This window comes from Cyclopterus lumpus, chromosome 22 (genome assembly GCF_009769545.1).
Source record: "Cyclopterus lumpus isolate fCycLum1 chromosome 22, fCycLum1.pri, whole genome shotgun sequence".
NCBI classification, from domain to species: Eukaryota; Metazoa; Chordata; class Actinopteri; order Perciformes; family Cyclopteridae; genus Cyclopterus; species Cyclopterus lumpus.
In genome coordinates, this window is record NC_046987.1 from 6,560,384 (window position 1) to 6,631,514 (window position 71,131).

General features: G+C 43.5%; 5 protein-coding genes across 5 annotated transcripts in view; 4 read left to right on the forward strand and 1 right to left on the reverse strand.

Annotated features, from left to right (window-relative positions):
* Positions 1-486: 486 nt before the first annotated feature.
* LOC117751381 (alcohol dehydrogenase 1-like) lies at positions 487-1,567 on the forward strand. The gene is made up of 4 exons (XM_034563209.1): positions 487-684; positions 833-1,093; positions 1,157-1,289; positions 1,425-1,567. Exons 1-4 carry the CDS (start codon positions 487-489, stop codon positions 1,565-1,567), a joined length of 735 nt encoding a protein of 244 aa, XP_034419100.1.
* Positions 1,568-3,344: 1,777 nt separating this feature from the next.
* Positions 3,345-7,569, forward strand: LOC117751565 (alcohol dehydrogenase class-3 chain L). The gene is made up of 9 exons (XM_034563485.1): positions 3,345-3,501; positions 4,098-4,199; positions 4,745-4,886; positions 4,977-5,064; positions 5,158-5,377; positions 5,756-6,016; positions 6,209-6,344; positions 7,117-7,255; positions 7,493-7,569. The coding sequence occupies exons 1-9, from the start codon at positions 3,484-3,486 to the stop codon at positions 7,515-7,517; spliced, it is 1,131 nt and encodes a 376-aa protein (XP_034419376.1). The 5' UTR covers positions 3,345-3,483; the 3' UTR covers positions 7,518-7,569.
* An 841-nt stretch (positions 7,570-8,410) lies between these two features.
* On the reverse strand, positions 8,411-18,431 carry metap1 (methionyl aminopeptidase 1). The gene is made up of 11 exons (XM_034563484.1): positions 18,283-18,431; positions 17,021-17,072; positions 16,659-16,768; positions 16,022-16,082; positions 13,086-13,177; positions 12,920-13,003; positions 12,695-12,833; positions 11,844-11,975; positions 11,285-11,428; positions 11,123-11,188; positions 8,411-10,615 (listed from the first exon to the last, which is right to left on the reverse strand). The coding sequence occupies exons 1-11, from the start codon at positions 18,397-18,399 to the stop codon at positions 10,449-10,451; spliced, it is 1,164 nt and encodes a 387-aa protein (XP_034419375.1). The 5' UTR covers positions 18,400-18,431; the 3' UTR covers positions 8,411-10,448.
* eif4eb (eukaryotic translation initiation factor 4eb) lies at positions 18,429-27,115 on the forward strand. Its single transcript, XM_034563486.1, has 7 exons — positions 18,429-18,557; positions 19,839-19,942; positions 23,501-23,596; positions 23,739-23,802; positions 25,045-25,158; positions 26,200-26,339; positions 26,442-27,115. Exons 1-7 carry the CDS (start codon positions 18,540-18,542, stop codon positions 26,554-26,556), a joined length of 651 nt encoding a protein of 216 aa, XP_034419377.1. The 5' UTR covers positions 18,429-18,539; the 3' UTR covers positions 26,557-27,115.
* Positions 27,116-67,147: 40,032 nt separating this feature from the next.
* The window catches only part of lingo2b (leucine rich repeat and Ig domain containing 2b), a 5,812-nt gene continuing 1,828 nt past the window's right edge, over positions 67,148-71,131 (forward strand). Inside the window, 3 exon segments of the mRNA XM_034525117.1 lie at positions 67,148-67,765; positions 69,555-70,887; positions 70,889-71,131. The exon segment at positions 70,889-71,131 is cut by the window's right edge and continues 1,828 nt beyond it. Coding sequence (XP_034381008.1) covers positions 69,628-70,887; positions 70,889-71,131 — 1,503 coding nt within the window. The 5' untranslated portion in view covers positions 67,148-67,765; positions 69,555-69,627.

Sequence of the window (71,131 nt, forward strand, 5' to 3'; positions counted from 1 at the left end):
GTCTGTGACCTACATAGGTAACTAGTTTCTCAGAGAAAGCTCCAAAGACACATATTCACTATTAGGAGCCTTCTTTGATCAATCTTTGAGGCACAGGATGGTAGAAATCAGCTCATTTAGTAAATCAAATACAGTGTCTGCTGGGTCCAGGACTGGTCGGATCACACAGTTGGTATTCAGAGATGATTAAGGAACTGGGATGGGAACAGGTGTGTGGATGGGTGACGATAGAGAAAGCATGGAAAGTCCTAGATCATTTGGTGGAAGGATAGAACATGGCATTGGTTTGATTTGGGGAATGAGCAATCTGAAGAGGAGGGACAAGTGTGACTGTTGCAACCTTAGTTGCTGATGGATGATACCACAGGACAGATAGTTTAGATCTTGGTTTGTTTGGTTTTTCATTTTGGCAACTATTTGTTAAACCTTTTAATATGTGAGAGCAGCTCTCAAAGCATGTTCAGGTCCATTGGTCGCCTACATGAGATGTCACCGTCAGAGTCCAGGTTCACCTGTAAGGGGAAGAAGGTGCTGCAGTTTTCAGGAACCAGTACCTTCTCTGAGTACACTGTGGTTAACCAGATGGCCGTGGCTAAGATCGACCCCACTGCCCCTCTGGACAAAGTCTGTCTCCTTGGCTGTGGGATCTGCACAGGATACGGAGCGGCAGTGAATACTGCTAAGGTGTGTCCGTAAGGATAGCTTACATCATTATTTTAAATTATAACAACATAATCAGGGCTTTTGTGTTTAGTGCCTGTATATTTGACGAACTAGACTTTTCGATTGATTAGTAAAGTATGGAGCATTAGTGAACTCTGTTGTCTCGTAGGTGGAACCGGGCTCCACGTGTGCTGTGTTCGGAATGGGAGCTGTGGGCTTGGCTGCGGTCATGGGCTGCAAGGCTGCAGGAGCCAAGAGGATTTTTGCCGTTGACATCAATCCGGATAAGTTCGAGAAGGCCAAGGTGTTCGGGGCGACCGACTTCGTGAACCCCAAAGATCACAGTAAGCTCGTCAGCCAGGTGCTGTCCGAGATGACCGACGGAGGAGTGGACTTCTCCTTGGAATGTGTCGGGAATGTGGGAGTCATGGTGAGGCAGTTAAAAAAAGGTTTGCATAAAGATTTGAAATACGTTGGCCATTTGTCCATCTAGCGCAGCGCCTTGGAGTCTTGTGTGAGAGGTTGGGGCGTCAGCGTGCTGGTTGGCTGGACGGACATGGCCGACGTTGCTACTCGCCCCATCCAGCTGCTCTCTGGACGCACATGGAAGGGCTCTCTGTTTGGAGGTGAGACAGATGTGACCGTCACCGCTGACTAATGCATCTCTAACTAATTGACTGCGGGGTTTTTGTTTTGGAACTGTCTAGTTACTTGTATTCCAGATGTACTCTTTACTTATACTAAGTCTTTGTGTGCCTCAGGCTTTAAGGGTAAGCAGGACGTGCCTCAGATGGTCAAAAAGTACCTGGACAAGAAGATAAAGGTGGATGAGTTCATCACTCACACCATGACTTTGGACCAGGTCAACGACGCCATTGAGCTGATGAAGCAGGGCAAATGGTAGACCTGCACTCTTATACTTCCTCCACCATTGATGACTCAACGACTACACAGGTCAATTAAAAAGGTGCTGAATGTCTCCTCATTTCTCTCCTGTTTTGGTTCCACAGCATCCGGACGGTCATGACTGTTTCTTCTCAATGAGACCACTCCGATGCTTTTAATGACCCCAAAGTCATTGAGTCATTTACCACTATATTCGACTATGAACACTAAATACTAATCCGCTTGTCAGATTCATGGGAATCATCTGCAGTGTTCATACGAGTAAGCTAAACATATCAAAGTGTCTAAAGAGCCAAATAAACAGTACAAACAGATACACTCTGTGGCTTTCTTGTTTTCTTCTGGTTCTATTGTGTTGTATGTCACAGGCACAGCATTTACGCGTCCGTAGCATTGTCTGTGATGCCTCTGAATGCTCTATTAAACTATGTTTAGAGTGTTAGTCAAGCAGTTTTCCCTCAGATCTACTCAGACTAGCCAAATTATATCAGTGGTTGTTTAACTTGGCAAACAGCATTGTAATTATTCTGCTAGGATGGGCTCCAGGATTTGTCCCCGAGCAGTGCTTCTGCTTGCTTCTTGGAGAAAATATAATAACGGATACAATATTGCAGTTGAACAACAGGGGCACCAAATGAAAAAGGATATGAGACCTTAAAAGTACATATAATAACAGCTGATGTTTGGCACTGTGTGACAGAGAGGAAATTACAGTTCACGATTGCTGTCTGTTTTGCACTGATGGTTGAGCGACTGGTTTTATCCAATTATTCCTCATTGTTATGATCTTGGGGATATAAAAGTGCATTCCCTTTTACACACTAGATGTTCTGTGATTGCCTTGAGTTAGTTTTAGCAATCTGACAAGGTATAAAAATGATTACCACCTGTGCTGCTCCTGCATCCATTAATTACAAAACTGAAATCACAAATTTAAAAAGGTACACTTCACTTAAAACTGAACCAAACACTGTCAGCAGATTCAAAAGGGCTCGTCTAATGTGACCTTACCCAGTATATGTTACCTTCCAACTCTTAATAGTATACACTATTCACTCACAGGGCTTAACAATACAGGAACCTTATTCCGACAAAAGTTGAACTTGAACATAGAAAAGGTTGAACTTGAACACAACGCGAAGATCTCGTTCTGGCTCGTTCTGCGCCTGTGTGAGAGGAAATAACTCCCCATAGCGATGGGGGGGTGGGGTGGGGGTGGGGGGGGGGGGGGGAGATGAAACCAGACGACCTAGAAATGGGGTATTCAATTAATGTTCAACGAGGTCCAGTTTGAGAAAGTTTTCCCATGCAAAGGTCCGGAACATCACAATAATGTCTAACTTGCGCTATAATTTAGTCCCATATATATTGAAGTAGCCAACAGTTGTAATAACGTCTGTATGTAGTCAACAACTGACTGTCAAATCAAATTATAGAAAGTTCAATTTTATAATATCTCAACTATATTTATAGTCAGTTTTCGAATTTGAATGGCTGAATTATAAATAATAAATACTCTAAAGGAATGTTCTTCTCTTAATGCAATTACAATAAGGGCTGGATTTAAAAATGGAAAAAAAACATCACATAAAGCTATATAAACTGTGCATCTTTAATTTATTTTTAATTTATTTCACAAAGCAGCTTTAAGTGCAGGTGTGAAACCACAATATTATATCATATTCATCTTCTAAAAAATTTGTGCGCGGGGACTTTATCTGTGGTTTTTGAGATCCATCCCCTTTTCTGTTTGCATCATTGTTGGATAGTTTTTGGCACTTCCTGTTGCAAGGACCAGGAAGTGCCACACATTGAGCTTGCTCTTTCCTCAGGTCCAAATCCCCGGGTCTAGAGTGAGATAAGACTTTCACTCTTACCTAACCCTTGTGAAGGAGAGACCACTCGGGAAACAGCATGGCAACTGCAGGGAAGGTAAGCACGCTGGATTCACCTCACGACAGAATAATGACCTTCTGCAGTTAGAGCGGATTGGAGCTAATCTACAAACACAAACACTCTCATTTGTGGAGAAGAAGGAAAGCTAAGAGTACAAGAGGGTGTAGGGTGGGGTGTAGTCTGAAGGGTGGGGTTGAATCTGCTATTCATTTTGTAACATGAGTTATCGTTTAGCTGTAACGCGAAAACCCTCACGTCCTCTGTTGCGCTATCTACAGAGGGCAAAAGTGAGGTCATGGGAGAGTTTTTTTGTTTTTCTTGGGCGTATCTTGCAGAGCTTTAGTTGAAGCTCCTGTCGTTGCGACATGTTTACACAATGGGGGAGGGATAGGTCAACGTTTGCCTTTTTCATGGGTGTGTTATTCTCAGCACGTTGAGAAACAGAGACAAGGAGCTGATGGCGAACTGACTCCGATCCTGCTTCCGATAGTCTGCAATGACATAAAGTAGCAATGTGTTTTCCTCCATCCCTTTGACTCGAGGCGGCCTCTCCACGAGAGCATCGAACGGGTCACATGTCCACAGAGTTGTTCTCGTCAGCCGGCTGAAAGCTCTGGGATGTTGTGTTGTAGGTCGTCCGGTGCAAAGCTGCCGTGGCATGGGAGGCTGGAAAACCTCTGGTGATGGAGGAGGTGGAGGTGGCCCCTCCGAAAGGCGGGGAAGTTCGCCTCAAGGTAACGGAACGGGGGCCCGACGTCTTCGCTATGGAAAGAAGAATTAAGATTGTTGTGTTTCCGCAAACACTGAAGTTAACGGGTTCTTACTTCAGAATTTAAATCGGTTAAAGGCAATGCTGCAACTGTGGAAGTTGTAAACACACTAGTTACAGTATGTAACGTTTATAGTCTACACCGTATGATAACCAGCTCCACCTGAAAGCTTATTGAAGTCACTTTTTCCTCATTTAGTGTATGTGCATTCAAACACCGTAGTGTACTTTGCACATTTTAGTTATTTCCGGTCATGTGTTGGACACAAGAAGAATTTGCTTTATTGTTTCTGTATGCATAATTTACCATGAACTCTTTACTCTTTATATTTACACTAGTAATATAACCCCTACTTAAAGAAATTCTCACAAATCAGCAAATTAAGTAAGAGGATTTAAATGAACGACTACAAACGTTTCATTCGTAAAATTGATCGAAGTCTTTGTCTTCGGTTAAGAGCATGTAACAAACGGATGGAGCATGGATCAGATCACAGCCCTGTCTTTCAGATCGTGGCCACAGGGATCTGCCACACGGACTCCTACACTCTCAGTGGGTCCGACCCCGAGGGGGTTTTCCCTGCAGTGCTGGGCCACGAGGGAGCCGGCATCGTGGAAAGCGTCGGAGAGGGAGTCACCAAGTTTCAGCCAGGTTCTCTTCGATTCACTTGTCTTCATGAAGGGTTGCTGCAACAAATGTGAATGCTCGACTGAAACATGCTTTTTGGGGGTTTTGTTTCAGGGGACGCGGTCATACCCTTGTACATCCCACAGTGTGGAGAGTGCAAGTTCTGTAAGAATCCCAAAACCAACTTGTGTCAAAAGATCAGGTAAATGTCCTCGGTTAAAGCTTCTGACTAAGAAAACTCCTGCCTCGTGGAGCTGATCGGCCGTCACTTCTGCGCTTGTGTCTCGTTTCCCAGGCTCACTCAGGGCAAAGGCTTGATGCCGGACGGGACAACCCGTTTCACCTGCAAAGGCAAGAGCCTCTTCCACTTCATGGGCTGCAGCACATTCTCGGAGTACACTGTGGTGGCTGAGATCTCCCTCGCTAAAGTGGACCCCCGGGCCCCTCTGGACAAGGTGTGTCTGCTGGGTTGTGGCATCACCACGGGTTACGGAGCTGCTCTCAACACCGCCAAGGTGAGTCCACCGCCGCCGTGAATGTCAACTATTTGTTTTGGTCTTGCGATGACAATGTTGGGTCAGTCGTTCGATCCAACGCTTTGTTTAACACCAACATATCTCACCAATCATGAAATGCATTGCCATGAAGTTTGACGGTGACATTCATGGTTCCCAGGGGATCAAGCCGAATGATGCTAGTCATCCCCTGACATTCCCCTCATGCTACCATCAAGTCAAACTTCTTACTTACCCAGTGAATTCTGCTGAATGAATTGGCACAAATGCAAAGAACTCACATATACGGACCCTAGAATATGGGTTCTCATGACTCCACTGTTCAATCAATAGCCGCAGAAATGTGCTGACCTGTATCTGCCTCTAACCCTAACCCAGGTGGAGGCCGGCTCCACCTGCGCGGTGTTTGGCCTGGGGGCACTGGGCCTCGCGGCAATCATGGGCTGTAAAGTAGCCGGGGCGGCCAGGATTATTGGAGTCGACCTCAACCCTGATAAGTTTAAAACTGCACGGGAGTTCGGTGCCACCGAGGTGGTGAACCCAAAGGACCACGGCAAGCCGATCCAAGAGGTCCTGGTAGAGATGACCGATGGTGGCGTGGACTACTCCTTTGAATGTGTTGGCAATGTGGCAATCATGGTGAGTTGGGAATTAATAATAACACCTTATTGACCGTCTCCATTACTAAACAATTCCCTGCAAGCTGAATGATCACAACCTTAATAAATATGGTGAAACCACCTCCACTCCACTAAAAGGCCTTTTAAAGGTTGTGGTCGCATACCGGTGCCGTTTGGATCCAGTTGATGTGATATTGTCTCCTGGTGGCAGAGGGCAGCCCTGGAGGCCTGCCACAAAGGATGGGGCACTAGCATCATCATTGGAGTGGCAGCAGCCGGCCAAGAGATCTCCACCAGGCCCTTCCAGTTGGTGACCGGACGCACCTGGAGAGGCACCGCCTTTGGAGGTAACACGCAAGTTGTTTTTGGGTTGATGTGATGTGAGGAGGTTCCTCATTCAACATGTTAAGACAGTTTGGTTCAGACTTTCATGTGTCCCTCAGCAGAAGTTCGGCTTCAGGGCATTCTACCACAAACGGTTTATTTGAACTCGTCTCTCTTGATGTGGACTTACGTTGTTAGCGGCTGGTGGGAGCCATCTTCGCAGTTCACATTGCAATAGAACGAGGGGAGACGGAGGTTTAGTAATATATGAATGGTGGACTTAGTAATGAATCATCTGGATGCGTATTGAGGAGTGTCCCATCAGCAGACTGTAAGCATAAGGCTGACAGAGGCACATCGGACATGTGACCGAGGCGTGCGAGTCATATTTAGGACACCGAGCTGTGGAGCAGAGAGCCCTGGGAGCCTAGACACACAGCCCATAATGAGCACATACAGCGCTCAGAGCAAACCATCATTAGTGCTCTAACAGTAACTGCTTTGCGACACTGGATCGAAGCCAGGCTGTTACATAAGTATTAATCATCCCTCGACGCAAACATTCCTCGATTTTGTTAAACTTTATATAAACCGGATATCTTTTTCAATGTAAAAAAAAAAAAAAAAGGAAAAAAAAGAAACCTCTTTTGTAAATGAAAGGAGCTGACAAATAGCTCAGCTCACATCCACACTTCTACTTTGTAAACGTGTGTTCATAAAAATACATAGGCTAAATAAAGTGTGTGCAAACTCTACTTTTCTCTACTTTAATGAGCTCATTTACACTTTTCCCAGGATACAAGAGCGTCGACAGCGTTCCAAAACTGGTGGAGGAGTACATGAGCAAGAAGCTCAAAGTGGATGAGTTTGTGACTCACACTCTGCCCTTTGAGAAGATCACTGACGGGTTTGATCTCATGCATGCCGGGAAATGGTAAGCCCCTGTTTATGATCGATTTTTTTATTAATTTCTTTGTCAATGCGCACAGTGTTCCAGCGTCCCTCTGGGCTCGGTCTGTTTAAGGCATTCTGCGTCACTGCTGCCCTCTGTTAAGGACAACGCTGAGATGAGGGAGACAGGGTTTCATATTAATGTGCACCATAAGAGGTCATGCGAGGGCTTTCCTCAAATGGGAGCTCTAAACTATCTAATCCAATCTTCATCTTCCAGCATCCGCGTCGTCCTTCAGTTCTAGAAGCAGAGGAAGCGTCACTGCTCAGTTTAATAAATAATCTTTCAATTCCCTGTTGGAGTGTTTTATTTGAACAATACACAGCCAGACACCTCTTTGATCAGTGCTTCTCCCCCCCACCAAGGTACGCGCATACGCAGAGAACACAATGTGAATTGGGGGTAACTAACAGGAACTACAACAAGATAATTGTGAAATATTCTTTGATCTCAGTCTGAATGAATAATGAGGCGGTACAACCCCAAACGGCGTGAAGGACGGAGGGTCGTTTTACCCACGAGGATTTCGAGTGTTTCTTTTTGAGAGCAGCTCAAAAGGCGCCCAAAGGCCGAGCAGACGAGGTGCAACGAGCCTCTTTAGGATCCCTTTAAGGGTTTCTCCGTTTCCAAAAAATAAATTCAGAGTCAAACTGGAGCGGACTTGAGAGGATTGCGACTTGTACTCAGCGGTGTCACACTCGGTTAGGTGGACCATGTCGGCGGCCATGTTTCCCCAACAGCTCGATACATTCTTTTTTCCTCCCCCATCAGTATTTCTACTGTGTTCTGACACATGACCTTGAAAAGGATGGCTCAAAGGGACTGTGGGCCTTTTAGCGTCATGGGGATATTCAACCTTAAACCATTTCCGCGTCTCAATTGGACTTTTTGTGGACGTGAGGTTTCTGCACTGCGAGGACTGAGCATGTGCGATGGGATTTGATGTTTTGCACTTTTTGTGTAACGACAGTGAAGAATTTAGCACACCGACGGGCACATTCACTAAAGGATTGCGCACCTTTTGGAACCGTTAACCCTGCACAAATAGGACAAACAAAAACACTGATTTGTGTACCATTTGCATGTATTTAAATGAGATCATATGTGACAGTCCATTTCACAAAGATCGGTGCCAAACGCAGTTACAGTGAAGCCTTTATTTAGGAAGTGACAGGGTGTAATGTAACAGTTGTCATGAAAAATATAAAACTCCCCGACGTCTTATTTTTTTTTTTTTTAAATACATGAGAAAAAAAAAATGAACGGAAAAATACATTTATTATGTAAACAAATGATTTGTTCTCTCTCCCTCCGTTAAAAAATATCGGGCACCTTGCATTCTGCTGCAAAACTTAATGTAATATCATCAGTGAAGCGGACCTTGAGAAGTCACCTCACAAACTGGTAATAACACCTGCACCTCTTCTGTTTGTTGATGTGCTATGACCGCCAACACTGACTAAATCACCATTTACTAGTCAGTGCAAACTAAATCCTATGAAGACAGGTCTCTGGGCCCTGAATGGAGTCATGCATGTTTAGAGAAGCAGAAAACCTACATTGTAACCTTATGAAGCGAAAGGTTTACTGATACATTCACAGTTAACGTAGCTTGAAGTAAACTAAGTGTCATAATAAAATCTCAAATGCAGCTTTGACCCTCATCGCACTCCACTTAGTTTAAAAAGGGCATTAAGGCTCCCAGGTACACAGACAGTCCTTTCTAGTAATAAAAAGGCTGGTAAATTAGACCACTTTCGGGATTCACCAGCGTTTCCAAGGACAAACTCGCCCACGCAGAGCTACAGAAGAGTCATTTATTACTCCATTAGAAGAAATACAAAGATGGCAGAGAAAACTGATCACATTAGTCCTCTGAAAATAGAAAGAATAAAAACGCTGCTCACGCCGGGGGAGAATCCCCCACGTCAAGGTAAATGGTGACCGTCGAGATGAGGGGTTAACATCGGTTAACGTGCCTTGAGATAACCGCCGTGTTTTTCATTCCTAGATTCACACATTAAGGCTCAATTTGCTACACCAGGGCTGTCGGGCACGCGAGACACAGAGGGAGACTTCCTCGGCGCAGGGTCAACAGGGTCAACAGAGCACTCGGTGGCCGCGTCACAAACTTGACTGTGTGCTAATAATAGCCACATTACAGCTGGACAGGACAATTGAGTGAAGAGGAATAAGTGCTGCTGCTGCTGCACACGTCACCAGGTAGATGGGACAGTGATAGTTGCCCCTGTGCTGTGGTTAGCCAACAGGCCAACAAGGAGCAATACAACTATTGATTTACCAACCTCAAGTAGTTGAGTAATACAACTCTCATATCTGTAAATTAAGTCAGTCACAACCAGGAGAGGTTACCTCTTAGCTTAGAATATAGACTAGAAAGGTTAAGCTTGGCTGTTCAAAGCTAAACAAATCCACCTCCCAGCACATCATTAATAGGTTATTAACATTTATTAAAAATAAATAAAAACGTTTAAACCATACAACAAAGTGTAAAAAAAGGGGAAGTAAAATATTTTTCTCAACCTAGTTGTTTTCTAGCTTTGAAACAAGAGTTGCGAGTCGTTGAGGCTGAGAGACGTGTTGACCCAGTGTCTAGGAAGCCTCCTCCTTCTTGTCTTTAGTATTGCTGATTCTTTTCGATCCGTCTCTGGGAAAATCATATGAATTCGGATTAAGTTAGCAGAGGTTGAGAGAAAAGAAGCGAAGCATGGCGTACTAGTTGGATTTGCCCTGAGCACCACATACACACACACACACACACATATACCACAGACAACAACTAGCCAGCCAGTAAGAAACACTGGGTGACCCGACCCAGAGGTCGAAAACAGGCCTGATGTCGAGTCTGACCACTAAGCAAAACCAAATCTCATGAATACGTTCATGTTTCCTTCAAAGGATACAGTTTTCACTAATAAAGCGATCCACGTGTAATATAAGACACATTCAAGTACTTCCATTTAATTTGAGGAACTGATATTTAATTCAAAGAACAATGAGCGCCGCAGTTAAACTGAGCTCAGGGGGTGGTGCCTTTGAGATGGAGAGAGAGTGTGAGCGTGTGTGTGTGTGTGCGTGTGTGTGCCCGCGTGCGCCCAGAGGTGCTGGGTGTCAGTGTCTGGAAAGTCCAGTCCTTGGTGCGCTCCAGTCCGGCCTACACCTGGTTGAGGAAGTGAGCGCGCCCGTTGTCCTCCATGCGGCGGGTGAGGATTTCGCAGCCGGTCTCCGTCACCAGCAGGGTGTGTTCGAACTGAGCCGAGCGCTTCCCGTCTCTGGTCACCGCCGTCCAGCCGTCGGGCCACGTCTCGTCTTGCCAGCCACCTGAGAGTGCGACACACGGCTTTGGCTTACATCAATTAAACAGAGCTGCAGGAACAAACACCACTGCATACCTGGGAGAGGATAGAGTGGGCCTTTTAAGATTTTAATGACCCGTTTGTTGTGACGCCGCAGTAAACCCCTTGTGAGCCAGTCAACAAATCAAGCTTTGAGAGAAACGGTGACCCTTTTTTATTTGTTTTAATAGGTTGGGAATACAACCTACTTCTAAAGCCAAATAAACCATTTACAATCGCAATAGATTATCTGGTGAATGCAATGGGATGAAACTTGATTTGTTTCCCCCTTGCTTATGAAAAGTTAAGAGACATGTGGGTTTCATAGACGGCGATGTGATGTAGTACTCTAGCCTTGCTTTACGCCGCTTTAAATTTGTTTTATATAATTGGGCCAATTATGTCAAATTTATATTAATTGAAATGACTATTATCCTTATAATTATCACTATTGTTGTTCACACTATTCATACTGAAGTGTTGTTACACTCACCTTCACATATCATGGGCTCAATGGTGAACACGTGGCCGGGCTTCATTACTCCAACTGCTTTGTTTTCTGGGAAATTAATAAACAGAAATCATCCGGTCGTAAGAGGGCGTGCGGGACATTCAATGGCAACTTTCAGGAGATTTAAAACACGTGGCTACTCACTGGCATAATGTGGCACATTGGGAGCAGTGTGGAAAAGTCTATGGATGCCATGGCCGCAGTAGCTCCGCACCACAGAGAAGCCGTTGGCCTGAGCGTGCTTCTGAATGATGTTACCTAATTCTCTGTATCGAATGCCAGGCTTCACTGTAAAAACAGGAAGCATGGAGGGTTATATGCATTGGATATATGGCAAATGTCTAATACAAAAAGTATACTTTTTGTTTTTAAAAGGAACTATTACAGAATGAATACTACAACTCCGTCCACGTTAGCTTCAAAGTTGATAGAAAGTTCATTGCTGACCTTGGAAACTGTTATGACCATTCAATGAAAAATTGGTGCTCTCTGGTGGACAAACTATGTAATGCCCACACAGTTTCTGAAATTAATTCAAATGAATCTTCGTAATCTCTGTCCTGAAATGTCCTTCTAATATCCAATTATACCCCAACTAGTCCATCCATATAATGAAAGTAGGTGTGAACAAAACTCTGGACAAAGTGCGGTGACGGTGGAGTCATGACTGACATCAACAAAATGAAAGAAGTCGTGTTCCTACCTGAGTCGATGGACTGCATAAGGCATTCGTATGTGGTCTGAACCAGCTTCTTTGCCTCTTCATCCACCTCGCCGATATAGAAGGTTTCATTGAGGTCGCCATGGAAACCGTTGTGGTAGACGGTGATGTCCACTGCGCAAGGGGGAGACGGTGAATGCGTCAGAGCCATTGTGTTGCATGACACTAGATTCTATTGTGTTTAACACAAAGAAAGGCACCAGTATGAACAACCTGAAATGTTACGGTACGTTTTGGGGGCAAAACGTCGACCCAGTCGAGGCCAAACTAAAATGTTTTGTTTTTTTTGGAATTGGAATTGCTGCTGGGCAAACTGGGACTTCTCCCACTTATGGAGAAATATAGACAGCAGCAGAACTGACAAGCAAATCCCCACTGCTAAAGGTTAATGAAACAATTTGTCTTGTCGGGACCACGCAGCGAGAGAGGAGTTGTTGGCAAGCGCTCCATCGGCCACTCGGAGAGGAGTGGCGGATGGAAGACATCGCCTTTGTGGAAATATTCATAAAGAGACTAAAATTGGCCAAACTCCCGCTGACACCACTTCAAGATGCCGGTACAACTATTTGTCAAGTTCTTTTTTTTTTTTTTTTTTTTTTTTACTTCACTCTCTTAAATAAAACATTTCCCTGCATCCAAACTTAGCTCAACTTTCTTGAGCTGGGTTTGAAATTGCAAATATGACAATAGTGAGAAAAATGTGTTTCAAAAAACTAAAAGGAAGAATCTATTTTAGGTGCGTTTGTTGGGGATACAACAGTCAAGAAAGTAAAATAAATACATAAAATGAGGCACCGCAACTCGTCAAACCATGTAACATGCAGTGAGCATACCGTTGAGAATATCTCCTTCTTGTAATAGTCTTCGGTCTGGGATGCCATGGCAGATGACTTCATTGACAGATGTGCAGCAGGATTTGGGGAAGTTGTAGTAGTTGAGAGGGGAGGGGTAGCAGCTCCTAGCTGTGCAAGCCTGCATAGACAAAACACGTTGGTTATAACGATAGTAAGGCTGTTGGTGCCTTTGAGGCTTCGTCGGTCAAGTAAGCGTGCGCATACCAGGTGCACAGCGTGGTCGATTTCTTCTGTTGTAACACCCACTTTAACCATCAGGGCTGCGATGTCCAGGACTTCTCGTGCCAGCTGCGAATAACACAAACATTAAACTGGGCCGGGGGGGGACAGACAAACCAACCGTGACGTCAGTGACGGCCTGCGTCATTACCTTGCACACGACTCGCATGCCTTCGATGTCCTCGGGACAGAGGATCTTGATCTGCGACGTCCCCTTCAGGAACTGCTCCGATTCAGATATCCCTGTGTGAAGGAAACAAGGACAGACACGCGGCGTCATTCACACGTCAACAACACTCAGACGGGACCTGCCGGAGGTCTATCAACCTTTAGCCGCAGCCTCGACTCGGACCAGATGTAACAAACTCCCGGCATTGTTTTTACGTCATAGGTGACAGTTGACGACAGGCCATTTGGTCGTGTCGTGAGTAGGGAAAAGCATCATCACCCTTCTGTTATTTTGCAGTTACACTGCATCTTTACAAAAACATGAGCCAAAACCTGCTCTTTTCACTCAACATGAGCCACGTCTCGAGTCAAAGACTGGCTTCAAAACGATCCCACCAGTCACCACATGTACAACATTTGAAAAAGGGACTTAAATAATTTCACATCATGATTTTACTTCTGCATATTCCACCCACACAGAATGTTCAAAAAAATATTCTTTCTTTAAAAAAGAAAGAAAATTTGTATTTTTTTTTTTATTTAAAAAAAATAAAATAAAAAAATAAAAGGGACCATGTACTGTTTAAGACTTAACTTCCACCATTTGATGGACCGTAACAGATTATAGCTTTAAACTCATTTGCATCTGTAGTCCCTCGGCAGTGAAAAGTAAAGGATTGCCTTTTTGTCTGACTTCTTTGGAACTCTTGCTTTAAGACTGCTCGAGGCACGCGATGTGAACATCGTCTTTCAAATCCCTTTATCAAAAGTCAAGGCCCTTTTTTCCTAATGGTTTACAGCTCAAGCGTTCTTTTGTTACCACATTCTGGTATCCCACATTTCTAACCAGCGCTACGACACTAGGGGACAACTAGCTGCTCCTACACAGAATGAGGTACGACAGCAGCACCTGCGCAGAGGCAGGCTGCGATGACACTCGCACCGTTGACTCAGAAGGGGGACAGAGCAGGACCGTTGCTGCTGCATGGAGGAGAACAGAAGCACAGGCAGCCCGTGCAGTCGGCTTGGCAACGCGTGAGACCGCCGGCAGTTTAACTACATATTACACAAGATCAGAATTTTTGGCCTGAAAAGCACATTAAGGGACGTTATTTAACTAGATATTGTTCAAGGCACTGGAGTCATCAACGATTCGCTTATCTATAATTCATCAACTCAAAAAGATGACTGCTGGATGAACACCAACAGTTGCCTGGCAACGCAGACTTTAGACAGGTTTGTGTTAATAGTCCTCCTTTTGACCCACAGAGCCGACAGTGCGAGTGCAATAATCAATTAGACTTACTTACGCTTTGAGTAGCTGCTCAGGAGAGAAAAAAGGCATGAGAATCACAAAGTGAGCATATTTTTATGTCCTCAGGACTGTGTGCTCCACTTCCCCATGGGTATATTTGAGGTAATAACCACCATTTAATCTAAAAATAATAAATAAAAACTGTTCCAGATTTGACTTTGGCTCAGTAACAGTGCCGCGTTGAAAAATACTAGCTTGCAACAATTGTGCTTTAGTCCACGAGAAGGTATCACAGGAGGAATGAAAGGAGACTGTAACCATGACTACCTGAGTATGGAGCTGTGCAGTCAGATGACAAGGAGGTAGAGGTTGCCATGGTTGCACACTGAATGTCTTTCCCAGAGAAACAAGACCAGGTAAATACGCCAGGTTACAATTATAGGTGTCTTGTAATTTATTAACACCTGCTCATTGAAGCAGCGTGATGTGACGGCAATACATCTGGACCCGCTAGCGTATGAGAATGAGGTGTTGAGAAACACTGATTCCAGCTGAATGACATGTAATAATGTAATAATAATAAAACAGGAACTGAGGGATTGCATGAAATATAATGTATGTGCAAAGAACTCCTCGGAAATCAATTCTTAAAAAAAAAGAAAGAAAAATGCTATATTTTTCGGCACAATACCGAATCGAACTAAAGCCAACCACATGATACTACGAATCCTACTGAGAATACACATCTTACTACACATGCAAAAAATAGAAAAGCACAAGACACATTCATGGATGGCTGCTTTGTCTACTACTGAAATAAACAGAGACAGGCCCTCAACACCTTGCAGCTCAGAATGCGCCCTCAATCGTTTCTCCCGATACCTGAACTGGTGCATCGACCGACAATGTATCAGTGTGATAAAAAAACAACAAATATAGACATTATTCCTATTTTTAATAGCTGTATACTACTAACCTTGCATGAAAGGCCTGGTTCAGGTTAAACCCTTTGTAACACATGAACAAATACAGACAGAGAATAGACCTGTCTTTTGTCTCGACTGACAGATTTGTGTAATTGTGTAACAGTGTAATTGTGGCAATTTGCTCACGTTTTGCCAGTGCTGGCTGAAGCTACTCTCTCTGCTCGCACCAGAAAGAAGCGAGATGGCTCGCCCGTCGCATAAATCCATCATTGATTTCGGACGCAGCTGACAAAATGGTGCGACAACATGATGATTGGAACTTGCCGATACCCAACGGATAAAATTAAATGTGCATTAGAATAACAATCCTTTTTTTTGTCTGCTTGTGGATTTTCAAATGCCAGAAATGCATTTGTATAAAGAATGCAAACATATACTGTTATGCCGATCAGTCAGTTTTGGGTGTTTGCAAATACTTCTTATAGTCATCTCAGATTTCTGCATGTGTTTTGCGTTTCTACGTGACAAAGTGTTTCCGGTGATGCCAGGATAGTATGACTATGCTTCCAGGAAAACAATATGTTACACTCTGTAGTATTGATTTGGTCTTGCGTTTTCTTCGAAGAAAAAAACAAACTAAAACTAAAAACTAAAAGAAAATACAAAATTTTCACAAGTGGACCATGAGCCAATGTGATCAGCTGAAAACATATTTCCTTGAGAAAAGAGCACAGGTACCTCTGGGGTGATCAGCATAGTCAGGTCTTTGGATGTCACCGGGCACGTGCCTCATGGGAGTCTACAGCAGGAGCCGAGGGGAGGACAGAAACATTATGGAATTCACATAAACCAGCACATGGATAAGGAAATAATTGATGCAATCCACCATTTGTTATAATTCGCTGTTACTCTCTGTCTGTTCCTTCTTCCCCTAGGTTGTCCTCCATTCTTTATAGGAGGCAATTTGGTGTTACAATTTGTTCTGACACATTTCAGTATATTGCCCCATTTCGGGTTTTTCCATTTTTGTAACTATACGGTGTGGCGCAAGGACGGTTCATCATCTCTACTTCAGAGTTGATGTAACATGCCCGAGTTTATTCTTACCTTTCAGCTCACATTAGTGAAAAAAATTAGAAAAAAATTCTCTTTTCAGTTGCCACCATTGTTAAGGCTTTTTGCAGTTAATGATCGGGAAAATTGAGAGAAAAAGACAAGTGCAAATCAGTTTAGCACCACTGAGTGCAACCAACTGGGAACAAAAAGGGTGTCCTTGCTCATGCCTCTCTGCACTTGAGCCTTCTTTCCATGATTCACTTGAATGTGAATGTGTTACAACTCATAGCCCATAGTTTTATGAACAGCGAGAACTTACCAGTGGGTAATGTGGGTGTAGTTTCCCTGTGTAGCGGTAGCCGGGCCACGGGTCTGTGTTGATGTCATTCTCCACACAGTTCTTGGATTCATTCTGGTTCTTGTCGTCCTCTGACAAAACACAGCACAAGGCATCTGAAGCATCTGGCACCACCGCGTTAGTTCAGTCAAGGGGTATCTTGACTATCAAAACGAGCACTAATTGAACACCACATGTAGATTTAAAATGTTGCTTTCTAAAATACAAAAAACTCAACTTGGCACAAATGTACCAAAACAACATGCAACTTATTCACATACTGAGAACGAGTCCGCCTCAGGTGTAAACGGTGTACGGAACTGACAACGAGCAGTAATACATACTTGCTTTTTTGTGCAGCAACTTGTGAGACACCCAGCTCCCTTTGAAACATTCCTGGAAATGAAAACAGACAGAAACCCTAAATGGCGACGTGCAATGATAGACATTGTGCAAATTGAGCTCAAACGTTCACTTAACGAATGTTAAGTGAACTGTGACAAGCAGTGCAACACAGAAAGTGCCATCAAAATAAATTGGGGGGGATTTTCACAAATAAGCCTTTGAACCCATCACTCTGCAATGTATTGCTCCTCTCTGGGACAGTTAACAGCGGAGAAAGAGAGATGGGGAAATATAGAAAGCGGGGTCATGTTGCACACACACAAAACTGCAACCTCAGCAAAGATCTCGAGGGTCAAATACCATGGTACCCGCGAGATCAGTTAAACTGCCAACCCAACTCAACTATTTATAAAGCTTTTGAGTCAGAGAACATCGCAAGGCCCTTCTGTAGAGAGAGCAGTTGCTGTAGCTTAATGTGTAATGCTTTGTTGGCAGAGACGTTTCCAATGCAGTGTCTGCAACAAGAAGAAAAAGCATTGACCCCAAAAGCAGCAAAAAGTGTGATTCACTGGACTTCTTAAAAGCCCTCTTAGTATTTAAGTGAAAGCTGTGCTTGTCCCAATGCTCAGAGAAGATAGGGAAGTAGCTTCTCTCAATCCAAGTGTGAGGTGCTGGCGTTTGGGGATCCACACACAGAGAGAGAGAGAGAGAGAGAGAGAGAGAGAGAGAGAGAGAGAGAGAGAGAGAGAGAGAGAGGTCGTGACAACAAACGCTCTGTCACGCAACATTAACTCTGTGGCACTTCGCAGCCACAATTCCTCAGTCTGTGGCATCTTTACAACGCCTGACACCAATACGACAATGTGCATTATGTCACGCGGCTGTAGCAGTCAGCAAACGAGTCCCGCACTATGGGCTTTCTTTCCCCCATTTTGAGCAAGGGACGATACCGGGGACTCACTTTAGCTAATCAGCCGACAGTTAGCTAGCTTAAACGTGTTCCCCTCGGCCTACAGGCTCATTTCGGATGGCTGAATGCATTATTCCTCCTCTGAACAGGTTTATAATTCACCGCCAGAAAGCATATTCGTTGACGTTATCCAAATCCGTAATTAGCGGTTTGCAAAGCCCCTCACAGTTACACATGTCTACCTAGCTTGACAGTTAGCAGCCGCGTGATGAAAGAGAAAGGCCTAGGTGTGTGTGTGTGTGGCTACAGCCGACGCTCAAACTGGACAAGCCAAAAAAAATGCAGCAGTACCTGGGAACAGAAATAGGAGCCTTCAATACCAAGCTTGATACATGTAGGACACTGGAGTTTGGCGTCCTTGCTGCAGCCCTCTGTCTCACACTCCCTTCTAGCCTCCGTGCTCGCCATGCCTTCGTCTGTCGGAGGGGTGGAGTCGCGTAGAAACGGCAAGCCAGCCACGGCACACAGCGCATGTGCGCAGCGGGCAACGTCACGTTGCGCATCTCGGCCCAATCAACAGAAACTTTTTTCCAACAGAGATTTTTAAGATGGCGACCGCCGAGCCGGTGAGTACTTTTACGAGCGAACATATCAAACCGTTTACGGGGGAGAGGTGCGGCTTATTGTCGTAATTACAGGCCGGGCTCACGTTTAAAGTTGACGTGTAACTATAAACGCGTGTCTTCAGAAGGAAATTGGGAGTTGTTACGACCGCATTTGCTGTTTTATTTAGTCTTTAAACTGTCTTCTGTGCCGCGACCTGAGCGCGAGAGAGGGACGCTCGTGTGCGTGGAGATCTCCCGACTTGAACGCTGACGTTACCATTACAGCTCACCGACGTGCCGTTCACCTTTTGCGCAAGAGAGCCATTACAAAATGAGTCCCTGAGCTATTACTTAGCTTAACCGCAATACTACACACCTGAGTAACTATTATTCAAGACCGGTATGACTACTGTGAACCACCAGTAAAGTTAACATGCGATATAAACCGTCAAATATAAATACCAGTTAGGTTTTTTGTAACTACAATTTTGAGCTGTCAAAGTTGGTTGACGTTGCTCACTGCTGACCTCTACGATGCAATGTGGGCTACTTTGGTGGCTGACTAGTGGTTCACTTTAGCATAAAGTGCAGTTTTAAAAGTATATTTCACCCCCAAAAAAGACACACTATTCAGTGTATGAAATGCACGCCGAATTCAAGAATGGGTCCGACAGCGGATACTTTGTAAAAACTAAGCCGGTAGTTAGCTACGTTAACGTTACGTTACGTTTTAAACGTTATTTGAATGGATAGTGCGTGGCGTTCTTCACGTTAATCAACACACACACATCCGGGGAATGGACACAGCCGTGCCTGACAATGAGGTTCACACGTCCATTAGTATCTTGCCACCAGTAACGTTACTGGGTACAAATCGGCACGAGAGTTGACGTCGAAGTGGACCTGCGGCTTCACACACCGGCGGAATGTGTTCCAGATGTTCATATCGGGTTTCACGCGTTAACGCCCACGACACGGATTCTTGTGTGTGCGTGTGGTTTTATTTTGTGACGATAATTCGACTTTATTTTGTAGACAATCTCATTTAAGACATTATTGTTTTGTCCGATGGGCTCCTTCTAAATATTGGCTTGTATTTAAATGTGCCACCGTCAGCTGCTGTGGCTGAGGAAGGGTTCACTTTTGTAATCAACAGCTGGTAACGCGTTACATCAGATTATATGTCATACTACTATTACAGAATAATGTATTGTAATTGTAATAATAGTATTAATAATAACTATAGAAACCCACTGCATACCTCCCTTATATGTATCTCACCTCTCCCTCACTGCCTTTTAGGAAACCAGCTCAAGTCCAACCCTGCCTGATGAAGATGGAGCTGAGGAGACTGGACAAGAGATTGTGAACCCAGAGTCCTACATCAAACACCCCCTCCAGAACAGGTCGGGGTCCTTAGAGATAGCCAGTTAAATTGATGGAAGCCTTAGAATATGCATGTTTAATTTTCCAAAATGATGTCACGGGTACAGTGTCTAATGATCCCTCTCTAAAGCAGTACATACATATTCACTTTGACAGCAAAGAATCACATGTCAGGTCTGCAGAATTTACCACACTGTATACTATTGCAAGCAGTAAGAAATAAACTAAATATTTACAGTTTTTGTTTTATAAACCCACTATATTGGGAACCATTTCAGTGCCGGGATAGTCATAAGGGGTGAGAAGACATTGAACGTTTTAAAACATTTCCACTATTTTTTTAATGTTTGCCTTTTCATAACTGTTATGTTATACACCAAACGTTTGACAGGAATGACAGGAAATTAATCTGCTCATCCAATACTGAATACTTTTGATGTGCAAGAACATCATTATGGTCTTTCAGAACTTGCCATGGGGATTTTCCACACATGTTTGGACCTATACTTGATTATATAAAGAAGTTATTGACAGATTAATTTGTAATAAAAGTAATATTTTTAGCTGTAGTAATAGATGTGGTGTACCTGTTGAATTCAGAAGGTTCGAAATATAATGACAATTTGCCAGTTGTTTCTATTTCCACTTTAGAGACACAATGGAGAAATCACATGTTCAGATAATTAATTATTAGTCTGTGTCTGTGTGTGTGTGTGCTCACTGTATAAAACGTGGAGCGGTGAAAATGTGTGCATCATCAACTTCAGTGAAAAGATCGGGGACTTATGAGTCACAAATATCATTTGATCTTTAAGCATATATAGCTCGGGCACTGAGTGACCCGTCCTCCACACAACCGACCGAAGTGGAAGCGAGACATGAATTGATCAGTCGCCAAAAACAATGAACAGTAGGAAGCCCAGAAATTCACCAAACGGTCTGCAGCATGGAGCACAATAAAAACGTTTTAAAAAAATAAACAAAAGTATAAAAATATAGATATATTTCTTTTAATTAAAAATGGTCCACTTTTTTAGATAGACTGAGCAGTTGATTAAGAAATATCCATATTCGACTTGACACTACAAAAAAAAGTTACGTTATGTGAAAATATATTTGATTTACTTATTATCTTAGGATGATTTCTTAGTCTCTGGGCTTGCTCTGGCAAGTTATTTGGATTTTCCGTCACATCCCATTCGTCACATTTGGGGCGACTATGGGTAAGTGGTTAGCAGGCCCGTCTTTCAATCAAGGGGTTGGCAGTTCAATCCCTGCCCTAGTCGATGTGTCCTTGAGCAAGACACTTAACCCTGCATTGCTCCCCGTAGCTGTGTCTATGGTGTATAATGTAAAGTGTCTTTGAGTATCTTGAAAAGCACTATATAAATTAAACGGATTATTATTATTATTATTATCCCACACAAATACAGTCTGCTAAAGGAGAGACTTTATTTTGACCTGTCCAGACGGTTTCAGTGCTTTCCTCTCCATCCTAGAGTTCAACTCCCTTCTGTGCCAAATACAAATATGCATCAAGTGAATATTTTACACATATTTAAATTCCACAGGGATATTCATGTCCAAAAGGGTCAAAAAGAAAAAACAAAACTCAACAGAAAGCTCCTTCAGTCAGCTGAAGGAACAGTCGGGCCGTAAACACTTTACTGGTGTCTCGCGGCTCAGCTGTGACATTTGAAATACGTCGGTGGCGATTCAATGGCAAATAATTCCCACAGATTGACCATTGTAAATGACACATTAGTTTGGATAAATTAGTACAAACATTATTTTCCATATCGCTAAGTTATGCTAGTGTAGGTCAAAGAACATGAGCCTATTTGCATTCATCAATTTTATTGATCTGCTTATTTCTTTATAGGTGCATAAGGCTATCCCAGCTTGCATTAGAGGGAAAATAAACATCCCGTATAGGTCCATCTAAGAGATTATACAATACATGTTGCCTCAGCTGATGGGCCATAATCAAACATTCCAATATTTCACACACAAGTTGACAAGGAATAACCTCAAACCTACCGATGGGCGAATTGTCATATTTGCTCATTAGATCTTCTGGTATGCATGTGCGATGCCATTCAAGGGCATTCAATTAGTATCGGTTGACTTATTCCAATTTCGGGCATATATTTGCACTCAAACCCACTGACAGACTAGCTGCTTTAATAGATTTACAATAAACTTTTGAATTGCGATCGGACCACAGGCTATTCTGACTAACCGATGTTTCTGGTGGAGCGGCATGTCCGCCTCCTGAGCCCTGTTAATCAGCACGAGTGACTGACGAGGGAATTTCAAATCTTTAATTACAAACCAGTTTGCAGTTTGTTTTCCATGGACATCTCCATTCTCTATGTGCCTGCTCTCCATAGGAGTAGTTGACAATATGGCTCTTCTTTTTCTTTTTACATTCAAAGCTTTGGTTTTTGAAATATTATCATCACCCATAACATCTTTTGGAAAAATATGATTTATTGTGGTTGTATATATATGTAATTTCTGGTGCTATTAGATAGCTGCTTGCTCCCCGTTAATAAAGGTGCGGACTTTGCCGCTAAGCAAAATGGCGTTTTGGAGAAGCTGAACAATATAAGATAAGATATTACTTTATTCATCCCCAGGGGGAAATTTCAAGAAGCAGCAGCAAACACGTTTACAAATATACAATACAATAAAATAAAATAGCAGGGCATATTAGATTTAAGAATTTAAATAATAAAGAAAATTAAAATGTAAAAATGAAAGTGTAGTATAAAGTGAAAGCGGTGCAAGGTTTATTGATGTTCAATTTGAGCAGGATCTGGCCAGAGGTGATTTATTATAAAGTCTAATAGCAGTGGTCAGGAATGTTCTCCTGTATCAGGAATGTTCTCCTGTATCTCTCCATGTGACCGCGGTCCGTTGGAAAACGTGCTCCGCTGTCCCTGCAGTAGGTGGTGGAGAGGGTGGTCCGGGTTCTCCAATAATGACAATCATTTCTTCAGTGTCCTCCTCTCCACCACCTGTTCCTGATAGTCCTGTTTGCAGCTAATGATGGAGCCGGCCTTCCTCACCAGTGTAGTGAGTCTGTTGGTGTCTCCGGCTCCAATGCTGCTCCCCCAGCAGACTACGGAGAAGTACAGAATATGGCATTTAGCAGAATATTCTTGTTGATTTAAACATGTTTATTTGTATACATGTTGACTTTTGGATTGTGGGCAGACAATTGCAAACTATTCAGCACTGAGATAGTTCTCAATATGATTTGGATTGTGATAGTAAAGATTACATAATAATGTTAAATGCAACCCGATGCTGTGATATTGTTGCACCAAGCGCAGACACACAGGTTGCTGAAGGCGGTTGCTGAGCCTCAAACAAGCGTGACACCACATTCGCAATTAATTGGACCATTGGACAGTCGTTGGTATTATGTGCCGAACAGTTTGCGGGGCCTCTATACGTAGCTCATTTGCTCCGAAAGGGTCAATGGCGTTGGGTTTCTTTCGGTTAGCTCGTGCTCAATTAGGGGCTTGTTGCATTTATGCAAATTCCTCTGCTGTTTCTCGCCCCAACAGATGGTCCCTGTGGTTCTTCAAGAACGACAAGAGCAAAACATGGCAGGCCAACCTGCGACTCATCTCTAAATTTGACACGGTTGAAGATTTCTGGGCGTAAGGAGCAATAACTCCTCTTTTTTGTTTCCCTGTGCCTCTGTGGAGTGACTGAAGCAGTAAAATGTCGTGCTAGTATTTATTTCTTATACTGTGAGAGCAGCATGTTTTTGTTTTTAATGCTGTGCTCTCCGCATTTCAGACTCTACAACCATATCCAATTGTCAAGCAACCTCATTTCAGGCTGTGATTACTCCCTTTTTAAGGTACGTTTGATTTATTTCCCATTTATGTGAAAGCCGAGTGAGTGGTTCAAGTACAAATTAATCAGAAAAAATATTTGTGCACGCCAATATCCTCTCCGGGTGGACTCAATGAAACTAAAGGAACCACATTGAAGGGTATAAAACAACATTCTCTCGAAGTGGAAGAGCACGTTTTGAAAACTAAGAAAAGGCTTGGGCCCGCACACAGCTGATATCATTCAGACTGGAAACAAAATCTTTTGCTGGTTATTCATAACAAAAAAAACAAACCTTTTGTTTGTAACTGATATCCTTGGAAGGATAAGTGAGCCTAAGTTTTAATGTTGGAGTCAAATAAAGCTTGGATGAGCAGAGCGATACCAGATTGAATTTACAACTCAGACCTTCAGTCAAAACAACAGCGTCATTACTGGAGGGTAAACGGGAGCGTCTCCGACTAAATCTGTCTCCACTAAGTGAGCTCATCTGCAAACAAGCTCATTTAACCAGGCGTGATGACAGACAAGGAGACGGGTGTTTTGAAGTTCGGTAAGCTAATTGGCAGTCGGCTGTGAGCAGCCGCTAATTACACTGTTAGACAGGTGATGACTACGGCGGCGAAGGGTTTGAACTTTTCCAAGGGCAGGTAAGCTTGGGCCTTTTTTATTTTTTATTTATTTATTTTTGCTGGTCAAAAGAATACCTATTTAATTGGATTATAACCACTCGTCACATGCGCAGATCCTTTGCCTACATCCCATTAAATGGGAAACTTGTGCAAGCCCTCCTACTATTTTCAGGAAAGCTTTGGTTGCGTTACTGGAGTGAAAACATGATGTGTGTGTATATATACAGTATATACAGTATATATATACATTTTTAATGACATTTCAGGTAGCCTTAAGCAAAGTAAACAAAAGCCTTATACATAGTAAAAGTATACATTTCACTTTCTATGTTATTGACAAATTAATAGATTGCCTTTTTTGCAAAAGACTAACGAGTGAACTTCTCGTCACTGCAGAGCCGTCACTTTATCGAATATCAATACAATTTCACTTTCACTTTCTTCTCAAAAAACCCTTTGCTCTGCGAATGTTGAGGCAAGACGTCAACCAACATGTACAACCATCACTGGACACCTGTTGAGTTCAGGCTACCCTTTTAGTGTTCCAGCTGCAGACCTTGAACCAGATTCCCGTTTCGAGGTTTTTGGTGTAGTGGCTCGGAACAGTGCATTGACAATTTGTGCTGTCGCTGCAGGATGGCATCGAACCCATGTGGGAGGACGAGAGGAACAAGCGCGGCGGGCGCTGGCTGCTCACACTCAACAAGCAGCAGAGGAGACTAGACCTGGATCGCTTCTGGCTGGAAACCGTAGGTTTGGCTGTGGCCGCTGTGCTTTGTGTCCCGTCCGGTGTCGTTACTCAAGACGAGTGACACCAATGCTCTTTTTCTCGAGCCCCTTGCACACCACGCGGCCATTACACGTGTCCCACTGCTGAAATTATATATATATATATATATATATATATATATATATATATATATGTATATATATATATATATATATATATATATATGTATATATATATATATATATATATATATATATATATATATATATATATATATATATATATGTATATATATATATATATATATATATATATATATATATATATATATGTATATATATATATATATATATATATATGTATATATATATATATATATATATATATATATATATATATATGTATATATATATATATATATATATATATGTATATATGTATATATATATATATATATATATATATATATATATATATATATATATATATATATATATATATATATATATATATATATGTAGGTTGAGCTGATAAGGGGTGACAACGCAGTCAAATGAGAGCAGGTTAAATCCGGCTTGCCTGCTGCTCAGTCTGCACTCCGCACAGGGTTGTGGTGAGCTCTCTCGCCGCTCTAAAAGGTCACTGACAGTGATACAGACATCCAGCGAGCAATACTTCCCAGTTAGCAGAAGGCACTTATTTTACTGTCAGTGCTGCGACTGCTGATCCGACTGGGCCAATAGGTGTCCCTTTTCTTTCCAATGACATTCCCGCAAATTGTTTCGCCATATGTTAAGCCAGAAAAACGTACACGTTTTAATGATGGCGGACAATTAAAAACAAATGAGTTTTGTCGAGCTGCGAGACAGAGCTGTTGCGTTGGGGGAGTCTGTGCTCCTTGTTTCTAGAAAAAGTAAGAATGTCACTGTAAAATAACACAATGTAATATTTTAGAATCCTCACTGACTACATTTAGTTGCACAAATCTTCTACAATTCTTCAAAATATGACGATATTCGGAATTCGTTACAGCTCATGTAAACGGCATATTCCTCGCCAGCTCCTGTGCTTGGTCGGAGAGGCCTTCGGCGACAGCAGCGACCAGGTCTGCGGCGCAGTGGTCAACATCCGCACGAAAGGAGATAAAATAGCCGTGTGGACATCAGACTACGAGAACCGGGACGCCGTGACACTCATAGGGTGAGGCGCGTTTCTCCAGTGTCAAAGCATGTTCACAATCGTAAATGCAGGTGGCGGCATCCTCCGCAACCTCCTCTCATGGTGTCATTTCTCCGTCGACAGGAGCATTTACAAGGACCGCCTGGGGCTTCCTGCCAAGATGACCATTGGCTACCAGTCTCACTCGGACACGGCCACCAAGAGCGGTTCAACCACCAAGAACAGATTTGTGGTTTGAGAAATGCCCGATGTGCCTTCCTTTTCCTTTTCCTGTCTTAGTTGTTGTTGATTCATATGTTTACTTTGCTCCAAAGACTCTGCGGAAATTCAATCTGGAAGAGGAAAAGGGAAAAAAACAAGGAAAAAAAACCAAACAATTGTCAAATGTTTCCATAACCTGCCCAGGACTTGAACCACATGAAAGAAACAAAAAATAATTAAGTCCCCCATTAATAATGGGGGACTTAAAGTGCTGCATACTTTACTCAAGACATTTGTGTTGTTCTTCTTTAATGTCAAAGAATCCTGAAAATGCTAAAAATATACATATATAAATATATATAAGTTTACTTCTCTCCAATTTACTAGAGCACGGTTGGTTTTCTGTAACCCTTAATAACATGAAACTCTTAATTTATTTTTAATTTGCCTGCATATAATTAGATTTAGACCTGTTTTTTTTGCTTCTTTTTTTTGTGCCTTGAACAGTTGCACGTAATCAACCTTTAAAACAGTATTTTATGACTCATATTCATTTGAGTGTTAATATAATTAAAACATTGGTTTTGCAATTATTAGTTGTTGAACTGTGTAATACTTATTCTTTTTGCATACCTGTGATCGGTACCGTCCTTGTTCTAAATGACTTTCCTCGGACTCGCAGTGGTGCTGCATTGTAGGATGGAGACTTTTAGTTGCTGAAGCCGTTTACAGCAGACCGTCCAATAGATTCCTACCGATGGTCCACGTTCCCACTGTATGAAATAATACTAAAGGAGACACGATCGATCCTGGTGGGCAGGAAAGTCCCTTCCTCGGGCTGCAAGTAGCTTAAGATCCACCGTTCGCCTCAGTGAATGTGCCAAATTCAAACCTGCCCACCTCCACCTCATCATCCCAAGATCCCTCAAAATGTCAGCAAAAGAAAAAAAGGAACTTTGAAAGAAAAGGTTACTTTGGGCAACACGGCTTCCCATCTCAGTCCATTGCCACTTTTAAAAATGTCACTCCGGCGTGACAAATGTCATCACGTTCTCAAGGATCGGCAAAGCATCCACGACTAGATCCCTCTTGATCTGATGAAGTGTTAAGTGACGGCCCGAAGCTTCCTTCCGTCCTTGTTGGAGTTATGGCAGTCTCGTGCTCGGAACCTTTAAAGGCCAGCTGATCTATCATGTAAGATCCTTTTCAAATGATAAACACGGTGGCGATTAAAATGTACATGTTCATAGAGGCTCTCCTGAGCAGACACCACAAAGTGCCTCCTTGTAAAAACAGACGAAATCAAATGGGAATGCGCATAAACTATTTATATTAATAATGCAACATGCATGACAAACATAACTCAAGTAATTAGTGTAGTTAATACTAATAAACCCAAAAGAAACACATCTGAGCTTTTTGATTGGTTGGGGGGGCTTGTCCAAATGACATTTTAAGATGTTCTGGGATCTGATCGTGCTCTCTCAGTAATCAGTGTTACAGTAAGTTATCTGAAGAGTAAATATTAAAAACTATGGGACATTATAGAATAGCTCACTATGCGTTCTTTTGTGTATTCATTCAGAATGAACGTTGGATAATGGATTCGAAAAAAAACAGATGAATACAACACGCATCGTACACCTTTGTTGTTCCCCAGTCTGCAGACAGGTAAACACAAGGCCACTGACACGGACCACTTTATTAAATGGGGTTACAGACCAACCTTGGCAGCAATGAATGCAATCAATGTGGTAAATTGAATGGAGCACAGTTCCTCAGTCTCCAGTCGGCCCCCGGCTGCCGCGAGCGGGACCTCCTTGTATTCCAATCAGGGACACTTATTGAAATCCCAAACCCTTTCGATGTGAAGATGACCGGTTAAATCAATCTGGCGGAAAGGGGCGTAATCCGGCAGGGGAAATATGAAATTGAAGGCCATGATCGGGGCAGACTTCTTAAGAGAAGAAAGTATTGCGAAAGCGATCTGATTTCTGAGCTGTGACTCTGACCCAAAAGCAGCTTAACCTCTTCAACTCCGCGAGGACGCCCACATGGTTACCATGTGTGCATTTGGAGCTCCGCCTGGATCTTTTCATGGAAAACAGTGTAGAATGGTCATACTTTGTCCTATCTTCTTCAAATTTGAGGCATGTGTTTAGCGATAGTGTAGTTACATGCCTATACTGTCATTTACCTGTACAGATACAGAGATAGGCAGCTATTTATACTGAAAGATACTTTTTTATTTTAGGCGGACGAAAATCTTACATTTTTACTGACTTCAAAGGCCCACTGCTCTGTTTCTGTATGACCTGAAGGATTTCTGACACTTTCACAATACACCTGAGGGTGTTGTCTTTCTGGAAAGACCTCATTAATGCATAAAGTCAGAGTGTTTCAGAAACTACAGCCATTTTAATTTCGTTACGTCATTTTAGCCGTTTTTGCTCCAAAATGGGGGGGGGGGGGGGGGGGGGGGGGGGTGGAGTGGAAGAGGTTAAAGCATAAAGAGCCCAAAACAAAATATCATGACTATGCAATATTTATCCTGCCGTCTTTATTTTAGGGCTGCACTGGGGCATTTCTGTTGATGCCGTAAGGTTTGACTAGATCGTCAATACACTGCTGGCCATCACTTCACACTGGAGGGAGCTGCCACCCCATTTAACTTTAAACTGGCGCTCGCTAAGGCCAGTACGCAGCACAGGGACGGATCTGTTTACAGCCGTAAATCCACATCCCCGCAGACTTTCACCTTAAAAGATTGCACCGTAGTCTTGTCTGTTTTTCTGGGCATTTTTCCTACCCGGGGCTTTGATGGTGACGGATCACATTTCAAGAGCAAAAAGGAATCAACTTATAGGCAACGATGTAAGATTGAAAAGATCCATCGCGTGTGTGAATGTCAAGAGGGAATTTCGGATGGTCAACAAAAGCATAAATCACCTGTGACAGTGTGGTGTGTGAATAGTAATGTCTAGACGGCAAAGACATGTGTACTCCACGTGGTGTGTGTTGCCAGCAGCTATAATTACAACATCACATTGTGTAATGCAACTGAAAATGGATCTAAGCCGCGGCCATTCATGGAGCTCAATGCTTTATCAGCTTACCGTTCTGTATATGGCTGATCAATTTCCCCAGGGTCCGTTTAGGGGCTCTTTTTCTCTCCCTGTGGTACAGGGATCAATGGCGGGATTTGTTAACCCAGATGAAATGAATGTAGACGATAATCAGAGAGGCAGTTAGTCTATACTTTGCGGCCTCGAGATCAAGAATGCTGAGATTACATTTGAAGCCTCGGACACATACACTTAACTGATATAGAAGGACCCATGAGACACAGTGGTGCTGTGTAAAAAGCAGTCATTGTCGACATGGTGGGGTTTTAAAATGTATTGATCCAGAGTCCACCTGTCGGAGCCCATGTGTGTACTGTATATAAAGTTTCTTGCTCCCAGTGCGGTGTGTGATTGGTTTCAAAAAAAGAAGAAAAAAAAACATTTTAATGATCACTTTTAGCGCCGAGTTATTTCTTTTGACTTATGCTGGCGGCTGAGGGAGCTTTCCGGTAACCCCCGGGCAGCTTTCCGTCTTGTGTTAAAGCACAAAGCTGAAAGCTTAAAATTTCAGTAGCCGGCCAAGGAATTGTTTGACATTTTGGGAAATGAGGTTATTGTCTTTTTTTGCCAAGATGAAAAGATGAATATAAGGCTAACGCTAGTAGGTTGCTAGCTTGTTAGCTAGCATGACTCTGTCCTAAGCTAAAACAAATATGCCTTCCAGCACCTTTTTAAATCTCACAAATGTACATATTGTATCTCGTTTGTTGACTTCATACGATGTAACAACGATGAATGTGGTGGGTTTAAAAAGGGCCGCGCTTCTTGGCTTTAGCCGACAGCTAGCTACAGACTCATATTAAACAAACAAATACAGGATTGATGTCTTCTCATTTTACTCTCTGCAAGAAAGTGAATAACTAATTGGTCAAAGTATTCCTTCAAGCCATTTGTCATTTCCCAACCCCTTTGTTCTTTTGCTCTTGACTTTGCTAATTGAAAAGAAAATTGACATTTAGTATGCATTGTGTTAATTAACACAGTGATTTGTTCCTTTAATACAGTGGTTCTCGATCTCGGCTTCAGGACCCACAGTGCTGCTGGTTATCGATCTTACCAGGTGGTTAATTGCAGTTGATCACATTCAGCTGGCATTGCAGGTCGCAATTAGTCCCTCAATAAGTGGCTGGTATAAATAAATACATAAAAAAACAGCAGGACTGAAATAACAGCATGGAAAACATCAGCTTTGAAGAGAATTTTTGGAAATAAAAAACTCCTTTTGGAGAAAGTAAGCCGGACAGTCAATGAGATTGAGGACTTTTGAAGCAGCTTGAAGATGGACTTTCTCATTCATTTGAGCTGTGCATTCATCTAACCTTCAAAGGATGGCCAAGTCACAACTGGCTGGGTTCATGCCAACCGAAGATTCATTAGCGTTTGCTTTTGTGACGTTTCACACTGTTTGCACTTGCAGTTATGTATTAAATTGGCTGGAAATAATAACCCCATGTGCACTCCCTGCTTGATTCATCCGTGACAAATGAGCTCCAGAGATTCAGTTGGCATATTTAATTTGCTGTCTCGATTTATTGAGGTGAATATTTTCCTTACAATTAATGTCATACTATTTTGTCCCACCCACAACCCACTGGCTTTGTAAAAAGAATTGTGAACAAGATCTATACTGCGCAGTTGAAAAATCAACCTTATTGTGAAACTGTTTAACTACTCCAAACCGTGTTTTCTGTGCGGAGGGTCTGTACATTTTTATTATAACCCAAATCCTAAAGCTGCACTAATTAGTTATTTCTGCCCACTTTGGACCAACATATAAAGCTGAATAATGTCACCTTATAAAGTTTCTATGGCAAACGTGTTTACACACAATGTACTATTTCCACATCATGCAGACATGTCAAGTCAATTGTATAGCCCCATATCACAACACATCACACTCTCCATCCTTAGCCCCTGGATTTCGATAAGGAAAAACACCCCCCAGAAAAACCACTAACACGGGAAAACGTAAACATCACGAGGCATTAAAGGAAAAGGTCCCGCCTCCTTCTGACCAGAGTCTATTCTGAGAGCGCAGGAGATGAGACAGGAGGGGGGTAAATCATCAAAAGCACCATAAGGTGATTTGATATGGATACTGAGCTAATAAATTAAAGATTAAATGTGGTAGTATATGGTCAAATCTTCTAGATATACTTAAAAGTTGAGGTGCACCATTCTGAACTATTTCAAGACTAGCATGTGGCAGGATCTCTGCATCAGCCATGGAGAGGAAAGACCGACATTTGAGCTATGTGGTGAAAAGGTATGAAGTAGATTGTTGGTGATGTTTTAAAACAATCCTTGCGGATCATATTTTGAGAAACCACTCAGTTGTTGAGAGTTACTGTGACTTGGTCGAACTGGTTTCTATGTCGAGTAGGGTCAATGACCGGCATGTCAGATTTAGCGGAATTTATGAGCACAAAACACGACGACATCCATTTTTCACAGGAGACGAGCCAGCCTCTAACTAATTATTTGGGAATGATCATCCGCCTTCACAGCCACATGCAGCTGAGTATCATCAGCGTAGCAGCAAACATCAATTCCATGACTTGGTGAAATAAATGGAGAGGAAAGCAGAGGGCCATGACCAGATTCTTCAGGTACTCCATATTTCCCGTCAGACAAATTATATTATTATTGTAAAAAACATAAAATAATGAGCTGAAGGATGCTAGCCTTGTAGAGCTGAGGAAACTGCAGAGATGGGTAATAACCCATTGTAGGATTATCACTACGAACGACTCTCTCTCTCTCTCTTTTTCTCTCTCTCACACACACACACACACACACACAGTTACTAATTAGAACCATAATGAACCAATCAGGGAAACCACCTGGATATCAGCGGTGGACATTTAAGGTCTAAGCCCTCTGAAAAAGAGAAAAAAGCCACACAGAGCTGCAAGACATATTTAACTCTTCCTTTTCATACAATTTATTGTAATAAGACTCAATTTGAATTGAATCCTCTCTGTCTGATTTTGTATTCAACATCGTTATCTCTACACAATTGCAGTTTGATGGACATCTGTCGGTGTACCTACCTTGTCAGTACAAAAGTGCAAACTTTTTTTCATACTAGCTGCAAAGACGTATTGGGCCAACTAAGACAATAGCCATAAGGTGCACAGTGTATACAGTTAGTATGAATCAAAGAGTAGGCCTTTTTCACTTCAGACTTTAACTTGTCATAGTAAATCAGCACAGGTGAAACTAACCGTGTTAACGATTAGGTTAGGTGTTGAAGCTAACTCGGCTAAACGGAATGAATTAAACCTGTGCTTTACCTGCTTTGACCCGTCAAAATGCCTACTGTGAAAAAGGTCTATTGGGACACAGCCAATAGTCCAGTCCTCCAAGATGCAATTTAAGACACTCACAGAAAATAAACAGAAGGTTGCAAAAGTGAGTAGAAAGTGAAGAAAATAATGTGGCCTTTTAAAGCACTCAGGTTGCACTTTATGCAATAAAGAGGTGGAAAGCATATTATGCTGCCTGCCACAGCATTGTAGATTATTTATCCTTGAGGCCACTACTGCCCTGAAAGGACCTCAGGCATAGTATTGCTGCTGTAGCAGAAAAAGCATGGATGTCCTTTAACTCGTGGTTTTATTTCCGGTACCAGTGTGTCAAGTGAATCTTGGGCAGTGGTGTATAAAGTACCCAAAAGCCATAGTTGAGTAAAAGTAAAGATACCTTACTGGAAAATGACTGAAAGTCACATATTAGAATACTACTTGAGTAAAGTCTTAAAGTATCTGATATTTACTACTTAAGTATCAAAAGTAATCTTCTGATATTAAATGTACTTAAGTATTGAAAGTAAAAGTACAAGTAAATGCTGTTAATAAAAAAGCAAAGGGTCAGAATTTTGAGGATTATGAAGTTCATTCTTTTAAGTGCTGTGGCCACCATGACCAAGAACAAGGAGTTGTGTTGAACATAGTTGGGTTGGCGGTGATCCAGGAGCAACAATGTTCAACATAATATATTGTACATACGTACACTTTTGCATCTACTATGAACCTATCATCATAATTCTCCAAAAAGCAATATGACACTATGAAGGAGTTGTAACAGTGTGTTTATAAGTATGCTCATTCCCAGGATGTAGAGGACAAATGCATAATAATCAGAATCAATCAGAATCAGAATCAGAAACCGTTTATTGCCAGGAATGTTTACACAAACAAGGAATTTTTTTTGGCGGAAGGTGCAACATTAGACATGACAAACAACAATCAACGCGACAGCAACAGTGCAATGTGTGTATTAACTTAAGTATAAGATGAAGTGCTCGGACAACAAATAACGTTAAAGTGTTTAGGTGTATGTTTCAAGTGACGTGTGTTTAAGTTAAAGTGCATGTTAAAGTGACGTGTGTGGAGGAGGAGGAGGAGAGAGGAAGGAGGAGGAGGAGCCTGAGGAGGGAAGAAGAAGGAGGAGAGAGGAGGAGGAGGAGGAGGAAGAAGAAGGAGGGGGAAGAAGGAGGAGAGAGGAAGGAGGAAGAAGAGGAGGTAGTCCTGGGGGTGACAGGGTCAGTCAGTGGGGGACCCGGCCTCCATTGATGAGCCCGACTGCCGACGGGAAAAAACTTTTGGTGTGGCGGGTGGTCTTTGTCCTGATGGACCGCAGCCTCCTACCAGAGGGGAGGGACTCAAACAGGTTGTGTCCAGGGTGGGAGGGGTCAGTGACAATCTTTCTGGCCCGCTTCAGTAACGTAGAAGTGAACAGGACCTGGAGGGTGATGCGCTGCAGCCTGCACTTGTCTTTGGTCGTGGCTACAGGGTGCCAGACGGTGATAGCTCAACACAATAATATTGTGTTGAGCTACATGCTTTCTCTGAAACAGTGAAACATTTTTTTTTTGTAAGCATAACAACTTTAGCTAGCCCCACGCTACACACATTTGCATGCATATCCAACTTGGTTCAAATCGTAGTGCGCCGCTCTTGCGGCTCCTGTCAATCCTATGATGTGTTGGCTAGCTAACGTTAAGTTAGCTAACGTTAAGTTAGCTAACGTTAGCCACCTAGTGCTGCAATGATTATAGCTAAGATGACTCAAATCAACAAAATCTCACCACTGTCAACACTTCGTCAGGTCACTAACTCGCTACGATAGCTAGCGAACGTTAGCCTAACAGACACCAGTCTCCCCCCTCGCCCGCCAAAGATATACTCCAATCCTGTGGGAAACACTGCTAGATATCTTAACAGGTTTATTCTAATTATGCTAACTAAACATTAACGTTGAAACGGGAAATACGGTGACTATCACTAAACCAAACTTCTTTTCATCATAAAAAAAGATCCAAGCGTTTTCTTTGAAGTTGCAGCAGTACGTGTTTGAACGACAATTTATACTTGGTTTATCTCTTCCTTTTCTTTTCTTTTTTGTTGGTGCTGCTTGTTTTCATTCCCTTGAGTACTCTGCAGTCTGCCGGTGCCTTTGTGCACTTGGCTCACATTCACCGACTTGATGCAGCCTCCAACTATTCAACGCCCACCTCGGAGCCACTTGTCACTTATTCATGGTTGTTATCGCTGCGTAATTCTCCAAAAATGTGCATCTGTGCACGACGGTGTAAAGGATCGGGTTGTGTGAATTACATGTGCGTGGCAAATTGACTTTGCTTGTCGTTTAATTGCTCCTCCGAGGCATTACGGAAATGTGCTTCAATGTTTTGAGCTAACTCCGGATAATGAACATTTAAAGTAATTATAAACACGGTTGTTTGGTGTTGCAATAAGGAAGGAAGGCTAAATTAGGGTAATTTGATATTTTTATGTTCTCTTCAGCGTCGATGTTGTTCTATAAACACATTTTCACTGAGCAGACAAGGCGTTTTAAAGATTTAGATGTGCCTGTTATCTTGAAATTTTCGCAATAAGCTGAATATTTCATTAACGTTAAGCTCAGTCTGTCTCCCATGTCATTCCATTAATGACCTGTTTAGCTGTGGTCTGAATCCTCATCATCAGCTCCCTGCTTCCCTTTTCTCATTTTACCAGGTGGCTAAAATGATTTCATCACCTGTCTTGAAACCCAGCCCCTCATTATTAGAGGCGGTCATCGGGCTCCGCTGCTCTCTCCTGACCAACTTGCCTTCCACAACACAGTAAAAAAAGAACGGTGCTGTGAGGTCACAGGGCGCTTGACCGGTGATAAAGTGGTTAAAACTCCTGCCTTGATTGTAGACCAGACATGTTATCCTCTGCTTTCCAGAATCCTGCAGTTGGTGAAGAAAAGCCACACCATGGTGACCTAAACAGGAATATTTTGAAGCTCATTGCAAATTCAGCCATCACTTAAACATACAGTGATGGTTTATACATGGTTTATTGGTCTCTTGTGTTATGGAGGTGGATAAGTTAATCTATGTTTGAAGTCTAGTTACAGTTACCTCATCACTTTTGTGTAGATTAAATAATATACAGCAACTGAAGCTTCTGCTTCTTTCCCCCTACATGGTATTTTGTACACACACATGCACGTTCATATACACTTCTCTGTTCTTCTATCTTTGAGAGGACCCCCAATGACATGATGCATGCCCTAGCCCCTTACCCTGACTGTAACCATCACCACTAAATGCCTAACCCCAGCCAAAACCTAATTATAACCTAAACATTAAAATCCAAGTCTTAACCTTCAAAAAAGGCCTTTAGAGAAGTGAGTGATTTCCAAAACGTCCTCACTATGTAGCAAGTACACGCACGCACGCACACACACACACACACACACACACACACACACACACACACACACTTATATGTGTAGGCTACTATCTATCTATCTATATATATATATATACATATATATGTATGTATATATATATGTATGTATACGGGGTGGTCAGGTGGTTTAGCTTAGCATATTACAGAAGGGAACAACTAGACCGGCTCTTTCCAAAGGTGAAAAATCTTATCTTATCAGGACCAGGATTCTCCGCTGGTTGCCTGGCAACCACACAGCGATGTGAAGACTCAAGAAACAGTGCCAGCAGTCAATTGAACAAACAAGGTTTTAAAAAAGGTTAATTAGTGAGCTTTTGACGTGCTGGTGGACTGATTAAAAAGAAAAAAATGTTTTAACTGTGGAGGCTAACTATTCCCCTTGTTCCAGTCTTTATGCTAGGCTAATCACCTTCTAACTCTAGCATACATCATATTTTAGCGTACAATAGTGTCATCAATGTGTCATCCATCTCTCTGCGAGAAAGCAAATAAGTGTTTTTTCCCATAATATCAAACTAATCCTTAAACATAAAAATAAAAAAAAACATGACTACGAAGTCCACTCCAGACCTATGGAAACTACTCAATATGAATCGACAGGAGTTCGCAATTATTAAATGTCAAATAACATTTGACTTTTTGTCAAGCCCAGAGCAAACCGAACATCTAGTTTGAACATCCCTGTGTTGCGTATTTACGGTGGGGAGTGACCTTTTGAAAGCAGATTTCTGGCTGCTGCTCCGACTGGCGATAAACAACCCGACTCAACCCCTGGACGGCAGCAACAACCCTGGCGGAGCACATCAGCTGGAGGTGCTGCCGTTTGTTTTGAAGGCGAGCTGTCACACAACCTAACATCCGCGGGCCTTACGCACCCCCCCCCCCACCTCCCCACCTCCCCAGGAGGCTGCATGGTCAGGCATCAACAAGGGCCATGCCACTGGGTGGAAAGGTGGAAGGCTTACGTAATGTTTCCCACTCCCTGCCTCGATGTATGCGCCGTGCAAGAAGAAGAAGGAGGAGGAGGAGGAGGAGGAGCGAGTGAGCCGCACGCGATCCGTCCACGAGGCTGCGCGGGGCCCCGAGTCGCCTCGTAGAGGGGTATATCCTATGTCACGAGGACCCCTGGGAAGGATGAGGTTCGAGATGGCCCACTTGTTTTCTCCAAGGGCCCAGGGAGGTGAGACCAAATGGCGTGCTGTCTGTGTCTGTTGTTTCTGCCTTCCTGCACAGCCTCTGCGTGAGTGTGAGGGCGACATTCACAATGTAAGCCAGATGCATGTGAACCCCGAGGCTTCAGAACCAGGTTCTGGGGACGGAGGAGGCGAGTCGTGTTGAGAGGAGGGACTGACCGGCAGCCTGTCACTTCGCCCCCTTCGGATCTTCTAAATCAGGTTTAATATTTCCTTTGCTTTTGAGCTTACGCAAGATGTTTCAAACACCCTCACTATTAGCTGTATTTCATGTTTTACGTGTGACAAAAAAACAAGGTTTCTTTTTGATTCCTCTCCCAAGCCCATCTGCCTATAACCGAGTCTGCTAGAAAGAGTGGGTGAAGCAAACAGGTAATAATTACCACACGTTTTAATTCAGGACAAATTAGATGATTGCAAAAGTGACTTTAACTTCACGAGGCGTAATTACTGTCATCCGGATCTACTCCTCATTTATATGAAAGGGCCCGTCAGTCTCAAATTAAGTTTACGGTCCCCTCAACTGACCTTTTGAGTGAGATTAGAAAGAAGAAAATTGAAATGCCATCCACCCTATGTTTTAATCACTTGGGATGTTTATACAGTGAAATAATACTTCCTGTTTATCAATATGAAATGTCACATTGCAAGTCACCTATATTTTATAGTCCTGCCTTTGTCATTATTTGCCATCATTCAAGAGAATATTCTGTTTTGGCAGGAGCCTGCAATTGTGCATGCAGAGATAGGAGAGCTGAATGTTTTCTTCTTATGTCAAAGCAATTGAGAATTCCTGCACCCTAAATTCAGACAAAAAAAAGCTAATGGAGGGATGAATTCCTTTTATTCATTCCTCTAACGTGAACTAACGTTAATTTAATGTTCAATCCATCAAATACAATGTAATTAAAGTTGCTTTACAGCGGGAAAGCTGAGAGGAGGACAATGTATCAAACGAGGAAGGGAAAATATTTGATGTTGACACTGAGTAATGGGTGTGTAATGGATTATGGGGCGATAAAAAGGGAGAGGGGGTACAGACAGTTTTTTGGTGATGCTTTATTTCTTCCTCAGCGTGGTTGCCTTAGATGCCAGAACTGTGTTCCTGTTTGGTCTCTGGTTGTGTCTGCTGCTTCTATTTTGGTCTCGCTTTCAGTCCAAAGTGTCAGGCGGCGCGGAGGGGGAGTGGCAAAGCCAGTCTTTCGCCACAGGGACCGAAGAGTGTGAGGTTGTCTCGCCAGATCCCCATAGAGACATTAGCCCCACAGGTATATGCTAATGAGGACAATGGAATCAATATTCTTGCCATCCTCCCCACGGTGTGACACACACACACAGACGCATTTGTATTTCTATACTTGTGAGGACCGCCCATCCGTGCGACCTTGATTAAGCCATGCTGGTAAAGATACAATATGCGGGATTCAGAGCATTTGGTGGAGCATCAAACAGCTCTTTACAATGTGATTATACAGTGGAGTAATGTTGGGTGATGTGGTTATCACTGTCGCTCCAGGTTCTAGGTTCGAACCCCGGTCTGGGGTAATGGCTTTGCTGTGTGGATATTTGTCCCGTTTTGCGTAGGTTTCCTCCGGTTGCTCCAGTTTCTCATTCCACAAAAAAACGCTAATCAACATGCTGTATCTCTTCGGTTGTTGTCGGCCTGTGGCTTAAACAAATCTGATATCTAACATGTCCTAAGCCATAGTGACACTTATGCTGCGTTCATGCCATAAGCGTTGTGAATTTTTCGCGCCAGTAGATTCCATGCTAAGTCAATGCACGATGCGAATGGGTGCGAAAGCCGCAAATTTTTCGCCGGCCGGCACTAATGACTATAGCGCGCAGCCTGACTCTGAGTTGCGAAAGCCAATCAGCATTGAGACGCTCACCCTGTCATCACTGACGTCGTGCCGTTGGTGACTCAAACTGGCTGCTGCTGCTCTAGTAGCGCTGGAAGCGAAAGTTATCCAGACGTAGTCGGTGAAACTGTGTGAGCCTACGGGTGATGTTATGAACACAAACACGAGGGCGATAGATGTTCAGACGTGTGTGGGATTTACACAAGTATAAAGCAGAACTAGTGGTTATTTCTTCCGTGGTGGATGGCGGAAATTCTAACTGTTTCCACGGAGTAAAGCCACGGAGATAAGCCACGCCCCCTCTCCGGCACGAATGGTACGAATTAATCACAAATAGTCGGGTGGGTAAACTCACGCGAATATTCGCAGCGCTTTTCGTGTGAACGCAGCATCACGTCTCCAGGCACACAATTGACATCCCCAACCCTCTATAATAGCTTCCTGTTTTCACTTTGGAAGATTTTTTCCCTCCTCGTTCCTCGCCGTCTTAGCGAGGACATTCGGTCCCCGTAAGGATAGAAGCGTGAGTAAAACACTCACTCGCATCTCATATCTTCATTATGTGAGTCGGGGTGTCCCCTGTGACTCACTGAGTGTATGAGGGTATTTCACAGAAGATTAATACGGGAAAGATAAAGGGAAGCGTGGTGTGTGTGTGTGTATTTTTGTAACCAGGATGAAAAGGGTAAGAATGGATGAAAGCTGATCTCAAAATAAAAGTTGCACAGAGCAGAGTGAGTAAAAAAAAAGAGGGGGGAACTGGAAACAAAATAGATCCCACAGGCGCTCCTCTTTTTTTGCCTCATGCTGTGAGCTTCTGTGAGCTGGTAATGGCAGACTGATTCACATGCATAAAGCCAGCCAGAATATGAAACGGGTCTTCCTGGGAAAACTTTCACAATAAAGGAAAGAAAACGTGTGCTTTTCACCAACGTCATTAGTCTTGTAAGGAAACAGAAATCGTCAATGTTATATCAGTTTTCCTTAGACACTCTCGTTGTAAAGTAGTTGATATGCAGGCGTGGAGTCGAATCCTGCTCAGGAAACATGTGAACGGGGTTTGAGTGAAATGTGAGCCCGGTATCGACCTACAAATCCAAGTAAGCTTATCTATTAGTCAGCGTTGTCCATCCCCTATGGCGTAGTGATTGGAAAATTGATTGAACTATGGTTGTTTATGAAAAAGCCTTTCAGATGATGCTAATGTGGCATTCTGATCGGACTCCACAAACACGGAAGAGCGAGTGTTCGCCGTCATTGTCGCCTCTTCTTCGTTGTCTTCTTGCGCTCGTCATCAGTCTAAGTTCCGGCGTCGACACAAAAGGCTCAGTGCCCGATGGCAGCCCTACGAGGACCAGTTATCTTTCAATAAAAAAACTTGACACATGACAAATGGATAATAGAACAAAAACAGACAAATAAATCAGGAAAAAGATCTCTAAAATGACCATTAGAAAATAAAAGACTAAACATGAATGATAACGAACTTTATTCATATTTTCAAACACCAATATAAAGAGATTAGACAAAATATAGTTTACGACACGGTTACTATGGTAACTATTGGAGCCCTCTGCTGTTGGTTCCCAGATGATTAACGTCTGTTCACCAGTTGGCAGCCATTACTCACCAGTAGTAGCGGCACCTTTAACTCTGCAGTCGGACCCTCTCTCCGGCCTCTACTGACATCCATCTGTTCATCTCTGGTCTCTCTTTGTCTGTCTTGTGTCGCCGCTTTAAAAATCGCACTGTTGAGCAGCACTTTCCTTATTCATTTGGCTTTTGACGTTGGTCCTTGGTGTGTTACAAGCTGAACCATGAGCACTTGTTGCTCATATAACGGGGCAATATTCCCACATGGGAACGTATATTCCGTCTTATTGGGCTACTTTTGATCACGACGGGTTTCCATAAAAAAACAATATTGAGTCATTATTAATCATTATTATTGAATCATTTGATCAAGCTTCACCAGTCCTCTATTTACTTCATGTATTTCCTTCAGTTCGGTCATTCATTCCTCCACATGACAATGCAACCACGTTCGGCCTCACGGTAACAGGGGTGAGCAGTGTCCTGCAGGTCTTTGTCTGACACACTGGATGCTAACATTTGACCGAGATTTTTCTAATCCATGCTTTTATTCTGAAGGCAAAGCGCCACTCTGCAGCAGCTGGCTTGACGCACGCTCTCTCTCTCTCTCTCTCTCTCTCTCTCTCTCTCTCTCTCTCTCTCTCTCTCTCTCTCTCTCTCTACCCGCGCTGTGCTGATGCCTCCATAAACCTGGAGCCGCTGCCAGGAAGGACGAGCTGCCCAGCTACCGGAGAGAAACAACTGATTTAAAACATTTATTTTATTTTATTAAAAAGAACAAATATTACAAAAGAAAAAGACAACGGAATTGTTTCCCTTCCCTTTTCTCCTTGATGGTAGTTCTCCTCGTGGAAGACAGAGTGGAAGGAGACCAACTCAGTGAGAGGATTGCGTTTCACACAGTCTGTCACGGCAAGTGCGTGTCAGTCAGCGCGTGTGCGCCTCGGACTCCCCGCTCAGTGATGTAAAACGGGAAGGTGGATGTGTGGCATGTGGAGGAGGAGGAGCAGGTAAAGAAGAAGAAGGGGAGAGAAAAAAGGTAAGCCTCATCATGACACTCGCTGAGCATCGAACAGGTTTTTTTTTTTCTCACCCTAGTTTGGAGCTCTGGTGGCTTCCCCGTCTGGTGCCGTCTCCTCGCACGACTCAATATTAACTAACTGGGGGGGGGGGGAACGATATTGACACTTGGTTTCATCAGCAGACTAATAGGCGTAGTCCCAATCTGGGCTCTGAGGTCTGAGGCTTTTTTTTGGGGGAGTAAATAAATATATAAATCCACCGGTGAGGTCCCTGCAGCGTCTGTGATGAATGAGAATGGAGACCAAAAAAAAAATGAATACAGAAGATCTGCCTCAGTTTGGTCGTGATGTCTAGGTGTATGTGCTGCATTCACTGTGTGAGTTTTGGGACGACCCCACCCCACTCACCCATCAATACACAGCATTGTGGGATGACAAGGGAATCAATTAAGTGATGTATGAAGAAAAGAAAGAAAGAAAAAGAAAGTCTCACATCTGCACTGGGTGAATGGTTTTGGTGACGCCTGTGGATTTTTTTTTTTGGTGGGGGGGGTTCCTCTTCTTACTGACGAGTGATGCCGCAAAGAGATTGCATCTGCGCCCCGGACGACAAGATGACACCAACACACTTCACAAGGTGGATAAAAACCCTCCCCGAGTTGCACAGCGGGAGGGGAGGGGAGGGGAGGGGAGGGAGGGGGGATGATGACACATGCACTGTATGAAGTTGGCGGCTGGTGCTCTGCTGTGAGTCAAAGAGGCCCTGCAGCAGAGGAACAGGCCTTTTTTTTTCTTCTTCTTTTGTACCCCCCTGAGTGGACCAGGATCTCTAAAAGCCTGGGGGTGAGAGAGAGAGAGAGAGATAGTGTAGATATATCCTTTCATGAGGATGGAAGAACTCACTTTACACACTTCCATCCTGACCTTAGGTATGAGAAATAAGGACTGAATTATAAATGAGTTATGTTCCAGCCGAGGGACTCGGCTCCTGTCTCTCGGTCTGACGTCGGTGGGCATTAATTGAGCGTGACGTGGCCGCACGGTAATTGCGTGCAAATGAAATCTGCTTGTCCCTGTCTTCATAATGAGAGGAGAGTTAGGGCGGGGGGGGATGGGAGACTGCCAGAAAATGCCTTTGTAAGCTGAATCTAAAAATAAAAGAAGTGAGTGCTCCTGAACAACAGTTTGGTGAACTGTGTCAAATAATTCATCACCTCCACCTCCCAATTCTCCCAATACCACAAATCCAGAATATCGAAGTTTTTTTTTTTGTCTCATGGACAAATGGATTCGGGCGTCAGATACTTCGCCGTTGCTGTCAGGGTTTTCGACAACCGCCGCCGCCTCTGCTGTATCCGAGAGAGTGAGAGAGAGTGAGTGTGAGGCGTTTCCATGGCAACCTGTCAGGGGTGTGTTTGGTCCCCGGAGACGAGAGAGGAGGGGTGGAGAGAGATGAGAGGCGAGGAGAAAACTATCCCTCGTTAAGGGTGAGTGGTGGGATGGGAAAGGAGATAATGGAGGGAGAAGGGGAAGGTGGGATTGTCTCCCCTCCTGTTGTTTCTTTTTTTCTCCTCACAGCCACCTCCCCTGTTCATTTTGGAATTAACTGGCCGTGGGGTGCGTGCGTGTGCGTGCGTGTGTGTGTGTGTCATGTCGTTGGGTTTCACGCTCATCATCAAGTGCATGAAAGTGTTTGAACTCGCCTCTGGCTTGCGATCATTTTCTGTCGACTTTGTTTTAACACTTCCTTGTCGGGTCAAACCAAAACCGTGACCTGGCCGGAGCTGCGGTTGGCCGAGGTTCAAGCCCCCGCATTCATCACTCCCCTCGATGAGCGAGCTAATGATGCAACATTCCAACCCGCACGGCCAGTACACCAACCGGCTGCTTGCTTTCTTGGCACTTTCTTGCTCTTTCTCAGATGGCAGGCAGCCATGCTGCGGGAGGAACGGCCCTCATCTCGCCGAGCGCGCACTCCTCATGGATCACTCCTCACGGATCACTCCTCACGGATCGCCTTAAACGCCGTCGTCAGGGCCTCCGTGAGCCGGGGGCCATATTTTGCTTCAACTCGACGGAGCCTGGTGCAGCTCACCTCTCGAATCGCTGATGTAAAATAATCTCGTTATCATATTTATCATTATTGTTAAAGGACAAACGCAACGTGTTGCAGCTTGCCTCATGCTGTGTTGTCACTTCAAGATCCAGATTTTCCTCCAAAAAATACTTAATATGTATCAACGGCGGATATTTCCACTTACGTCACACAAGTTGAGCATATTATACCACAGAGAATAGTTCATAGGCTCATTTTGAGATTTGGTACATATGGTTACAAACTTGTACCCGTGCTCCTCGTGCGGTGTGAACTTGGAGAAACGCAAGGTGTGCCGCCATATTTGGCGGGACCAGAAAAGTCCATTATGTTTTAGTGATCGTTTAAGTAACGATCAGCTGTCTGTTTCCGTGGGCATGCGGCAGTAAGACTGGCACGAATAAACAAAAAGGAGAGAATTAAACTGTTTGTGTTCCGACCAATTAGAGCTGCGTGTACTTCCTTATTATTGACTCTCCTACTCCCCTGCTCTGCTGTTTGTGCATACATTTAAGTCATTGTTCTGCAATCAGCTATTATAACCAAAGTAAAAGAACAGCTGGCCGCCGAACAATGCCATTATTAAAGCAAGGACTTTTACAAATTCACACACACACACACACACACACTCAAAAGCAGCCTTAATTGCTTTAATATTTATCTTTTGAGTCTCATTTTTCCACAGCATAATTAACAAATAAAAGGGTGTTCAGCAGCCACCTCTCGCATTGCAAGAAGTTGGAGCTGCCCACCAGCATGTGAACATGCTATACATTAAATCAGCATGGGCCATATGTACAGTATGTCATGCATATTCTTATCCTTAATGTGTTGACATTGCTGAACACATCTACATCTATTCACCACGGTAATCACATAAGCATTATACATGTACAGAGCATTCTCCTCAGGACAGAACAATAAACAATGCGGAAGGTTAATTATAATGGTTTATATATTTATATATATACACAAGTATTCATTATCAGGACATGTGCGCCATACGCTTCCATCGGCTGAGCCTAAACTTCTGGTTTAGCCCTGTGCTAATGGGAGCGGGGATACAATAATTAAAATCGTGCGGCTCTCCTAGATTTCCAGATCTAATCCTACATCGTGTTTTACGAATCATTTGGCGGGGACGTTCATAACTATTTATCCACCGTTCTACCGCCTCAACATTAGCGACGAGCACAACAATTGGCTGTTCGGCGATTTGTTTTGGTACGTAATGGGACGCAAATAAAAAAAGAACATCATCTCATAAATGTAACATCGTCTCCGTCGTAGACTGTGGCCGTAGTCGTCCAGTCGTCACCCATTGGTTAGCGGACTGCCGTTTTGAAGCCTCGAGTTTGGTATTTTTGGCCATCGCCATCTTGGATTTTGGGCGTGGCGACCTGTCAATTACAAGGTAGCCACGCCCTAAAGCATACTCTGCTTTTTAATCTATTTTACTCTAGAAAGGACAATCATTTACTATATACTATAATAAACGTCCTGCTTTTTGAAGAAGACTTTGAACTACCAATTTAGACCATTATCTACGTACGCATGCAAGGGATTTCCCATGGACACACAGCTATTTATTTTGTGATTTGCAGTGTATAATATAGAAATTAAGTGGAGAACATTCCTTCCTCAACGCAGTGTAGAATGCCAGGAGCAGATGAAGTAGACAAAGAGCTACACTTTCATTGCAAAGGACATGTGATCAAGACCGAAGAGTGATATTTATAAAGCTGTCAAGTTCTCTCTGGCCCCAGTGGGGGTATTTAATAAATAGAAATATCACGAATATGATGAAATCCTAGTAATCTTAGTAATCTTAAAAAAACACATCTTAATGCTTCATCTTCACTCTCTTGTACACGGCGTATGAAAGCCCATCGCTATCGCCAGATAATCATTCATTGACGCGGATTCGCTAGATGTCATAATGGGCTGACAGCTTCATTTCCAGGCTTGTGTTCATGACGCATATTAGTCCCAAACGGTCCACTCTATCTCAGAATTGGCCATGGAAGATTCTGGCTTTACCATTTTTTTTTAAAACAGTAAATGGCCTTTCTTTGGTCTTTTTTCCCTCTTTACCTCTTTAGAGGAAGAGGTGGCTGCAACAGGTGGAGACCAGAAAAGACACCCGAATGCTGAATCACAAAGACGTAATAAAGTGCCTCAAATTGCAGGGATGGAACCACTCCTTTACCGGAAAACAGAGAGCATTCTCAAAATAGTCTCAAAAACAGGGTGCGCCCCAGTATTACATCTCAGGTCTGGTAAAAATGGGCTGAAAAGAGCTATTACGCAACTCCTCGTGAAGAAACACAGATTCTACAAATCACTGGAATGCTTGTGAATACATTGAGTTTTAACCTGACAATCATGTGAAAGGAGGCGGCGGATGAAGGGATTCCCAGACGTCTGAATTGGGAGCGTACACACGAGTACACTCTCGCACAGTCACCACACAGGGCGGCAAACGTAGAGACGAACGTACGCGCTCGCATCATGGTGGGATCAAAATGAGACCGTACAGCCAGTGGAGCAGACACTTTTAATCTCCGTGCTCCTGCTCTGAATACAGATCTGGCCAAAGTAACAGGGCAGCGAGGGGTCTCTCATCCGCTGGCTTGATCTCTCTCTCTCTCGCTCTCTCTCTCTCTCTCTGTAAGGGAAGACCAGGCTAGTCATTGGGGCCCTTTGCAGGAGTGTGATTAGCATGCAGATGCAGGTTTCTGTAGGCGTCGGTTTCAACAAACTCAAGGTCCCCCCCCCCCCCCCTCCCGCTCGTCTCCAGTGCATGATTAAAATGTAACAGTTTGTGCGTGGGAAATTCACAAGAGCAGAATTATTCTCCGACACTCACGGAGCCTATTTTTCGCTCAGGTATATGCTCTTGCTCCATTCTCTCGAACATAAATACACACAAGGGCTCGGCCCACACAGGTTTTTTGTTTTTTGTTTTTTTGCGACGGCGGAGCCAAAATCTCCTCAAAGCTCCTCTTATTTTTCTGCATGTATTAGATATCGAAAAATGTGTGAATGTGAAGGAGGACATTGCATGAAATGAGAGTTGCCTGGAGGCGCAGGACAAAGATGGTAATTGGCAACTCTAAAGCAGGCGCCCTGCATAATGCTGTACTAAAGTCATATTCATAAATATAAGCATGGTTAAAGTTATTATAATAAGCTCAACAATAATCGTAATAACACCTACCCGATGTCATAGTAATAATGACAATTATAGCATATTCTTTGTTATATAACCCTGCTGAAATCAATTCAGGTATTCAGGTATAAAATAAATATGTGTTCAATCAAAGGTATCATATCCAATGCTGTGGATATCAATAAAAAGCTGATGCTTAATGAAGGCCTGAAGTATTGGGGCCATTTATCAGAGAATCAATACACTGTATTGGTGTCAACCAACTGGATACACACACACACACACACACACTTTTGGGGACGATGCATAGACTTGAGGCCTTCACACACCGAACATTTTTTTTTTCCAATTAATTTAGACATCAATATATTTTATGGAATTGTTGCAAAAAAAATTCTGAGCATTTGCACGCCCCCAGTTTGTTAGGGCCTTCAGGCTGCTTTCAAAGGACATCAGGAGGAGAAGCAGGGGGGGGGGGTATTTAAACAGCAGTGGGCTGCAAGAAAATGTTGAAAATTAACTTATTACTGCGATTACGAGCTTGGTATATTGTTACGGCTTGTCTCTCACATATTCATCAATTCATTCACATTAAAACGCCACATGGGGTGTTTTAAGAGCACAGTGTCCACACTGCTCTTTACAGTCTTGGCCCACTGCAATTACACATTGTATTAATAACTAATAAGGTTATTTGTTGCCTCGATGTCAATCAATCCATAGTATGTCTCGCGGCACGTACTGGAGGAAACGAGCTCTTCACCGAGAACACCTTTGAGGTGCTAAAGGTCCAAATGTTTTTAAGTCGCTGCTATATTTAAAGATGCTAAGCTCTCAGCAATGTCAAGAGCACATCCTTCCCATTGAGAAATGAGAAAACGGAAGCAACAGGCAGGTCTCTGTAGGAAACACTCCTGCAAGAGACGCCAGTAAAAAAAAAAATGAAAAAAGAATCCCTCAGCAGGTAAGAGTGGGCTTCCCATTCTCGGGCATTATCACAAACCCAGTGGAAGATCGTTTCCTCAGAAGTCTATTTTTAGATTATTTAAGAGCACGGTTGTTAAATGGAGCCAGGTGGACTTTTTACAATTTTTTTTTAAGTAGTACATTCATTAACACTGTAGTGTACTTTATGGATTTTTCTCCCCTCTGAATTTCAATTTCGATGCTTTATGCCGGTTCGGTCATTGATGGGTAACGAGGAGTTCCATGGAGCATGTTTCTCCTGGTATACCCGAGCACTCAAACAGGTTCACCTTTTCACAACCTTTTAAAAAAAAAAAGCCTTGTTTTTGCGCGACCACCATGATTCTGACTTGATCCAATACCTCGTTTAATTTAGCATTACTAAGAAAGCTAAACCAGCGATGGCTTTGTGGCCGCGATATTTTTGACCTATTGTCAAGACGGCCTCTGATTGGCTTACCCTTTTATTCTGTCCCATGCATGCCTAAACCCTAACCCACCCAAACAACAATGGCAGCAAGTACAAGCCAACCAGAGGAAGGGATGGGCGGGTCATGACTTCAACATGGTAGGATGCTGGTTGAGTAGCGTTAGTGAATTCTTAAAGGTAACAACAATCATCAAATGTTCTCGTAGATACGCCATAAATGGATTACTTGCTTTAACATCATTCACCCATTAATACACTGACGCAAGGTGCCACCTGCCCATCAGGAGTAACTAACATTCATACAACATTCACACACTGCTACGTGTGTTAAGCCCAGGGACACATCAACAGGGACTAGCGAAGCCGGGGATCAAACCGCCGATCCTCTGATTGATGGACAACCCAGCTCTACCACTGAGCCACAGTCGCTTCATTGATTACTTTAGCTTTTCAATACAATTGATCCCAGCCTCTATTTGATGTCAATGTGTTTTTCCAGCAACATTTTCATGGTTATTCTGGATTTCGTTATTAATACTACTTTTTAAATAATACATGAATAAAATACCCATTACCTATAACACCTGAGCTTCGGAAATTGTGTGTGAGAAAGGACCCTGATTGGATCCTGGATACGGGTGGCGGATATATTCTATTCCAAAAAGTCACACGTTTTTTTTACTGACAAAACAAACAAAAAGATTATAGTCTGCGTGATGTTCGTGTTTCACCGGGTTTCACGGCAGTCAGCTATCGTGGCGACAGACGGGAGATGTGAGGAATTAAGCCAAGAGGCAGATTTGATATTTATCATACTACCCATACTATACTATGTCCTTCATCGCTTTCCACTTTGGTATTTATTTATTTCAACAGCCAGGGCCCGTAACCCTGCATCCCCAGGAGCTCTGCCCGCGTCTGGCCCATATTCTAACATTAGCTCCCCCGACCTCTCTCCCGCTGCCTCCTTTCTACGGCAAATTTACTTTAGACTCAAATATAGTCATAAATGATAGAAGAAATTATATGATAAAATGATAAAAGAGAATGGATTACACACAGTGCAGGTGAAACAAACGAGAGCCCGGAGGGGACACTAAAACAGGAGACCCAAATGAGCAAAGAGAGGCGATAAAGACCTCACAGAAACTGGATAATAGAGCGGCAGCGGTGCCAAAAGTCAACAGGGAGGCATTTTGGAATGTCATTTAAAGTGCACGCACGGCACGGCGTACAGCAAAGTGAATCTGACACAGGAATTGAAAGTGAGAGCGGCGGCAGGTGAGTGGGGAGCGTGATCTAAATGAGATGTTTCGACTTTAAAAAAAAAGTCTTCTCTTGCCATAAATTCTGACTCTCACCATGTTTCAGCGCAAAGTGAAACTGTGTTCACTGCGACGCTGCTATTGATTGTTTTGGCCTTTTGTGTGAAAACGACTGCTGACTGCCCCGTCGCGCGTGATACGAGGGGGAAGAGACGGCATGCCGCTAAGCATTCCACAACAAATACTGTGTGCGATCCAAGATGGTCAATATGGCGTCGATCACCTCTGTGACAGGAAGCTGGAGTGCTCAGTGATGGCACAAATAATATGAAGAGAGAAAAAACGGTTGTTTGCTCAGGCTGGAAACAGAGCAGCGCTCCCAGGGAGCACCTGCGATACTTTAAGTAAACACCCTGTCAATACTATTGGCCCCAGCGAGCCGTGGCCTGCAACCCCTCCCCACCCGCCCCTCCTATCCTCATTATAAAGCACTTCAAAGAACACAAAGGCCATTAAACAGACAGCGTATAGCGATACATGGCCCGGGTGTTTCTGCTTGTGGAGCCTGTGGCCTCCCAGCTGTCCTGTTGCGCGGACGCCAGCGCTCTGGTTGATCCTCTGTCTGAGAGCACACTCCTTGCCGCGGGGCCACGTAGGCTGCTCGACGGCCAACGCCACAGCCTCCTTTTTATAGGATGACAGCATCAGCGGGGCCACACGACCGGCAACGTCTGCATGCTTCTGTGCTGGCGCCATGCAGAGCATCAGATGCCAAGGCACTGCTCTCAATCTGGGTAATTATGATTCAGAATTTTCGATTTTTTGGCACTGGGCACTGGTGGCATAATAAATATATATATATATATATATATATATTATTATAATAATAATAATAATTCCTGTGCTACTCCGATACACTGAATGACCTTTAGTGCCGACTGTATTTTCACTGTTGAAATGTGCATGTGGTCCCCAGGCGACAAGCAGTGACACATTTTTCTTGGCACCTGGCATTGTTTTGATTCCCTAAAGAAAAGCCAGTAAGTGACCTAAGAGTTACTTTAAAGGTTTACGTCGTTATGGATTATGACTTCTCCATTGAGAAAGGGGAGTGTTTCGTATCGTGTCTTGCCAGTGCGTCTCCCAGTTTGTGTGACCTGTAATATACTCTCCAGACTGGTTCACATGTCCGTGTAGAAAAGTTTGCATCGATGTGGGTATGCTTGCCTGAACACCGCCACGGAGGACTTTTCATCAATAATTTTCGCTTTATGAAGAAAAAATAAGTATTCATAGTGTAAGACAGGTAGAGAAGAGGATGACAAAGGAGCAGCAGAAATAATCTCAGCAGCAGACAACTCAGCAAATAGAACGGAAACTGCAGCCGAGCCTGGCAACGCAGGGTGTGGGCGTGGTCAATGTAACCACGCCCAGCAGTGATGTCATGGTGTACTGGTCCACCCAGGAGCTTATCCATCACTGCAGCTGGCAGAGAGGTTAAACAACTGGAAGTCAGCAAAAAAAACATTTCCAGGGGATGTTAAAATACTGAAATTTAACTCAAATGAATGTAAGAATCGAGTTGGCAGAAGCATTAAAAAGGTGAATCCGCCACTGAACTATGATTCTTTTTATACCCAAAATGAAACCGTTTTTAATCGGGGATTTGAAAAGCAAAAGAAAAGCAAAGAAAATCAAATTAGCAATGTCAAAAATAAATATTCCATTTTAAGCAAAAATCATCAGTCACCAAACAAAATCCGAGAGTGAGTAGGAAGATCTAATCTTTGCAAATGGGATGTTGTCACTCTTGCTGAGTGCAGCATTAGTGCAAGCTCGGCGAGTTCCAAGCAATCGCTTGTTCGCCAAAAAACAAGTGCATTTGCTGTAACGCTGTAAGGTTCTCGCCATCCAGCTGGCAAACGCGTTGCTGGAACCAATCGAAGCGCCTGACTGTTGAAACCTGCTCAAAAAGCACAAAGTATTTGGGGAGAGACAGATTTCGCAGAACCAATATTGCGGAGCAATCTGAATGTCACGCTCACGAGCGGGTTAGTGAACACAGAGCGCCGCCGTTGGGACAGTGACAATTTGACGAGGGAACATCCGTAATGTGTTGCATTTCGCTAATCTTGCAACATGTGCAAGCGGTCCTCCTCGCCGTGTTTGTCAGCTGCTTTGGGGATTAAGTAGCATAGACGTGTTGGAAGTGGACCCGCTGCAGAAGGAGACTGTCCTTTGTTTTCGCTCGTCGTTAGTGAGCCAGCATCACGCCCTCACAAGAAAGTGTCAAACAGGCAAAAGTCTTGGTGACCTCATTGTGCAGTCGTTTTTTAAATACTTGTTTTAGGAGAGGATAGATGCAGCAATGCATTTTATTTTCTCTGTCTTAGTGGAAGAATGTACTTCAGTGTTATATTCACGCTCAATATGAAATTCAGAGTACATCCCTTGGCTCTGCGCGGCTCGCAACATTACAACGGCTGAATGGTAGCTAACGGTGTTTTACAGTTTCTATAGATTTGAGGTCATTTGGGGTTCTTGTATTGTTTTTATCCTTATTAAGATTCATTTTTCAGTTCTGGTGGATTAAGCGACACCTGTGGTCACTGGTGGAAACGCTAAGAGTAACTTAGTAACACACGTTCCACATGTTTTAATGTTGGTTATACTAAATATAAATCCTTTTTAAACCAATGCTTTTCCAGATTATACGTCATTATTTTAACATTCGATGGCTCTTGTCTTTTGAATTTCTTACATGTCATTTCAATCCAGCGCGGGAATGATGGATCTGAGTCTGCCATTCACACTGCAAACTACTATATGGGTGTAAATATATTGAATGTCTGAAGTAGAATACATTTCAGCCTTAAAAGGTATCCGAATAATTATAAAGTTATGCAGTGCCAGGCTTCAAGTCCTTGTGAATTGCAGCCTCCGTCATGCACAGCTGGTTGAGGCAAAGACAACTGGTTCAAGTTGATTGACATCGAGTACTAGACCTGGAAAAATCGGAGTGCATGCACATCTGGCCAATCCCAGCGCTTGAATGTTATGCAGGGAGGGTCATGCCCTCCTAATCAGTTAAACAGAATATTATCGCATCAATATAAGATACTTCTACGGCTGTACTGAATGGCTTCACTTCAAACACTGACATTTGAATTCTAAATCAACATTTGTATGCCGCGCAGCTTTTTTTTTCATGTCTATTTATTTAGTTTGAAGCCGTTGTGGCAAAATGACGAGCAGAGAGACGTTGATTGGAGAAGCAACCCAGCGGGAAGTGTTTTAATGAGCACAAGGCAACATTCAACAAGTTCAACAAATCTAGAATATTTAGCAGATATTTGCAGTGTAAATTCAGCCCTCCCATCAGACCTATGCCCAATCAAATCAGTCGTGGGAGTCAGTAACCAGAGACCTTCATGTTCTTTTTGGGGTGTCCCTCGGGACCGAGCTTACCGAAAGAACCTGGCACACGATTTACTCCGGTTGGGTCAAGATGAACTTTTTCAGAACCGGCTAGTCATTCGTCTTTCTTTTATTGTCCCAATGAATAGGAAACATCTGTTACACAACCAGAGGTTCCCATCATAACAAGTTACATAATGTGTTTCTGCTGGCTAACTGTAAGGAGTTCAAACTAAGTAATATTGGTCTACACCAATATTACTGGTGACTTCTCCAATAACTCCAGAGCGTTGTAAAGAGCAAAAGTCTAAATATATATATATATATATCCTTCTCTTGAATTTCCCCCGAGGTCGGAGTTTTCACTAGAGGATTGCCTCTTATTTCACCCGCAGACACTTGCAGAGTTGCACAATATCCTATTATTCTCTTGTTAAGTGCATTAAGGGATTCCTGTTGTGACACAGTGTTGTAATTATTTTTTTGTTGTTCCCTTGAAACCACCTCGCCTACTTCACGCGTCATTCAGTGTAGGTAAAGCCTTTGTTCATCTCACAGAATGCATTGTTACTCCCAGATATATGGCATGATCATTTCCACATGTCGGTGTAGAACACACCATATAATAATAAACAACAGAAATAAAAATAAAAATGTGTTCCTGAATTAAAAATATTGTGGTCCATTGAGGAGGATACATCTCATCTAAGCCAAACACCAATGTCACAAAAAGCTTGATGGAAATGAATGAGGCAATTTGTTGCTGATGGCTCTCTGAAAAGTAAGAATGTTATTTCTGTGAGCAACTAAGTGGTTGTAATGGTTGTGGCCGTTTATCAATTTTAATGGGTCATTAAAGAAGAGGGGACTATCAGAGTGCACTCAGCATTCCCACATGGACGGGACCTTGATCTCTGGGCTTTGCCACATTCAGATAATAATTGTCAAAGCCGCTCATGGCTCTCAAATCAATATTTCTTCATGCGTTACTTACACACTTCCCATCCCCAAAAATGTTGCTTAGAATTCTGGCTCCAAAAATCTGGCATCTTTTCTTTTTTTTTCTTTCTCCGGTGAGTAAAAATAAGACACAGGAACAACCAAATAAAAATAAAAAAGATTGGGTACAGAGCTCATATCTCATTGTCATATCTCACAGGTGCTTTATTCTACTCCTCAGTCCGTTTGTTCCTCATGACTTCATACCATTCTTGTTGGTTTTAATTAGTGTTTCTAAATTATTTTAAATACCAATGTATTAGTGACCCGCGGGACACCAGTCAAAAGCTCCCAATTATTAATAGTTGTAATAAATGGAATAGAATAGTTTGCCGTGTGTCCTAATTAAAGTATCGCACACTATCAGGCGGTGGTGACACCCTGTCTGTCATTCAGCCACAGATGCAGCAGACACATATTTCCTGTAACTCTCCTAAAATAATAATCATCAGTGTTTATTTTCTTCAGACGACATTAATTACATAACTAACTGGCCATCTTGCAATGCGATCCCACCAGCCGCAACACCAAATCTGTCCAGAGACAGACTCGCAAGGTCAAAACAACACGCTGCCGGGGCCGGTGGTGATGTTTTGAGAATAAACACGTGTCTTACAGTAGTTTACTCATCGGATCCCCGGGTGACCCCTCGTCGGTGGTCCTTAAATGATGGGACGAGGCTTACGGCATGCCTCGGCAAAGGAAGGGAGTAAAATGGGATAGAAGCCCATCGCCCGGCTTTTACGAAAAGCTTGTGTGAAGGGCAAAAGAAAAATCTAGGTTTTATGAGGAAAAGGCACAATCATAATTCCACCGCGGTCTTTCGTCTCGCCTTAGATCACCTGTACAGACTTGGGCTCTCGTAGAAAAGAAAAGAGGGGTAGAATCCATTGCCTAGACAGAGCAGCTGCCACTATTTACTCTGCAGCTCTGTGTTCCGTTGATAGAAAATAGATGAGGTGCTAATTGATGCGTGCCACCAGTAGTCCTCCATCCTGTGTGAGACTGCGTCTTTGCTACAGAGCCCCCCTTTGTCCTCCTCTGTATTGATTTTCCTGGCATATGCTTGGATTCCTTGACTGGAATGGGCTGTCTTGGGGAGACGTACAGAGTCTGCAGGACAACGCGCGGCTTCCCTTTGCCCAAAAAGAAGAAGCAAAATAATTTTCTGTGCTACTTTCTCAACTGGATAAACTAGCTCCCCTTGGAGATTTCCTTTTTTTGGAATGCCAGTCGTTTTGATGCCCGCATGAGGGAAATACTGTATAAAACATATAATATAAGCTCTATCCAAACCACACTTCCTTGCAGCAGAGACAGAACGCAAGTCCTTGTGCAGTGGAAGGATTTCATTCTTTTTTTTCTTCCCCTCTCGCTTAGTCACAAGGCTTCTCAAGTGGATATCAGACGGTGCATAATGTTTTGGAATATTCATGCATGTGAATGTGCGTTAGCCTGGGATTTCAGTGCATTTAAACACTTCTTAATGGTCCAGACCCGCTTTGTTCCCAAAAGGGTTCAGTCTCCGGCTACGTTTGCGGGCAGCCAATTATGCAGCAGGTGTAAAAGGTAGGTAATATCCTGTGAAGGTATCGAGTAAGCACGCACACACGCACACACACACTAATTTGATGCTGTTGCATTAATTCTGGGGATTGGCATTCTAGCGTCAACGAATCACAGGAGAAAAGCTTTCCAGTCTCAGTGAGCCTCAGGCTTCCATCACATTTGTAGTTAGAAATCCACAAACAGTATATTGCAGTCGGTCTGTTTTTAGGGCGGCGACAGTTTAATTTAAAGAACAGACACATCAGGGGATCTAAGTAATTACTGATCTTTGCCGCTGACCGGAACAAACTGCGGGTCCAACTGAGCATGCTGATCTTATCAGAAATTAGTTTTTTATAAAAAAAATAGTGCTCAGAAAATGCCATTAATCGATTCGTTGATCAAAGCCATCTATCAAGCATGTGAAATGTTTTACTGGTTCTGCTCTCTCACAGGACACAAACTCTTTTTGACAGTTTGAGTGGCTTAATGATATCAGAGGTTTGGTATTTGGAGAATCTGAAATGTCAGACTGCGTGGACTAAAGACAATGATCCTGAAAGTGGGTTCATACCGAGAGATAGAGGCTAGATGCGATGAATTGTTAAATAAGGCGATATGCAGACAATCTTTCCTGGAAGGCATTCATGAATTTGCACTAATGTGTACACTCAAAAAGTGAATCCTTTCTCACGTCACCGCAAACCTCTGCAGTAGATGGGCATAACCATTAGTTTGGGAAAACGACAGAAAAGGTGTGGGGAAGAATTCAGTCAATCTTAACTCCAAAGGAACTGAACCGAAACTTAACCAGACCGGTGTTATGGCCATTTGTGAGTGATTTGAGGAACATTTAAATTTTTAGTTTTTAGTAGAAAAAGTATCATGAATAGAGTTGGAAAGGAAGATCTATTCCAGTGGCCCCTGGTTTGCAAAGGTAAAAGAGAAGTCCCATACAAAGTGTTACGTGACTCACAGTTGCAGCACTTCTTCTACGGTTTGGATCGGGCGTGAAACTCTCCTCGTTGAATCATTCACCATGGCAACGGCCAGATTGGCTGGCAATAACGTGAACCTACAGAATTGTCACATTATCTGGAAAAATCAAAAACAACCTAAGTGGCAGCTCTACACGAGGACGCGATTCCACCAATGTGTTGCCTTCTGAGTGACATCGTGCAGACCTTTGTGCAGACGTGGCAAACGGAACCATCTCGAGGCAATCTAGGAAGAAAATGAATACCGAAATGATCAAAACTGATTCGGCTTCCCTTCCCATCCTGTTTAGGGGAGGGAAGGAAGCTTTCAAGCTACTGTGGAGTGAAATGTGTTTGTGTAGGCCATGGCCGGATTAAGCGTTTTTTTCGGGGGCCCTCGGGGCAAAGAAATGTTTTGATTAATCCCTCCGTCCCCATCAAGTGCAGAAGCCAGCCAACGCCTGATGGAGTACTTAACGGCGTGTACTCTCCTGCGTGTCAGTCAGTTTGATATGATTCAACACGGTGAAGAAAGGGCCCCACAAGATTAGGGCCAGGACACACTTTTTTTGTTTTGATATTTCATTCTTTCAGCAGTGCAAGATTCCAACAAAACAAAAAGTGTCAAAACGAATTAAGTTCCATACAACGAGATGTAAAGAGGAGGTTGTTTGGGAGGAGAGTAAGTAGAGTCCTACTGACAAAAGTGAACGTTTTATCTGGAGCTGGTAGACTCACTCAACAGTGTCCGTCATGCTAACATTGTCCACCTGGTGCCAGACTCAAAGGCTGAGAGCGCCGACTCTTTCCCACTCCAGTGTCACCTTGGCTGTCGCGGCCGACTGGAATCCGTTGGAGTGAATTGTCAGGGAGTGACGGTGGCGATTGCTAATCCGTCAGATGATTTGGTGACAGGGAAGAGTGCTAATCCCACCGCGTTATTCAGTGCCAGTGCGGAGGGCCTAATACCTCGGTGAGGGTCGGATGTAAAAAAAAAAGAGATGACGGCAACTTAAAGGGTTTTCTTAGGAAAAACGGACGTTCAGGCCTCCAGCACACACTGGTATTACCGCGGCCAATATTTATGTAGTGAATATGTTTTCGTTTCTAAACCAAAAACGTGTTCCTGTGGTGATTAGCAGCAGAGCGAAAAGAGGTTTGTTCTTTCGGGCGAATAGAAATAATTAAAAAAGTTTTCTTCACCTGTTTTAGGGTAACATTTTTCTCAGAAACGGACTCATTTTTGGAATATATCAGGTTTAAATGAGCGTAACTGTGAATATCAGATTTTGCTTTCACAAAATGTTCAGTTTGTGTGATTTATTTCATAAAGTAGCCGTGGATGCAAAGTGATGCTGCTGCAGCTTATTTCTCTCACCCTTCCTTCCTAAATACAAACTGCATCTGAAGCCGGGGACGAAACGTCCACAAGAGTTCAAACATCTGTCTGAGAAAAAAAATTTTAAACTCGTCCAGAGAAGCACCCAGCAATCAGGCTTTTGTCTGATTCTTGTTATTAATATTGACCACAGGCAAAATGACTTCATAGAAATGTGGACCTCAATATGGAGAAAATAGCGGGTCCCACGCTAACGTAGTTTGTAAGAGGAGGAGACTTTCTAGGAAACGAGTGGAGTGCAAGTTCTAAGAGAAAGAAATGTGGAATGAGAGCATATTACGAATGCAAATCCCTTGGCGGCTCATAGGAAGTGAATGACTTTTAAAGCTAGTATTAATTATAGGAGCTTTCAGGAGCATATTGCTATAACTTCCGATACCCAATGTCCACCAGTTGAAGTCATTAATTAAAAAAAAGAGGAAATGATGGAAAGTCAACGCAGGTGACCGAGAGGTAGTGTAAAGGAAGTAGACGTCCCCAAGCACTGCAAATGAATTGGAAACTTTTATAGTCAAACTGAACCAGTTAATCCCTTAATTATTAGCACTCTGATGCAAATGGAGTACAGTTGACTGTGGGCCCTCTCATTTTACAGAGTTGAATCATCTTCTCTGACTGAATGAGAGGCTTGAAGGGAGCGAGCCGGAGGGATTTGATGGGAAAAAAGGTCTAAAAGAATATCTTCTGATTGTAGAGAAATGCATGAAAAAACGGACACAATGAAAGGAACAGTTTTGACATTGTGGGCATAAGTTTATGCACTTGCTTGCCAAGAGAACGGTGAGAAGATCAATACCACTCTCTGTGTCTGTCTGGGTGATCCCTTAAAGCCTGATACATTACATAATTATAGACATCGTTTTTTCTTCTTTTAAATTGAAATTTAATTTAAACCTTTTGATGGAAAATAAATGTGGTTATTTATATTTGTTTCACAGATAATTTATTTTATGCTAATCTCAATTGTTAAAAAACACTTCCCTTTATTAATGTGTTTAATGTATTTGTATATACTATATTCATATATGCAGAAACACATATGTGTATTATATCATTTTACTTTTTTGTGTGTCTTGAACTATTTGATTAATTTCTTGCTATTTGCGATGGGTTAAATACAAAGCTGCAGCTAAGCTTAGCTTAAACCCTGACAGCAGCGCAGGGCGACCTTTCAGTAACGACCAGACTTATTGCAGCAAACAGACGTGACGCGGTCATGTGTGAGCACAGAATTATTAATTGTGTACCTTTGGTCACAGCCAGGGTAGCCGTTTCTTTCAGTCTTCGTGCTCAGCTAAGCTAAGCTACAGCGAGAAAGGCGTGTTGCTCCCTGTATTCACGCTGCCATGCTGCGATGAGTCAAACCAGATTATTTCGATATATACCATCTGCAAAGGCTATTGAATCATATCTGCGTATCTCTCCCAGTAATCGAATCCAGATGTTTGTATGGACTCTCATCAAAGCATCGGTTTTCGTGAACACAACACAGACACGAGACGTAGGAAGCCATTAATGTTTTCTCTACTTAGAGCAAATAAAAATGCCTTTATTTATGAGGTTCCTGGCTCCTTTCAAATGAGAGCACTTTCCATTGTTCCCATTTCCTCCGAGATCCAGAGAACCGTCTGTTGAATGTTAAAATCAAGGACGGGCTTTAATCAATACTTGGGATCAATGTGGGCAACATATAATTGCAACAGGCCCCAACTCGGACAGTACAAATGCCTCCCCTGAGTTTTGTGACGAACACGTTGACAACAAGAGACCGTCTAACATCAGCAGGCTCCTTTTCCTTTTTTAAATTGATGCGAGTTAACAATTGACCTTTTACAAATGGCGACGCCTCTTTGCCGTCGTGGTTTGGCGTCATCTGGAATTGAAAGAGACAGACTCTCGAAATGTATTGCAACGGAAGAGTTTTCCTTCTCCTGTACCGGGAAGAGAAGATCATGCGTTTAATTTGATGTAGATTTTCTCCATTGAAGTATGTGGGCTATTTTTGGTGTGTTTAATAAGTTTGTTAGGATTTCACACAAGCTTAACTGAAGATAATCCTCACCCCTGCCCGGCTGCGGCGAGCCTCGGATGGCGCTCCCACGAACTGCCCTAACTCGGAACTGAACGATAGAGCACTTTTGAACCGCATCCCATTGAAATTGTTTGCAGAAGATAACATTATTAAAATGGTTGCAGGGAGAGTAGAAAAACCAACGGCTGTAATATGCTAAGACTCATTTCGGTGAACGGGGGAAGAGGCCTGTGAATCAGTGGTGGTACACATATAGCATGAAAAATGGATGAGCTCTACCTCCCGAGACTAAAATTAGATAGGAACCTAATATGCTGAGTGTCCTTCAAGTAACACTGTGATTTATAGGCAACAACAAGAGACTCAGGGTGAGAAACAAAAATAAGACTCTACCATTCCTCAAAACACTCGCCAAGATAGGTAGCAGAAACATAATGCCGCTCGACACAGCGTGGAAAATCAGATTATCCCTTTTTGGAGGAAACCTAAGCAGCCATTGAAATGAAGCAATGGCCTCTTTTCAAGCAATCACTTCACACAATGTGATTACTGCGTGACTGTCCTTCTGTGTATACGCTGCTGAGGAAGAATAGAGAGGATAACCGTACAATGTAGTATGAATATTGATACACGGTATCCTGTAGCGTCAGCCATAGATTTGAGCGCGTGCATGTATATGTTTTGGGGGGGGGGGGTGGTTGGTGGGATACCATTCAAGTGGAAACCTTTTAAGCAAGCGGCTGATAGATGAGCTACTTAAATAGTTAATTACTTAATGAAAAAGGACATTAATGGGCTTCTTTTTAATGGCTTATATATTTATCAATTAAACAGTCTTTTATTTATTGCTATAATTTAGTGACTCAAAAACTGCCACGGAAGCAGGAGGTTACTGGCCGAAAGCAGGAAGTAATTGTTCTCTGTCGTTCAGGTATATAGGAGGCCTCTCTCCCAAGTCCAGGAACTCGAGTGCTGAGACTCAAATGTCGTCGTATCAAAGTGCATTTTCTCGCTCATTACTGAGAACACTGCAAGAGAATGAAGTTCATTTAGGTCTTCGAAAAAGAGGAAAATACCAAATCTGTCCCCCATTAGTGTCTATGGAGCAGCTCCAGACTTTGTACCTGATGACATCACACGTCTGATACTTTAGCTATACTTTCTAGCTTTAAGAGGACAAACACTGACTGAACTTTCCATGGAGAGAACACATTGGACTTTCTTATTTCGGTGGCGCTGAGGGATAATTGCGAGATTGTTCGTATACTTGGTGCTTTCTGCTCTCCAAAAAGGCTGAACCAACGGTGGATTTAAAACATATTTGGCTGTTGAAGCCTTTGTTAATGACCGTCGTGAGCAAAAGATGACAAGACGTTCGTCTTGATGGATCTTTTTTGAGCCACATGGGCGATTTGCATCGTTAACAGGAATTGGCAGTCGTGATTGCATCTACCCGACAGTCCAATAACGGCTTCTCCTTTTAGCTCAGCTTTGATCTCCACCAGGTCCTGAGGGAAACACCGAATATCTCTTCCGCCGTGAGAGGCTTCAGTGTGCTCACCGGCTTGTTGCTAACGTCTTTCATTCGGCGCTGAGTGAGTCGGGTGGTAATTCAGGTGACGGCCGTACTTTACACATGGTTGTTTTATTTGTTGTTAATCTGACAGCTTTTGATTCAGACATGTTGGAAAAGTGTCACGCGAATGTCATATGGACGGAGCTAGTGAGGTTGCCGTCACAGCCTTTACGTAAAAGACTTGTTGGGCTCATGTCTGAATAAGTAGTAATCTCATATGCAGTAGATGTAACGCAGGCTGCAAACACAGGACAGCAACCAGGAGACTGTTGTCGTTTTATCCCGTTTCGTTGTTTACGAACGTGTCATACTTATTTAACAAACTTATTTTAAGCCCAAAACCGCAATGTTTTTTCATAACCTACAAAAGTGGTTTTGTTGGCTTAACTTAACTGCGACCGTTTTCCAGTCACGACGTGGCTTTTAATGAAGCTCCGAGAGCCGTTTCACAACGTTAAGCCCCGTGGCATAAAAAGAACCGTGGCAAGCATAACATGCGCAATAATGAAATGTACAAATGTTGGTAATTTTATGCAATTTGTACACCTTCCTCTGAGATTGGGTTGATAAAACAGCAAGCATGAATTTGAATTTAAAAGTGACAAAGTGCCTGTCGGTGTGTTTGTGCTCTTTCTTTCTCCTCTGGGGGGATGTCGTTAAAGAAGCACTACGCCGTCCCTCCCTCTGCCTTTCAGTGTGAGCAAACACCGACTAAGTATTAACTGGACTTTTCCCACATCCAGAGACTGCAGGGCAAAGCAACATCCCTTGTGAGCCTGCGGCACAGCCGATGTACAACAAGCCACATGATGGAGGACAGCATCCGCTGTTGATGGCTCAACAAGGCAACGGCTTCGGAGGACACACGGCCAGCGGTGCCGAAAAGGAGCTCCTTAATTGGCAGAGTTTGAATGCACAATCACTAATCAGCCACGAGGAGCAGGGCCCAACATCCGACTCCCAACAGCCTCCTGAAAACCGCACTGACATTTTGCACTCTGCACGGTGGTCAGTGTGTGCGCAGACTCCCCAGAATAGAAAATGCATTAGGCTTGTAAGCATTTGTTGTGAATGCACAGTGAATTATCATTAATGTGAGCCAAAGTATTAGCGATTGCTTTTTGCCCAATGCACATTCGTCTCAAAGCTGAAAAGTAGCATGGACGAAAGAGCAATCGGCATGATCGTACTCTCGTCAAGACAACTTGATGAATAGAACATGCACCCCTCATGTTTGAGTTGAGTCAGTGCATCTCAATAAGGTCCCCCTTTGAATCAGCGTCGAATTACATGTAAAATACCGCCAGCGGGTCATGAACACAATTTGCACATTTAATTGTTTGTGCATCAAGGCGCAGAAGCAACAACAACAAAAAAGGAAGGAATATCGGTTTAACGTCGCGTCCTTTCAGGTCAATCATGCGGAGCATGTCGTGTTTTGTGCTCACACTGCGGCAATAATCGTCTACATGTGAACGCTCTCATGTGAAATTATTCTATTATTTATGCCCGCTATTATATGTGGAAATGAGCAACGCATGCACATGTTTAATATTTCAAGGGAAAACAGCAGGATAAATGAATCCGTCGCACGGTTTACGACTCCAGTGATCCAAAGTGACAAATGAAAACTTAAAAAGGAATTATATGCTTTTTTTTTTCTTTCTTGCTTTTTTTTTGAGGGGGGTGAATGAAAATGCGCATTAAACATCCTTGCGGAGGTTTTATTGGGTAAGATTAATGCTGAGGAAAACAACAATGGCTGCTTTCCGAGGAGTTTGGTGCAACATAAGTGAATTCAAAGCCTCCCGTTTGTGAGGCGGTGTGAAGAGGAGGATTTAGAGTGGAGATTATTATGCACGGTCACCACTAAAAGCCACCCATGCCTGTAATGCTGTGTACCTAACCACACAAACACACACACACACACACACACACACACATTGGGGTAACTGTGCTAATAGCATTAGCTCAAAGTCACTGTCAAGTCAAACATGATTTTGATTTCATAGAAAAAGATATAAAAACTAAACTATAAAAACTGTGTACATTTGTATTGAAATGTGGGTTTTCTGTGTTTCACCTTTCTGCTTAATGGAGCTTTGCTTCATTAGATGGGATGATTTTAATGGCTTGGAGGCTAAACCTACCTGAATAAAAGGAGAAAAAAAAGCAACAAGTTGTTATTTAAATACAGTTTAAATTTGCGTTAGATGGATCAATCCCTATCAAATGGGGAAACGGCTAAGGTGACAGTCATGGTACTGCATACAGCACTTCGCACAAAGATGCAACACCACGCATTGATTCCATGGACACCTGAGGGGCGGGCACACATTCTGTCAATACAGGCCATTATTAATTCATAAATCATTTGGGTGGCAATCAATACTGTAATTTGGAGCAGTTTTAAACCCTAATTGGCACAGACCAATTAGATTTGCTCTGCTCCTGTGAAAAAAAGACGTAGATCTGGAAAGTGGGGTGATAATGAGCGGGGCTTTAGTGGTGCTCGTCGTGTCGGATTAAAATCAGCATGAGTGTTGCTGGAGTGTTGCGAACATCTCCACGAAGAGCTGGAATCACTTTCCCGAGCTTTACCCGGTTAAATTCACATTAGAAATCCCAGTCAACTCAAGCAAACAAGGGTTTTACGTAATCTCGTAAGCGTGGCTTTCCTGGTTTCTTCATGTATTTCTGCTTTATCTCTCTTCATTCTACCCTCTCTCTCTCTCTCTCTCTCTCTCTCTCTCATCCTCACTCTCACAGTGACTCATGCATCACCCTACAGCTCCTTTTTTGGCTGTCAGATTTTCTACAGTTTCACTGACTCTAATCCAATTCAGAAGCAAATCCCAAAACGCCCAACCCTGTAGGCTGCCCTTCTCAATGACCCCCCCTCGCCATTACCATTTACCCAGAATTCTGTGGGATAGTGTGTGTTTTCCATCTTGCCCATGACTTGGTCGGCCAGTGTTTCCAAAAGATATGGCAAGGGCTCGAAATGAGTGAAGTAAAATTACCACCAGACCGTACTGTATGCGTGCCACCTGGGTCAGCCTATCGGAGACCAAACTGTTTGTAGGCACTCGGAGTTTCGAGTGATATGCTAGTGTTGTGCCATAGATGACTTCAAGTCTGTAAAACTATATTTTAACGGCGTTTAAAAAACTGTAATTGTATTATCACCTCTATAAAGTCAAGTTAGCAAACAGCTTATCTACTTACCCAACAGGCATGGAGCAACATTTGGAGTTATCACTCAAATAAAGTCCAATTTATCTGGTCTCTAATGGGGAGAACTAGCATCGCTACAATTCTCCGCTATTGTTCGAGGACTGGCCATTGTTTGAAAGGCCCATTATTCCAACACCCTAATAGTCCCAAACATTTCCCATTGGACCCAAAGACCATTTGTAGCCCATTATCCCTTAAAACATCCGGTCATTCCTTATTAAGTTTCCTGCAATAAACGGCTAATTATTAGGTAGTATGACGTTGTTCAACCATCCCAATTTTTGTTCCTGCTGGCGAAGGCATGATGCAGCAATCTGCCCTTAGAACTTGTTGCCTCCGTTGGCTGTGTTGGTTAGGTTTAGGCATGAGGAGTGAGATTGGTTGGGTTTCGGGTAAGAATATCAGGGAAAGACAATCAGAGGCAGAGATGGGCGGTCCGATCATGGCATTTTGCAAAAATAATTAGCCATGTGTATATTTTAGGAGCAAAAGGCCTTGGAACCATGTCCATTTGTTAACGGGCCGTCGGACAAATGAGCTTTCGGTCCAATTAGACTTTCTTTTTAGTCTATTGAGGTTTCAGAACAACGGGTGGTCAGAAAAATGCCATTGCACTTGATGTTCATCAGCTAGAGTTAAGCACACGCTTTGACTGTCAGCCTTGGGTTGCTAGGCAGGTAGCATGGTAGAGGGTTCATCCAAATGAAAACAGTCTCGGGACGTAAAAGAACCAAAGCGGTGAGCTGAAAGACGGCAAAATGCTCCCTGGAACTGCAGATGTATATGACAATGATATCACTATGAGCAGCACATGACACATTTCCTTCAATGCGAGAATATAAAATATTGATGCAGCTCGAAAGGTCAGTTAATTATCTGCTAATGTGGCACTAGATTTGATACTGTGGTTTAATGGCCGCGAATCATTGAGATCACAGAGTACAAATTTGGATGCCTTTTCTTAAATGCGTGACCACATTTCCAATGTACCCAGCAGCTTCCAGTTATTTCTCCTTACTCCTTACCACGTTGGAAGAGAATTTTTATTTCCATCTGCCTTTCACTCCTTCCACCACCTGTCATGGCCAGAAGGTCTGAAAAGCTTCATTTCTACAGTATTTAGCTGGAAAAACAGAGGCCTCGTTAAAACAAGCTACTAAATCTCTGGCTAACTACGAACAGTTGCCAGACAATGCAAAAGTAAATATCAGCTGCAGAAGCCACCATTCGTTCAACACTTATTTCTTGTAATCCTGGCAGTGTTTGAACATGATTTGAAGAAAAGAAAGAAAGTGATTTGCTTTGAAACCACATTCTGCCATGTAGACTTGTAGGATCGCATACCTGTAATATCAGATTACCTTGCGTCAACTCGTATCTGCTGTCCGTTCAGTCACTCTGTGGTGGGAGAATGTCTTAGAGGCAAACAGCTGAAAACAAAAAGCTGCTGTGTGTGCCAGATATGGATTTGGGACATCAAACAGACTGCTGGTCTTTAGCAGAATCAAAGCATTCAAGGTAAATGCACTTTCTGCACTGTGAAACCTGGACAGATTTGGACTATTGATATGACCTGTAAATATGTCACTTTTCGAACAAAAGGATTACATTTTTTAAATGGTGTGTGTGTGTGTGTGTGTGTGTGTGTGTGTGTGTGTGTGTGTGTGTGTGTGTGTGTGTGTGTGTGCGTGTGCGTGTGCGTGTGCGTGTGTGGAATGCTGTTACAGTCAGTCGAGTAATTCAAGTTTTTCCAGTGTCCTGGATCCTGAGCTTTCTTTCTTCGAAGGTTTAACTCCAGAGAAAGTCCAACATAACAATAGTCGTTCTAATCATGTTTTCTTTTTCTGATATGAGCTTAAATAACTTACAGTGTTTTTCAGCATAGCGTGCTGCCTGACACGCAACTCTGATAAGATCAGCGGAGCAGTTCCCCACCGCAGCAACAGACATCCGGACTGTAATTATTAAACAGAGGCAGAGAGGAACAGGGGCTGACAAGCAGCGGGCTTGTGGACGGATAATAAGGTAGACAGACCGAGATAGTTACCCAGAGCACCAGATGGATGGGCAACAAGACAGGTCGACAAATAGCAAGGCGGCCAGAATGACAGATTGGAAACACCTTAAACTGGGCTCTGCTATAGCAATGAAACAGAACTTCCAGGAATGTATTCAATGTGTGTGTTCTCTCAGCGCGAGGACCGAAGGAATTTGAAGAAGAAGAAAAAATGTTGCCCGCCTTACTCGATGTCTTCCTTTTTTCATGAATGTGATTGGCAGACTACATAGAGCGGATGGGAGTGAGGGTTTGTAGTTGCTGTGGCAACGGCCTGCTCTTTGTTAAAGGCTACATTCCCGGCATCTTATGTTTCTGCGCTGCGATCGATAGAAAGCCCAGCCTGCAGGAGGGACTGATGAACGGACTGGGGCTTTTGCCAGGCCGGGCAGGACTGGCGAGAGAGAGAGAGAGAGAGGAAGGAGTTAGGTGGAAGATGTGCAAACAGGAGGACGGAGAGATAAAACAGCGATAGGAAGAAAGACAGGAGATATGGAGATGTGAGCTATGCAGCTGCTGAGCCGGGTGGAGGGGTGAGTGCTGTGGCTAAGAGGAGCGTGTGCTCTCCTACTCCTTCTGCCTCATCTCGGCTATTTTCTGAACGTCACTCATGCCATCAAAGTATTGTGTGTGCCTGTCTGTGCGCTCATCGTCGACTTATCATCCTCTTTTTTTGTTGCTGGATTCTGCTCTGTGGTGATTGACAGAGATCTGCGAGCAGTCTAAGCGCTTTCTTAAAGGAAGCCTTTCATATTTCTAGCATGTTTCTTCTGCCGTTTGCGACGTGAGCCTCGAAATGATCCGGCGCTCACAGATGTGCCTGACGTTTTGCACACCTAATTGGCAAAGATGGCCATGAGCAGAATGCAGATACGACTAGTAATGAGGCAATTATGGTCAGCCTCACTGTCTACAGAGCCATCTGCCAAGTCAACAACCTGTGGCTGCTGGAAGGTGTTTTTTTCTGTCGCGGGCTGTGTCTTTTTTTCCGAGCTGTGAGGAGACATGGCTCTCAGAGAACATAGTGTTTAACAGTTGCATCTTCCCCATGATTACCGTGCCGTTATCCTGTAGATAATATCATACGTGGTGGCTAGGAGCTGGAGGCATGTTTCACAGAGGAAATGAACAAAATGTCAAATTAAATGACAGAAGAAAGAAAAAAAGAAGAGAAACTGCAAACTTCCCAGATTTATAGATGCCATTTCATCCGTTGGTTTCCACATGTAGCGTGCAGTTATCCTGCCATGCAGAGCAGAAAGTGCTGCTATACCAATGTATACCAATGTGCCTTCATAAGCTGGGACTGTGTGTGTCTCTGTGTGTGTGCGTGTGTGCGTGTGTGTGTGTGTGTGTGTGTGGGGGGTCCAGAGAGGAGCGCGGCGACTGCAGCGATGTCGCTCTGCCACACTGTGCCCACCGGGGTCTAAGCCCCGCGAGTGATGTGCACACGTTTGAACGCCGAGCGGCTGCATCGCGACACATACACCACTCTGCTGATTGCTTCGTTAAATTTTTTTTTAAAAAGCCGGGTCATTTTGGGAAAAATAAATGTAAGGCTGCAGAACACAAACAAAGGGCGAACACAAAGAAGCAGCCACTCGCAGGAAAGGAAACCGAGCGGTGGAGCAATGACGCCAGTTTAAAGTGTTGTTGGGGATTATGCAAATGTGTGCATCTTATTTCTTTTAACTTCTTGAGCCATTGCTTTCTTGTTTTGATTGACTATTAAAACGGGAGATGTATGCAGTCTCGGCACAAACATGGTGTTTTTAAACAGAAGATTTTTGCGATGAATACAGGAAAAAACGTGTAATGACACAATGAGACAGTAACTCTGTGGATTCACTCGTAGACACAAACATAAGCTCCCATTTCATTTCCTGTTCAGTTTGTCTTTCAGTTTGAAAGCCACCCCACCCCCTCAGAGACCCGCACACACACACACACCATTATCGTTGTTGCACGCCAAACCCACATGGGCATTTAGCCTCGCTGCACTCTAACGAGGGTCATTTTCTCGCCATCCGGCTGAAACGTCTTCCATCCTCACGAAACATCCACCAGTTACCCTGCAACCTTTTTTAGTTAAAACCGTTGACGAACATTCACATTTTTTCTTTTTCATTTTAATTCCATTGTATCCGCCTTGCCAGAAGAAGTGACAGTTCATTAAGGGAGAAAAGACTTGGCAGTTTAAAAAGACATAGAGTGCAAAAGGTTGAATGTTTTTTAAAAAAAAGGGGGCGGTGAAGACAGTCTGAGTCAAGCTGTGTGTGGAGTATTCTAACACATTTCTTGTTTGTGTACCGTGTCTTGCAGGGCTTGTTCGTGATGGTGGTCTGTATGGACAAGAAGCTGTGCCGCGACAGAGGGCAACGTGGGTAAAAGAGACATGCGACACCCAGCCCTGAACCACTGCCACCTCTTCCTGGGCGGGGCCTTGCTGCTTCTCCTGGCCAGCCAGACCCTGAGCTGCCCCGCCCGCTGCGAGTGCTCCGCTCAGAGCAAGTCGGTCAGCTGCCACCGCAAGCGCCTGCCCACCATCCCCGAAGGCATCCCCATTGAGACGCGCGTCCTGGACCTCAGCAAGAACAAGCTACGGATCATCACGCCGGACAACTTTTCCTCATTCCTGCAGCTGGAGGACCTGGACCTCAGCGACAACCTCATCAGCGTGGTGGAGCCCGGCTCATTCCGCTCTCAGCTCGCTCTCCGCTCGCTCAACTTTCGCAGCAACCTGCTGCAGCTGGTTCCCGTCGGCGTGCTGTCGGGCCTGACCAACCTCACCCGCCTCGACCTCAGCCACAACCGACTGGTGGTTCTCCTGGATCATGCCTTCCAAGACCTGCGCAGGTTGACGTCCCTCGAGGTGGGCGACAACGAACTGGTTTTCGTCTCGCAGCGGGCCTTCACGGGATTACTTGGACTCCAAAGTCTGACCCTGGAACGTTCCAATCTGACCGTGGTTCCTACTGATGCTCTGGCACACCTGCACAGCCTAGTCGAACTGCGAATGCGCTACTTGAGCATCAGTTTTCTAAAGCCTTTCTCCTTCAAGAGGTTATCACGTCTACGCCGACTGGAGATTGATTACTGGCCCTGGCTGGACACGTTGCCTGCCCTCTCACTGCACGGCCTCAACCTCACGACGTTGATCATAACCAACACCAACCTGTCTGCCTTCCCTGGTGCGGCACTGCGTTACCTGCCCTACCTCACACATCTCAACTTGTCCTACTGCCACATCCAGCACATCCATCAGGGAGAGCTGGGCCAACTCCCACACCTGCTGGAGCTCCACCTGCAAGGGTCTCATCTGATTTCTATTGAGCCCTTTGCATTCGCGGGCCTCAAATCTTTGCAGCTACTGGATGTGTCACAGAACCGCCTGGACTCTCTGGAGAGTGGAGTGTTTGCCTCGCCAGACGTCCTCCAGAGGCTCTGTCTGGGTGGAAACCCATTAGTGTGCGACTGCAGATTGCTTTGGCTGATCAATAGCCATAAGCCCCCCTTTCTGCAGATTCTGGATGTGCAGCCAGAGTGCAGCGCCCCAGAGCACCTCCTGGGGAAACCACTCCGTGACCTCAAGGAGCCCCTGGTCTCCAGATACATGACCTGCACCAAACCCCGGATTGGACCTAACACGACCCAGCTTGCTGATGGCTGATGAGGGTCAGCCTGCCCGCCTGAACTGCACGGCGGAGGGAGCACCTCGGCCCTCAGTGGTGTGGATTACGCCTCACAGACGCTCCATCACAACCAAGAGCAGTGGCAGGGTGGAAGTCCAGCCGGATGGTACCCTGGAGATCAAGGAAGCGGAGCTGCATGACAGCGGTGTGTACTTGTGCATTGCCAGTAACCCGGCTGGAAACGCCAGCCTGTCGGCCTCTTTAGCT

Excerpts from the sequence above, each read along its gene's own strand:
- LOC117751565 (XM_034563485.1), top strand. Across the intron at positions 4,200-4,744 it reads GCGGGGAAGTTCGCCTCAAG|ATCGTGGCCACAGGGATCTG; the intron begins GTAACGGAACGG and ends CCTGTCTTTCAG. Across the intron at positions 5,378-5,755 it reads CTGCTCTCAACACCGCCAAG|GTGGAGGCCGGCTCCACCTG; the intron begins GTGAGTCCACCG and ends ACCCTAACCCAG.
- LOC117751381 (XM_034563209.1), top strand. The coding sequence starts at position 487 with ATGTCACCGTCAGAGTCCAGGTTCACCTGTAAGGGGAAGAAGGTGCTG. Across the intron at positions 685-832 it reads CGGCAGTGAATACTGCTAAG|GTGGAACCGGGCTCCACGTG; the intron begins GTGTGTCCGTAA and ends GTTGTCTCGTAG. Across the intron at positions 1,290-1,424 it reads GAAGGGCTCTCTGTTTGGAG|GCTTTAAGGGTAAGCAGGAC; the intron begins GTGAGACAGATG and ends TGTGTGCCTCAG.
- metap1 (XM_034563484.1), bottom strand. The coding sequence starts at position 18,399 with ATGGCGAGCACGGAGGCTAGAAGGGAGTGTGAGACAGAGGGCTGCAGC. Across the intron at positions 17,073-18,282 it reads GCTCCTATTTCTGTTCCCAG|GAATGTTTCAAAGGGAGCTG; the intron begins GTACTGCTGCAT and ends TTTCATTTCCAG. Across the intron at positions 13,178-16,021 it reads CTATGCTGATCACCCCAGAG|GGATATCTGAATCGGAGCAG; the intron begins GTACCTGTGCTC and ends TCCTTCACACAG.
- eif4eb (XM_034563486.1), top strand. Across the intron at positions 25,159-26,199 it reads ATCGCTTCTGGCTGGAAACC|CTCCTGTGCTTGGTCGGAGA; the intron begins GTAGGTTTGGCT and ends ATTCCTCGCCAG. Across the intron at positions 26,340-26,441 it reads GACGCCGTGACACTCATAGG|GAGCATTTACAAGGACCGCC; the intron begins GTGAGGCGCGTT and ends CTCCGTCGACAG.